The sequence below is a fragment of the Astatotilapia calliptera genome, chromosome 19 (genome assembly GCF_964374335.1).
Source record: "Astatotilapia calliptera chromosome 19, fAstCal68.1, whole genome shotgun sequence".
NCBI classification, from domain to species: domain Eukaryota; kingdom Metazoa; phylum Chordata; class Actinopteri; order Cichliformes; family Cichlidae; genus Astatotilapia; species Astatotilapia calliptera.
The window spans coordinates 13,781,610-13,853,698 of NC_137440.1; the positions used below are offsets into that span (position 1 = coordinate 13,781,610).

Here is a 72,089-nt window from a genome sequence, read left to right on the forward strand (position 1 = left end):
AACACAACAGATTTTAGATTCAGATGTGTCAGGATCTGAATAATATTAATATATATAATCTAATTAGTCATGTTAAGCGGACTAGCAAAACTCTGATAAGTAATAGAATTCCTGATCATATGATTCAGCCTGTATCCTCTCAGCTGTGTGTGGTATTTGTGCAGCAGACATTCAGCTTCCTCCCCGAGCATCTCACGGACTGTACCACACCGTGAGTTCCCCCCTTTCCTCACCCTTGCAGTGGGCCGCTCCCCCTTCTTTACCGCCCACTTTGGTTGAAGCCAAAACAGAACATCATGGCGATTGATGGTAAGTAGGCCAATAACGGCTCACCTCTCCTTTTAATTAACTTCAGCTGGAAATGATACGTGTCAGCGGTGATTTGCCTCTGCTTAAAAGTGTTCGTGAGCTCAGGAGATGAGTGCTTGGTTCGGCTGGAAGCAGTGAAAGTTGTTTTTCTAATTTTCTTTAAGGTGGTAATTTTCCTTTGCAGTGTGATAGAAGAGAGGCAGGAGGAAGCTGGAAGCGGCGCTTGCTCTGTTTGTAAAGGTGGTGCTGAAAGGAAAGCTCCACTCCGCTCTTTAAACTGCATGACATTCATTCAGACCGAGCGTGTGTGTGTGTGCGCGTGTGTGTGTTAATTTCACGGAACTCGAGCTGTCATTTGGTTTGCAGTCTCGCTGCTGCACGCCTGTGCTTTACAACTCGGAGCAGAGCTCACACAAACCACATTAACGCACTGTTAATGCGGATAATGAATGCGTGATTTCTATTCCAGTGTCCACCGTGTGCTTTTACTGCTCACCTTACTCCGATTATGTAACTTTGCAGGTTGTAAGCAGCTTTGGTGCTTAGTTTGTTTTATCACTTTGGATCCCATGCTCACATTGCTGCGATACATTAAATGTCACAGGAAGGCAGACATACCATAGCTTAATGATAGATTTTTATTATTTTTTTATTAATATAGAGTTCCCTTTTTTGTGTTGATAAGACAGAACCTTTTCTTTATCCTATCAAGTTATGGACCAGTACAGTGAAAAGCTAGAGTCTGCACTAAAGGTGCAATCCTACTAAGACCCGAACTCTTCCACGGCATGCATTTTTAATTTCTCTTTGATATTTGGGCATATTGGGGCCCGATGAATGTAAAAACAAAGAATTACCAGATTATTTCTTTTACCTTATTTTTGTTTTTAAGAAAAATGAGAGCCACATATGAGGATATTTGTTTAAAATTTTGATAGAACAGTAGCAGTATAATGTCCCCGTAAGTGGACATTATACTGTTGCTGGTAAGGAGGAAGGGCCAGGTATCCAGTGATTGTAAAGTTGTTGGTCCTGCCCCAGTCTTTCAGTCTGCATGCTGACGTGCCTGCGAGCATGGCATTTAATCCCAAATAATCTGGTTTCTTCCTGTTTTGTGAAGGTGCTGAATGCATAGGATGAAATATTGTATGAGTGTGTGCGGATGAGCATACAAGCCAGTGTTCTCCATTGTGGAGTCTTTACAGGAAGTTGCTGACATTTTTTAATTGCATTATTTGAAACAATTCTTTATAATTTTTTCAGCCTCAAACATAACAACATTTTTCCGCACTGACTCCCAGGCCAGTAGATCAGAGTTTTACTAGCCTCTAGTAAGTACAAATAAGCTCATTTAATTGCTTTACACACTGCTGGTTTAATCAGCACAAATATTTCAGTGGTGAAAATTCATTAAATTAAATTCCTATTCCAGTTTTAGACTTGTCCCTGCAGGCATCGCTGCTAAAAAGAGAGGTGGGCAACTGCTCTCAGCCTGTGGCAAAGTTTTTGTGTCAGATTTATACAACACTAAAAATGCAGTCATTTGTAAATCTGACAAACCCAGATTTTATCCAAAGTAAAACATAGAAATCAAATCAAACGACTGTGAAAATCTATCATTGTAAGAAAATTTGAATTTGAATTTTGTATCAGGCAAGAATGGGACACCTTTCTTCTCCCAAAAGTCCAGCAGGAGGTCTCCTCAGTTCCCAGACTGTCTTGAATGGTAAACATGGCCGGGCCCCAACTTTATTGAGACATGTTGCTGCCATCAAATTCAAAAATGATCTTTTTTTCCAGTCTAATCATTTGAAATGACTTTTAAGTTCTGCTGTGAATAAAATCTGGGTTCATGAGATTGTCAAATCATTGCATTTGGTTTTTATTGATATTTTACACAGCATCACAACATTTTGGAACCAACTTTTCACAGGCATGTTCCCAGGTGCAGCGGTGCTGAAAAACCCACACAGTCTATGAAATGCAGAGACAAATAAGTCAGTGTTAGTCCTTTTAAATTGATGTGTTCAGCATTTCATTGTGTGACTGTGTGAATATATGCTGGAGGATTGATTTCAGTTTAGTTAATTTAATATGTTTGATACAGTATCCTCTCCTGCTGTGTTTCCCATTTGTTTAGTATGTAGAATATCAGAGTTGGGGATGGAAATTCAGAAATGTTGCCCACCTACCCGGGCAGTATCCAAGCTTATCGATTCTTGATTCTTTGCACAGTACACAGAAGATAAGAAGCCAGATGCTTTTTATCTTTCTACTATTAAACCTGTAAAAATAAACATATGTGGACCTACGTTTTTCAACACAGAAAACTGAGGCAACATAAAAACATCACTGATAATGGCACTGGTGTCATCTAAATCTTATTATCTTAGCATCTGAAACTGTAAAGTTATAAAGTTCTCGCTAGTCTTTGGAGGGAGGTGATAAAATAATAGGTCGTGAGGAATACAGGACAGCAGAGATCACCTCTAGAAAACAGCACAGTGACGTGAACTCCAGCTGTAATCTAGGCAAATAGACCATCCATTCTCTTTGGGCCTTCGGGCTCTGATCAGCACATAAAGTAAAGAAACACTTTAAGCGTGTGAGTCATTCATGTGTGATGGAAGAGCTAAATTTGCTGCTGCAGCTTTGTCTATCAGTTTGCTTTTTTTTGTCTAAAATTTTAACAACAGGTTCAGACTTTAAACAAAACAGTCACGTGGATGAAACATGTCAGAAAACAATTAGTGGTCACTAAATATATTAGAAAGGCGTAGGTCACCGGCTCTGTTCTGCCACCATCATGCCTCCTCCTTCATGCCATCTGACATCTGACAACCACACCCGTAACCTCAACTTCCTCACTAGCATTAGTCAGCAAAGTGCCGTTTCCTGAAGAGTAGTGGTTTGCTGGAGCTAGTCGGCCCCGCCGAGATTTATGGAGCAGCTGTGGGGCTGACTGACACCTGCAGCATCCAGGGATCGGTCTCTCGGCACCAGTGGGAGGCTGTGTTTCTGTCTGTACTTGTGATGTTAGGTTGGGTGAACGTCACGAGGTGTTGGAAAACACAAGTCGATTAATTTCAAGGCAACGAATTGAGCTGTGGGGAAGGCATTGTTTAGATCACAGCACATCATCTAATTTAAAGGGATATTTCTGATGAATAATTTACGAGCTTTTAAAAGGAGAATTAGTCTCTCTGTAAGAAACCACTTAAAACTGAGCCCCAACTAATGGACCAGATTAAACACCGGCCATGCTAATATTGCATGTGTCTTTTAGATGAACGTTTTCAGTAATCTCTGAAACTTGCGGCATTCGTGCTGTTTATCAAGTTACACGTGCACAATGTCAGCTACGTTTGCAGACTGGTGTTCAGACACCCGCGCAGACTGTTGTTACTTGTCTCTCCGCTCGCATTATGCAAGTTTTACTTTATATCACCAACAAACAGTCGCTCATTTTCTGCATCAAAGTGTACCGGTTTGCACAGCTGTCATCTACTTTTCAACCCTCCTCGGAGAGGACGTGTCAGCCGCCTGTTGGGACAGCAGCTCCAGCTAATGGCAGGAGATGGTGTAACATCTTAGAACTAAAAGGCAAGCAAGGCTGCTGTGCTTCAATAATATAGGAAAGATTTCTTCAACCAACTGTCATTTCTGGTGCAAGATAGTAGAGCAGTGTTTAAACTGCTGGTCGAGGAATGACGCACAACTCTTAATATCAAGATCACTGGCCAGTGAAACTCCTTCTGTGCTGTCAACACTTTTAATAATGTAGTGTATAAATCACTTTAAACCGCAAAGACATGCAAAGGATTTATTCTTGAATTAAATATTAGAAAAAGTGGTGAAAAAAACAAATTTAAATTTATTTTCAGTTAAATGTCTAAAAAGAAAAGAAACAAAGGGATATCAGCAACTTTACTTGGGCAGTCTGTCTGTGTGTATTAACACCTATCCAGGTATATTTTGCAGCTCACGTTAGCTTTTTATTTTAATGATTAATCACTGGGTAATTCTCTTTCTTGGCCTGCAGCTGACTGGCCTTACTGTTTCTCCTCTCGTGATCTGCATTAAGAAGGAGGGTCAGTCTAACCACGACCTGCTGCAGGTTGAGAACTGGTTCTTATGCTGCTCCATCAGTTTTACCAGAGCAAAGCAAAGATGAACATGTTGCACGTTGCAGACAAGAATCAGTTATTTTTAAATCTTTCATTTTAGAAAGCCTGTATGTATTCAGCTTCTCATACACCCATCTCTTCATCTATAAACACAATAAGAATCTGTGGGAAAAGCAGCAAATTCTCACATTTAAGAAGCCGGAGGGAATCAGTTTGCAGAAGCTTTTGCGCACTTGAATGGGAGATGAATTTAAAGAGGAAACTGGCAGGAACATTATAAGCATTGTTAATTTTTTCATTTTTAGCCCGAAGGCTTGAGTGAAGTGCGGCTCTCCAATTTCACCTACCTTGATGCCTAAAGGCTACTTTAGAGAGTACTGGGAGACTTTAATAATGTATTCAGTGACATTCAGCTTTGTCATCAGCTCTGTTTATTTTACTAATGCGCCGCTGAATCGCCTTAAATCACCATTATCAAAGCCTGCTGCTTCCCAAATGTTAGAGCTCCTAAAGCATCACTTTTGGACATGCCCGGCACGCTGTTTGTGAAAAGATCACTGAGCAGTTTAAAGGAGCTTGTGAAATTTTAAAAATCTCTGAAAGTAGTCTTTAATTTGCTTAAAAGGGACCAATTTTGCAGAAACCAAATGTTATGTCGACGGGCTCCACTGCATGCATCAGCTCCTGCAACAAGCTGTACTCAGATCGACTGGAAAATGGATTTCACATATCCTGGTTAAGTCCGGCTCTCTGGCTGGCAGATCGAAAGCGGGCAGCTCGCGTGCGTGCTGTTCTGTCTGCGCGGCGTGCATGAAGACTTGTCGAATCCTGAGCTAGAGCCAAGTGCAGAGTAGGCAGGCCAGGGTGTGTTGAGCTGTGGAAATATTATGTGTTAAGTGGAGCTCTACGTGCTGACATTTAGACTTCCAAATCGAAGTGAAATCCCTGCCAGGTCACTTTGCTTCTGGCACCTTTTTTCCACCGGTTTTGCCAGTTTGAAATATACGACTGTTCCATATGTCATTTTAGATCTGATAGACAAAACATCTGAAAACATTAGGCCCGTGCTTCCTCTGGACTGGAGACTCCATCTCCATTTTCCTCTCCATCTTCATGACATGCCACTGTTTGTTATTGCAGAGCGAGAAACAGGATGTGAGGCGATGATTGCCAGTATCTGCCGACCATTTGAGATGAAACAAGCTGTGAGACAGTGTAGCTGGAAAAGAGCACATGCTCCTTGGAAAGCAGTTATTATTGTTAATTCATTATATGATGCTCCAATTAAAGTTCATCCCATATTTTTAGAAAAAACTGGATGAACTGACCACGTGAGGTGTTGCATGCAGTGAGAAACCTGTGGACAATTTTCACCTGTTGATTTGCTTTAGCTGTTTTTGCTAATTGGTTTGTTTTCAGGTCAACTTTAAGATGCAGTGTTTAAATCTAACGGCACGAGGATTTCTGTTGTCTCCACGAAACATTTGAACAAATCTCTGGTTAACACAACTCAGCATTACCTGCTAAAAATATCTCCCCCAACAGCTGGTAGAGTCCAAAATGAAGTTTTTTGGTCCATATTAACATAATAGCATCACACAGATACTGCACATTTGTCAGGTGCTCATCCATGATGAAAAACACTCAGACCAGTCCATCTGGCACCACATTCAAAGTTACTTAAAGGAGCAGTCCCCAACCCTCGGGCCATGGACTGGTCCCGGTCTGTGAGTCGTTGCGAGAGTTGAGGCTCGGGTTGACATTTATGGTTTTCAGGGTTTTTATTGTTTGTTTGTTTTTTAAATCGTTTTTATCATTAACTCAGGTTCCCTGGGTCTTTTCCTGTGCATCATGAATAAATGTTCGTTTTTTTTTGTTTTTTTTTTGGGTATCAGCACTGGTTTTACTTTGTTGTATTTATCTGCAACACTTTAAAGGCCGGTCCGTGAAAATATTGTTGGACAAAAACCGGTCCGTGGTGCAAAAAAGTTTGGGGACTGCTGACTAAAGTACTTTTTTTTCCTCCTGAAAAGAAGGAGGAGAGGGACCTGCTTTGAACTTCAGCAGATCATGTTGACCAAATCTACATGCCTAAATTATCTGATCAGCTGCCATGTGATTGGCTGATCGGATATTTGCGTTGAAGCAGTTGAATGGTGTACTGACTGAAGTGGCCAGAGAATATGTTTATCTACCTATTTTCAGAGGTGGGAAAAAGAAAACATCACCTAAACTGCCAGCTCAATTGACCGAGCAAAGACGTTGTATTAATGTTAAATTGTCATCTTCACTGTTGGAGTATTCAGCATTATATATTTGAACTTTGATGGTGACTGATTTTGTCATTTATGGTACGTAAACAAAAGTTAAAATTGTTAATGAGCTAACAGAAATAGTCTATCTGGACTGAGACAGGCTGACAGGAACCTGAAAGGACTTTCTGTTAAATCTGTTTAACAGATTAACTAAATTAAACTCACTGGTTTGATTAAGAACACTGTCAGGTGTCATTATCAGCTTCCAAGACTTGATTAATCCTGGACTAAAAGGAAAGACACTGAAGGCTTCCACAGAAAAACTTTGACTTGTTTATATTGTAAGATGAAGATGAAATGTGGACACAGACCTCACTCTTCTGCGTGGTTTCAGACTCTTGTCTTTAACTGTTTATCTCTCGCAGGATGGGAAGCTTTTAATGAGCAAGCAGGTTTTTTCCAGAGTGTATGTTTCCCTTGGACGCGCTCATGTGGTCCATGTGTTTTACCCGCTGGCACAACAAAGATACAAAGATGAATCAACAATGCTTTTGCTGTATATTTGATTTTCCTGTCATTTCAGCGCTTGTTATCCATTTGAGGCAGACTGAGGGATTTGTTACTGGGAGGATTTTGTGCAGTTTAGCGACTGATTGGCTGTCCACTTGGCATAGGACCAACGAGGGAGGCTGGCAAAAAAATAAAACCGATTATAAGCAAGTAGAGCAAATGTTAATTCATAGCTCATTGTGACATCGACAGACTTTGTTCCAGCAGCAACATCCAGAGACAGATTGAGGTTTAAATATAACAGCTGTGGGCTGATTTGGAGATAATTGTCTGTCATCTTAATTTCATGTTCAAGCTATTAACATCTTATGAGTGACGCTAAATTAGGCAAATCAGGTCTAAAAATAAAGAATCAACTTTAGTATGTTTAAAGAAATGTTTCCATCCGCTGGGATGCTACTGTATTAAAAAGCTGTGATTTCACACCGGGAAGGAAATCCAGTTCAGCAGACCATGCTGTGGAGATGTAGGTATGAAGGAAACTGGTGCTGCTTTGCCATCTTAGAGCTGAGCTGTTGGTAAAGTAGGCTAATCTTTATTATACTGTATCAACCTGAACTCATCGCAGCACATGTTTCATGAACAGCCTGATGTGGTACGACTTTCCCTCCTGGAGCTTCAAGAAAGACATTTAGTGATTTTCCTGCACGTGGCTCAGTTCCCTATGTACACTCAGTTGTACTCGCCTATTTTTGGCTATTTGTTTAATATAATTTATTAATAAACGAACCGAAAGAGTCATTCAGCATTTTTTCACATACACATTAAAAAGTCAGGGGATTTCTGGTGAATAAAAAGAAAATAACCTTCTTGCTACTTGTTTAATTCAAACATTTTTGTATCAGGCATACCAAATATAACTTTGATTGTTAACAAGAGAAACACAACAAGTTTGTCTCCCTGAGTTTTCTTTTCATAACACTTCCTTTTCTGCACCGACCTGAAACAAGAAAAATTATCTGTCCGTTTTTGTTTTAGCTGAACTTTCTGTGCTGCAGCCTGAGTTCATCCATCTCTCCTGGCCAGACACGTACGCCTCGGCAGCCTGATTACAGGAGGCAGGTCGAGGAGATTCCTTAAAAAATCTGGGACAAACTCTATAAATGCTCCCAGTCTGGCCCCAGACGTCTGAATGAGGAAAGACTGGGAAGCCACAGACTTCACCTTGATTTAGTTTGCAGTAGCAAGACATGCTCCCTGGTGAAAGAAGGGGGATAAACAAGAACCTCAATCTTCATGCCGTGTTTTAATGACAGCGGGCAACTTGTTTGGAAATCATGTGATCATGCGAGCTTCTATGTAATGACAAAAGCCTGTCTGTCCTTTTACATCATCAGCACACCTGTAAAGTTACTGCATAAATCTGATTTTTTCTTCTCATTTCTGAATTGTAATATTAAAAGTGAAGTTTACACACTGAAGCTTATCTGGAGTCTCTTATCTTCACATACGTCTGATTGTATGTGAAGAACTGGGGAGGAATTTTCTTCAAAAACTCTGTAGCTACATCATCCATCGTTTATATTGTCGACTGTGCTTGTCATGAGTTGCGACAGGAAAAGGGAGATAATAAACGGACTGGTAGCCTGTTAATATGCTGCTCTGGTTTTTTTGCTTGTACTGAATAAGTGCTGTTGGACTACAACCCAAATTCACACACATTGATGCGGAGCTTTATCGAAGTTTTAAAGTCACTTTTAATGTATCACAGAAACACTGAAACACCAGTGGATTCCTGTAATCTGCTTTGTAGTTGGTTGGTAAAGGTTTTGCTTTGTCATGGAGAGACTAGTCAGTTTTGTGACATGAGCATTGGAATGCAACAATGCCAACTGAAATGGCTGTTTCAAGTTTTTATCAGCTAAATATTTGGCTGGTAGCGCGATACGAGCAACCAGCACTGCGGACTGGCAACGGGGAAAATGTTATTTTTGACAAACATGAAGTCTGTGTGTGTTTATTGTGTTTGTGTGTTTGTGTGTGAGATGAGTGAAGGAGGAATGAAAAAGGAGCATCCTCCCACACACAGCTGCCAAATCGAACAGCAGATCCGTCCTCGGCTGCTTGTTTGGCAAGAAAGATTTCAGGCGCTTTCTTAACTTTCTTAAGAAGCTGTGTTTACATGCAGTAACTATCTGTCACACACCGGCTCAGGTCTTCAGGTTTTATCAGGTTTTCTGTGGCATTGGGTTAATGGATTGATAGCACTTCCTGAGGCTGTTTGAGCAGCGATGAGTTGCTTTCATGTTCACGGAAAACTGATGGTGGTGCTAATGATGCTGCGTGTTAGCTGTAACAGTGTGAGAGCTGGATGTGGCCATGTTAGGAAGCCTGAGGTCTTTACTGTGAATCGATTTCAACATAGCCAGGTTATCTCGATGCTATCTGAATTCACTTACCATTCAATAGTCAAAGCGTTTATTGTCATGTGTGCACAGAAAAAGCATTTCTCTGTACAATGAACAAATAGATAAAATACAAATAGCATGGATAAATAAATGGAGACCAAAAAAATTGAATTTGAAAATAGATTTATGTGCAAAACAATGGCAATCAAAATAAGCGGTGACACAGTTCATAACTTCCCTTCAACTCATTCATGTCACCTAAAAGGTAAACCTGTTTCTCCATCACCTGTTCAGCTCTGATGATTCAGTAAGGACATCTCCTGGTTTCATCTTCATGTTTCCCTCTCACCACATATCCAAACCGACATAATGATCAGCAGCTTTTACAGCTGTGGCTCCAGCAAACATCAGCTGATACTAGAAATTAATATTAAATAAATTCTAACAACAGCTGATCAAGCTTAAACGTGCTGCTGTTGTTTACCGCGACATCCGCTGGTTTCCTCTTTCTGGCGCAAAGTGGGCGATAAACAAACAAGAGAGAAAAGCCGATCAGCTGATCACTGATCACTTTCATGATTGAATGAGAGAAGAAGAGGCAGCTGTGCTCATAAAGACGCAGAATAAATCCAGCTTTGTGTCTTTTTTCATTGTAGCTGAAGTCCGGGACAAACTGTGTTCCTTTTCACCTCGATACGAAACGTGTAATATTTTCTCTGAATACGAGACGATTCCGTTTTTTAGGGGACGGGTCACGGTTGGCAACTCTACTAACTAACCTTATGAATAAAATAAAGTTCACTATCAGTAAAATCATAGCACCCACCAAGCTGTATAGAAACTCCGTCATGCTAGCCAGTACACAGTACGAGTTATTGTAACTGACGGTAAAAAGTCAGCAAAACGAAAATAAACTCCACCTAAACTTGGTTTATATCTGACCCAGATAGACTGCAGGTCATAACTTCTTACATGAAGTTCAGTTCACCTGACATTCGGACCGGCGGCTGCCTTGGGTCTCTCCTCCTCCTGCCTCCCCTCTCCCTCATCCACCTGGCCTCTTGTGGCAGCTCCGCCATAGCCACCACCAAACAACCAATCCACCACCTCTCATTGTTTATACTGTTATAAAAAAAATAAAAAATGAAACAAATCATTGGCGCATAAAAACGAAAAATCACCATCGGCCCACCGGCCAGTCCAGCTATGGTAGTAATATATAAATACACTTGTTTTTGACCTGGCGAGCTTTGACTCTGACCCTCTGCTGGCCATCAAAGGGAAGGCAGGTTTAAGGTAATTCAATGTTGGCCTCTCTCTTGACCTCTCTGTTTAGAGAGGACCTGGCGTCCACATATGTGGACATCACATTTTGGGTTGTCTAGACCAAAATACTAAATTTTGCTCTACAAGGGCCTGATATCCACTTAGGAGGACATTATACTGCCACTGTTCTATCGAGATTTACAACGAATGGCGTCTTATTTGGATCTCATTTTTCTCAGAAACAAAAAACATTAAAAAAACAAAGAACTTTTACTTTTGTACACTTTTATATTTTATAATTTTGGCATCCCATTTTAAAGTAGCCTTTTTTCTCATTTGTTGGATTTAATTTGATACGCTTTGATAGTTTCACATCTTTTTCTTTTTTTTCACTGACAAACCGACCTGGACCTTCCACCGTTTCATTGTTAGCTTGGTACAAGTAATGCTCTGAAGTAAAGGTCTAGATTCTTTGGCTTTACGCTGCTGTGATGCCTTTTGTTTCAGTGCTTTCAGCCTTTTGTTGCCTTTGTTCAGCCCTGTACAAACCACTACACTGTCTGAATTCAGCCAGAGCTGCTCAACCTGTAGGCAGATCCCAGAGGCAGCCGTTGAGCTCAGAGACCGGGAGGCCCTCACAAGTGTGAGTAATAGTTCTGAATTACAGTCACCGTCTGAAAGGCCGTCTGCGGCAGAAAGCTGCTGTGAACTCTCTGTAAAGAGTTTGAAAAACAGTGACTGGGTGTCTACCTCATGATATACTGAAGCTTAGGTGGGTGCCCACTGCTGAGCTCAACGTGGAGCTGCCATCCATCGAGTCCGGCCCGCTGGGCTGACAGAGTGTTGATAAAACTCAGACCCACAGAGAACGTCAGCGGCTGAACTGTTGTCTGATGCCAGACTTTCAGATCAAACTCCCTTAACTATTTGTTTGGTTGTTCCCATTTTTATTATGATTGAATAACAGCATGAGATACTGTATTGTTTATGCAACAATCAAACTGTGATACACGAGTGTGTGGTTTATTCCAGGATATGCAGAGGGATTAAAAGACACCCTGTGCTTCCAGTTTTTTTTCTCATGGATAAGGATCAGTGGTGCTTTGTGCAGTCAGATCCATTTTCAATCCATGTTTAGTGAGCCAGCGAGCTGCAGTCAGATGGATTTAAGGATGTTTTAAAATGTTGAGCCTTTGTTTTGCACAAAGATACACAGTTAAATATCTTACAATCTTATGTTGTGGGCTTTTTAAATGTCAGAGGGGCTGCAGACTGACTGCATGTATACTCAGGTTTGGCTTTGAAGGTGATTCCTTACAGGTTTAATGCTCCCTAAAAGAAAAGTCTTTAGAGTTTTGTTGTAAGCGAACATCTTAAACCACTGCACATTTCTAATGTTGTTTTAATATTCAGTTAGTATGTTAAAGTTTGTATAAGTAAGGACGTAATGATGATTGATTTTTTTAGCGACTGAAATAAATAAAGGAATAAATAATTTATATTATGGCTGAAATGTAAGAAAAATGCTAATGCAGTCATGAAATCAAACCAAGTTTATTCTCCAATTGGTGTTTTCAAAATGTTAAGCACTGTCCCTTCCACTGTGACCCCTCAGCACAGGTATTTAAACTGGTATTTTTTTCTCTTAAACTCTTCACTAAAGGTGCAATCGTACCCAAAAATAAAAAATAAAAAATCATGTTACATCTCGGAAAACTCGTGTTGGAAATAACTGATTGTTAGAGGCTGAAAATGTACACAAGTAAAAGCTTGATAATTATTATAATTCATTATTCACATTTCATTTCAGAAGATTTTTTTATTGAATGATGATACACAGTGAATGTTTATCATGAAGGATGGTAAACAATGAAAGGATGACATATGTGTTTAGACACTGAAAGCTGGTAGGTTATAATGATGAACCAGGGAACCAGTGAAAAGTACTCTGCAGCACACTTAGCTTAGCATAAAGTCTGGAAGCAAAAAAACAATTTCTACCCATATAAATTAAATGAACGATAAATATTGTGTTAATTAAAGATAGAGCTGGGCTGGAATAGTTTGTCCACTTTAAGGATTCGTGCTAACCCTTCTCCTAGTTTTGAACAGTTGTTACATATTTACTCATTTCTTTTCAGTTCTTGTGTTATTTCCTGTGCTTTGCCTGTTCAGAGTGAGACTGTGCAGGTAAAGTAGATGATTCAACTCTGGGCAATGTGCTGTAAGCTCCACACATGTATGCACACCACACACTTGTGGTATGCACATAAGAAACACAAACCATGCACATTGCGTACAAAAATAATAATAATGTAAATACTGCGAATCCATGTACATGTTGTAATTACTCTAAAGGCTGCTCTTGTATCAGTGTAAATGACCCTGCTACAAGTGTATGTGTATATATATGTTGTGTGTATATTTTGTATATACATACGCATACTGTTTGGACTTTGGATTAGATGGCAAACTTTCATTGTTTTTAGTAATGTACTTTTCAATGACAGTCTGACTGAATGTAGCTTAATTTAAAAGGTAGTGAAGTTAAGCTGAAGCTCACATAACCAGCTATTGTGCATAATTGTGCAATAAAACTTTAATAAATGCAAGAAGGATGTTTCTGTGTTAATCGTCCACATCCAGCTGTCACCATCCAGTCACTGTCTGTGTCTTCTATCCGTGTTATTCCTGTCCTTCTGTGGAAGTGTGTCCGAATGCGTCTCAACATATTTAAATGTGCGGCTGTGATGTTTTTGTCTTGTGTTCCCTCCATCGCGGCGTGGCTCATTGAAACTGCATTGTCTTTCCAGGTGGCGAGCGTAACTGTGGAGTACATGAGCTGATCTGCGTCAGAAAAGGTAGGGCAGATCAGAGCTCTGGGAGGTTGACCTTTGACCCATGCACTGCACCTCCCCCTCCACCTGTCTGATCATTTATCACCACTGAAAAACATCTGTGTGTTTGTTTCTGGCTGTTTCAAGTCGCGTTTATTGTTGGTCTGCTGTACTCTTTCGTTCTGTGTGCTCACTGCTTGTTCATGGTGTTTGTAAAGCTTGTAAAAGGTGATCAGTTAGAATTATCTGATGTTGCATCTGTGATGTATAAACGCTTGTGACACAAGAAGTCGCCTTTTTATTTCTATAAAAGAATTCTTTTTTTTAACAGGTATGTTTGTGTTTGTCATAGTTAGCGTTTCCTTTATGTATGTCCAAGTTTCTAAGATGCTCCAATGTCATGATTTATGGTTTTACAGTATGCTAGCATCGTTTTGACACTGAACTAGATAAACTGTTGTCATGGCAGCCACACAGCAGTCATGATGTCACTTTTGCTGCGTGCTTTCATCTGTGATGGTAGCAATTTGCAGCCAGCTTTATTTCAAATGCAGTGAACAAAAATAATGCTTGCAGAGCTGTAGCATTTTAAACATTTGATGTGTTTGCAAAGGTTAAAGCTAAAAGCTAAAATGAGATACCCAATTATGGAATAATTACCTATAAATTATAACATCCGCTTGTTGCTCTGATAACAGAAGCATTTAAATTCCATTTTTATTTAACGAATTAATTTTTTTAAAATATGCATGACAGATTTTTTTAATTAAATAATTAAAGCATTGAAAAAAACAATTCGCCCTTCCAGTACTCCAAGATGCCACGATAGGTTTACTTCTATTTCATATTAAGCAGTCAGCTGGTCACTCAGAAGTTCAGCTTTACCTCTAGTTAACACTTTGTTTTCATTGATCTAACACAGTTATTCACCGTAATATCACAAACAGATTGTATGTAATTGCAAACTTGACAATATTCAATTCCAAATTGATAGCAGACTGGCTCCATCTTATTTCCATTTTATTGCTGTCTCAGTGCACTAAAGCATTTTATTGTATGGGGAATGAAATGTTTAGAATAAATGCAAATAATGCTTAATTAGAATCCAAAAAATAATGTTTTGTTAAGCAACAACTATTAGATGGGATTTCAATGATACCAGATAACAAGTTACTGTAATTACATAATTGCATGTAAGGAAACACCAAAGTTAATGTTATTATAAAGTTATTACAAATTGGTTTTCTGTTCTCTGTTCTGTTTGTCTAAAGAATTTCAGTAATGAAATTGGGCGATTATTAATGTAATCAGGGAAGTCTTCATGTGGCGAGCAATTTTAATAATCTGAAATATTTTATTTACCATGTTGGTAAAGAAGTGGCAAAAAGTCCTTGTAAAACTCTACGGTATTCAAGCGCAGGGATTTATTGTTCAGCATCTGGTGGGTGTAACCACAAGCTTTTCTTTGTTTATCTGCAGTCAGTGGTTTCTTTAAATGTAACTCACCGAAGGGAGCTACGAAACGTCAGAGCAGTGTCAGACGATAATATAAAAGTACATATATGTCGTTACACTGACTACATCATGCGTACATAAAAAATGGGAGGAAGGCCATGAAGGTTTGAGTGAAAGTATGTGTGTATTTGTTTATGACAGAATATGATGGGACATAAAAACAGCTTCTTGAACATTAGTTTAGATTTAGTGTTGGATGGTTCAGGCTTTCAGAGATTTAGGAGGAGAACGTCAGGGTTCCCCTGTATTTTTTAGAAACAAATAATAACGGATAAGGAATAAGATGAGTTTGTAGCTGCCCAGTTTTACTCATATTTTTCTATAATTTTCATTATTAGAAAATAAAAACACTGTAGTTTGTATTCTGTAATCAAAGTTCTTGAACCAGTATTGTGCTGTAGTTATCAAAACAACAAATTACTACTTCTGCATTAATATCTTATTTGCATATGAAGAGCTTCTTTTCTTTTTTAATAATGCTTCAATGTGCTGCTTCACTTTAGGAAAGGTTGTTGTTGTTCTTATTAAAGGTTATTATCACTGAATGAAAATCATATTTCAAAAATATAAATTAAGGCACTTAATTTGTTGTTTAACGAATTCATCTTTTAGAGCGAAACCTCTACATGCGTCTTTTAGCGCATTTTCCACACAAGTCTTGACGTCCAGGAGAAGGTTTCACAATCAGTAAGGAAGCAACCGGAAACATTAGAAATGATGAAAGCAGAGTTTGAAATGAAACTCTGAACAAACTGATAAATGAGACTTCACCCATTTAAATGTCACCTGATACCATTTGCATCTTCTTGGTGGTTCTGTGAACATCATGGCTTTTGCCAACAAAGGGAAGTGACATTTAAAGGTTGGATATGACCTTTATAGTAATAGAAATCCTCACACTTGTGTCTTGGAAGAGGCTAAGGATTTAGCAGGGTGATACGTATGCTATCTACTAAGAGCTTTCACTGGATATATTTCTCTCATTTTTTATCCTTATATAACAAAGACATCAATTGATTTGGTGAAGAATATCGGAAGTGAGAGGATGTTGCAGGAAAAAAAAGAGAGAGGTGTGCACAGTGTTGCCTGAGGAAGCTCCTAAAGATCGATTACTTGGAGCCAAGAAGTGTGAAGGCTGTTTTTGTCTTTTTTGGGTTACCTAAAAGAAATCCAGGATGCTTATACCCTCCAATGCGTGGTTAACCTTAGTAATTATTTTTCACTGTCATATATTAATAACAAATCCTGCTCCTAGTCATTTCTCGGTGAGCAGACATGGTTTGTTTTCGATGCAGCTCATATATTGATGTTCCTGACTTGCCAGATTTTTTATTTATTTATTTATTTTTTTGCATTTTTACACACTAATAAATCAAGTTAACTAGAAGAGCTGTAACTTGGCATGTTCAGTGAAAGTACCGAGTACTTCTCTTTTACCACAGCATACTCATGTTCATAAAGAAAGTATTTCAAACTAAAAAATAAATATGCACAAGTGATTGCAGAAGGTCCTGATCATGATGGAGGGGGCAGCTGAGTGGTCTGCTTGTAGAACTGTGTGTGTGTGTGTGTGTGCGTGGGTTTAATGTGGGTTTAATCCATTTGTTTGAAACTACCACAGGTGTATGTGTTGTGTGTTTGCATGTGTGTGGCTACTCTGTGGGTAATGTGCTTCAGAGTATGTGTGGGAGTTTGCATGGGAGCGCTGAGAGTGCTTATGAGCTGCCTGTGGAGTGTGTGGGTGTCTATGTGGATTTGAGGAGGTTTGGTTCTTGATGACAGTTGGCATGTGGACAGATCCGACTTTATCCAGCAATGTCCTCTTCCTCCTCCTGGAGCATCACGTGAGATGTAGTTCATCCACTGTGTCCTTTTAGAAAACCTGACATTGTAAAATGAAAGCCGAGGACGCCTCTGGCTCTTGCTGTCATTGCATTGAATGTTAAACTATTAAAAGGCTTTTCTGGTTGTAATTCTTGGTTCCCACTGGTGTGAAATGTTGGCAGCTACAGGAGTTTTATTTTAGACGAACATGAAAACTGTTGGATCTCCCCAACCAGGGAGGTGGTTGTCATCTTTTAACTGTTTTTTGAGGAGTTGAAGCCAATTGCTTTTCTTACACTGATTAAAGCGAAATGCAATTTTCATTGTGCCTTTTCTTTTGCATTCACCAGTGACTGGAGAATCAATTTTTAATTAAATCTAATTAAATCTCTGAATTACTGCTGATACGGAGTACCCATCCAATACCAGAATTAAATTGAGCTTTACTCCTCACTCTGAGAAGGATAATGGGAGCCATTCAGTTTTGCCTGAGGCAACATGAGGCATGGCTTAAACATTTCACACGACAAAATGTTAAATATGTGCATTACTCGTAAAACCTAATTTAGTTATTTTAGTAAAGCAGGATCAAGAAAAGTAAAAGAAAAACATTTTGCTCCACTCATCACCAAAGATGGGCAGTAACGCGTTACTTGTAACACGTTACTGTAATCTGATTACTTTTTTCAAGTAACGAGTAAAGTAAGGGATTACTATTGCAAAAACGGTAATTAGATTACCATTACTTTCCCGTTACTAAAACCGTGATTTTTTGCGAGAATGTCTCATGACAGTGACTTAAGCGAGTGCGCCGTTAGTGACAACAGCTGTGTGCAGATCAACAATGGATCACATATCGATTGTGGGAGAGAGTATGAGCGTGCAGTGTTTAAAGCGTGGAAGTACTGACCTTACTTTGAGTTTGATTCCATAAAAAGTGACAAAAACATTAGTGTCTGTTGTGCGTGGGAAGAAAACTTCTTTTTACAGCGAAAAAAACCCTTAAACTTCCAAGCAAGCACCGAGTGCGCTATGACGTAATGGGAAACTCACAGAGAAAGTCGCGGATTCTTCAACTGACCGCGGCACACCTGCACCAGGGTAAACCTCCGCCTACCGCAGTGCTGCTTAATAGGTGAAAAAGCAACAGGACCGCTGAGTCTTTGACTTTATTTATTTTCTGCTGTGTTTTACTTGCATCTATTTGAAAGAGTGAGTGTAAACACAAAAAACATTTTATTTTATGTGCTGGAATGTGCAGAAAACTAATTTATTGAAGTCAGAGAATGTTTCATATAATTAAATTTTTGCTTGATGCATAAAGTTAAAAGATTAAAACTAATAAAACAAGTTTAAAAAAGAGATTTTTCCATTTGATTACATTTTGTATGATGGATTATGTAGAAAATGTAGAATTGGGCTGAAAGATCTATCGCTTTATCACCTCTTCAGGTTGTAAATCGTGTTTTTAAAAAGTAACTAAGTAACTAAGTAATTAATTACTTTTGAAAATAAGTAATCAGTAAAGTAACGGGATTACTTTTTGGGGGAAGTAATCAGTAATTAGTTACTGATTACTTTTTTCAAGTAACTTGACCAACACTGCTCGTCACACAGAAGGAGCTCTACTTTGAGCTGTTGGAGAGGGAGGACTAACTCAAACACACGCTTGTTACAACTCAGACGTTGTACCTTAAAGCTGATTGGCTACCGCAGCAGAAGACCACACTGGATGCCACTTCTGTCATATGGGAACAGACACAGGAACTGAGAGTACATCTCACTCAGGCTCAACAAAAATGGACAGTAGATGAATGATTTGATCAGAAATCTGGCATCTCTTAGTACCAACTGAGCTTCATTTAAATGCGACAGTGTACCTGAGTAATTCTCCTAACCATATCCATCTCTTTATGACCAAACATTATGTATTTTCTGATGGCAATTTAATGCACCAGCCAAGTTCTAATCATCTCAATTTGGTTTCTTATACATAGCAATGAAGACACTGCACTCAAATGGCCTCCATAGGCATCAGGTCTCAATACAATAAAGCACCTTTGGGATGTGGTAGAATCGGGGGGGTCACATAATGGATGTGTTGCCTATAAATCTGCATGCTGTCATGATAGCTGCTAATCTATGCCATTAAGGAATAATACAGCTCTGAGGGTAAAATTCAATTCAATTTTATTTATACAGCGCCAAATCACAACAACAGTCGCCTCAAGGAAAAACTTTTGACAGGAAGAAACTTCCAGCAGAACCAGGCTCAGGGAGGGGCGGGGCCATCTGCTGTGACCGGTTGGGGAGAGAGAAGGAAGACAGGATAAAGACATGCTGTGGAAGAGAGACAGAGATTAATAACAAGTATGATTCAGTGCAGAGAGGTCTATTAAAACCATCTGAAGAGGTCTGACGGTGTACCTGATGAAGTGGCTGGTTGTATATACATATATGTAGCTAATGAATTCATTATCAGAACGATATTCGATCCAAATATAGAATCACAGGATTTCTCTTCTTTTGTAAACATGTAAGGGAGCACAGCTGTGGGTGAGCCTGTGACCCACAAAGTGTTGCAGTATTTATATATTTGCAGCATTATAATCTGTGGTGTCATTTCTGGGGGGGGGGGAATCACTATTAAGAGGTTTTATTTTCCATTAACAGAGACATCTGTTAATTGCATAAAATCTTTCTCAGTTTGTGAAAACTGCACATACAAGTTTTTGTATTTTTCTGATACTCATATTTCTCTAAATTTAATTAGGAATTTAATCCTGAACTGATTTCATTGATCTGTTGCCATGAGGAGGAAAGTATGAGTTATGCTGCAGGAAATGCCAAATATGTGTATTTTCTAAAGTACTTGGTTGTTAATTCACTTCACACATTAATTTTCAAAAAGTGGCTCTTTTTAAAGGTGTTCGGTACATTTTATAGCTGTTACAGGGTTCCTTTCCCACATAATTGTTCTCTGTGCTTCTTGTGTAACACAGTCGGTTATTGTTTAATCGTCCGGTGAGTCATCAGTCAGTCCCACACACGGGGCTATTCTCAGTATTTTAATGGAATCTGGCTTATTTGGTGAAGTAAGTCCAACAGGAAAATGATAAATGATGTTAGACAGCTTATACCACACAGCACCCACACTTTCACACAGCACCAGTTTTGCTGTGGAATTAAAAAAACATTTTCTTTAATGAAATATTTTGTTTTGTTTTTTAGAAGATGAAAGAAGTATGATGCAGTTTATGTGTAGATAAAATAAAAATATATAGTAGTTTGAAGTCAGGAGTGAAACTCACTGTAGATCTCCACGATTTAATATTCTTTTCCCTGTTTGAGGCATTTGGGGAATTATACAGAGCAGGATCCCTCCCGCTCCATCTGTGCTGTGAATAATTCAGTCAACAGTGAGAAGCTGGTACAGTGTGAGCAGACAGACATTCCCATGAGAGAACGCCTCCTGCTCCCTTAGCGCCGTGTGACCAGACACTGAAAGCTACCAACAATAATCGGCTCATTACAGACAAAGAGGACAACAAAATTAAAATCTGCCAAATTTCCTGGCATGCACACATGTTTTAAGGCTAACAGACGAGTATCAGGTGGAAATAAGCACACGGCAGGTTATGTAACTGTCTTCTGCTTCTTTAGATGTGAAAGAGTCTGGTTGTTTTGTGTAGCAGTCTTGTTGTTAAAGCAACAATTACTTAAGCTTAACTGGGACGATGTTATGCGTAAAATAAGCTCCAGATCTGTATTTTTCATTTTGAACTCTAAAAGAGTAGATTTGCATGATTCACAGTTCAATAAACATCTGGATTTAACTTGTACTGGGCCTTTATGCAGCATTGTGAAGTCCTTTTTGAAAGCCTTCAGATAAGAGTTTACTCGTTGCCACATACATATTTTGAAAGTTTATGTCAGGAACGAGGAGAGGAACTGACTGCTAACAACTTGTCAATAACAAATTAATCACAAGTCATGAGAGCACATCACAGATAATCCTCCTTTCTGAAACAGAATGATCAAAATTTACAAAATGGTCTCATTGTTTTTATTCAGTCCAACCCAGAAAAGTCACTGAGGCCATAAACGCATCAGGAAAGTGTTTAAAGTCTAGGAGCTGTTTCCCTAAAGACCTATATAGAGCTGGAAGGCTCTTTGCATCCAAAACTGTCGCCCTCAGTCTCCCGTCCATCAACCCGAGTCAGTTGCGGCAGACGGTGCCTCTCCCTGAGCCTTCTTCTGGTTCTGCTGGAGGTTTCTTCCTGTTAAAGGGAGTTTTTAGTTCCCACTGTTGCCAAGTGCTTGCTTAGAGGCAGTTTTCTGATTGTTAGGGTTGTCTCTGTATTATTGTGGGGTCTTTACCTAACAGTATAAAATACCTCGAGGTGACTGTGCTTTATAAATAAAGACTGAATTTAACTACAGGTTGTCAGTGTCTGCCTTTCAACACACCTTTTTCTGATTGCTGTGCTTTGTAAACCAATGGTTTGAAAAACTGGTGGGCGGGGCTTCCATGCTCACAAACATTGATAGTAAGCAAGTAGTAAGTACATGTGGTGATCTCATTATTAGATGCTTTGGCCCTCTTTAATATGAACACCACCACCTGTCTAAGATGGAAATAAACACCAGCTTGAAAAAACTAAAAAAAAAACCTTAAAATTGGTAAAAAGATTTGTTTTAACTGGTAAGATGATTCCCAGTGATGACAAAATACGATCGACCAGCTCATTCTTGGCTGTAGGAATGATGTTAAGTTGATGCAGAGTTCTGTCACTGGTGTAGGCCGTAAAATGGGAAATAAACCCCACTGCCTGTCGCTGCGTCTGAGGAGATGCACCTACCAGTTAGTGTTAAAGCACATTGATTAATTTTGCTTGTCAAAGCCACTGGGGTTAACAACTTCCTGGCAGAAACTCTGATCAGTGTAAAATATTACAAAAGTAAGGACAAGCATAATAGTTCCCCTTTAAAAGAACAGATGTATTTTTCCTTCAAACCTGGAATGAACCTGGTTTTATTCAATCTTGACAAACACACAATAGACTGAAACCAGTGCAAGTTCTTTCCTCTTGGTGCCACTAATGGCTAAAACCAGTTAATTGTTACAGCCATTATATTGGAATTAAAAACAGAGAACCAGTCATCATTGCCACTAATGGAGAAACACGTCTTCTAAGTACTTTCTTGCCAGATGGGCTCATTATCTCCCATTTGTAAGAAAGGCAGCAGCTTGGTTTAATTGAACAAAATGGACTTTTACATGTAGAGCTGCATTCATCATGGTAAATGAGCTCAGCAGTAATCTAAAGTCTCCCATTGCACTTGAAAACCTGTTCCATCTCTCCACTTTTGTGACTGTGCATGAAATATTGTAAAGCAAGTGCTTCTCAGGCGTTTATTCTTTTACGTATTGGCTGCTGCTGAGTACCTCTGCCACCCCATCATTCATGGGCGTATGTCAGTACACCCATGATTCTTTGGGTCAAATAAATTATTATGTATGACTGGTGAAAGATGTGTATCCACATACATTGAAAAAAATAGGTGGACTGTTCTTTACAGACCCAGACCTAGTGCTGCATTTTTTATTTTACTCTGCACAACTTTTCCCGCAATTACAGTTTAGTTATTTTAATCAGCATTTTCTTTTGTTTTTACAGTAGTCAGTGTTTGTACACAGGAAATACAAGCTAGTTGCATGCATTGTAACTCATATAGAGGCATCCAAAGAAACAAGTCAGGGAAACGGAGAAAAGACACTAAAGTAGCGTAATAGTTGTATCAAAGTTTATTGCATTGAATTTTAATGCATGCTGGCTTTTACATTTTGGATTTTTGTTTGAGGAAATGTTCTCTAAATGGACCTCCTTGATCTGTATTTGAATGATGATGTAGATGATAGATGTAGCTTTTAGATCTGAAGTCAAGTTGACGCAAAATGGCCTTAAACCTGCATTCTTTATAACGACCACCAGGGGGCGATGACTGAGGTTGCAAACACGGGTTCTGATGCTACAGAAGAATATGGGAACTGTTTTATTGATGATTTGATGGGCTCGGTCACTCCATTCTGATCATATCAAACATGTTAAGTTCATTTTATGTGTTTATGTGTATGTGCATTATACGTATCACTAGGATTATCTAGGATATATTATAGGTTGTGGGTTCACAGTAAAATTTACAACGCACCAGTCACCTTTGGTTTTAAAGCACCAAAATGGAACCAGTGAAAATACTCATCCTGAAGCTTCTTAATGACATTCAAAAACAGATGGATCCTACCACAGCAGCTGGATCTATCTTTTATACATCTATAAGTAACGATGCCATTGGTTGCATAATGTGAAACAGGAGCCAGGTGTAGGTGTAGCATGTTAAACCCTTTCAAGTTTTGGAAAGAACATTGAACATTTATTTCTCATTCACTGCATCCTGGGATCTAAATTCTTCTCACCATCACCACTGTGCACCACTCTGTATGCTCACCAGTATTCAGGTGGATGACAGAAAGTATACAGACTGCTGCTAAAGTTTTCTTTCTGTCACAAACTTTCTCTGTGTATGAAGTGTTTGAGCGAGCAGCTTTCAGAGGTAAAATCCCCTGTTCTTCCCCACATGTTCTGAATGCAAAGCAATTCTGCAGCACTGAGGAAACATTTGATTCCATTAGACACCACACTGAATCTGCTGGTTTTATCATCCATTGATCTGTTCACCACAACCAGCAGCCTCTTTGCAAAGCTCTGTAGTGTAAGACATAATCATTCTGTAAGAACATGCGTCATACTTATTAAAAATGGCTTTAATGAGTGCCTTTATTGGCTTTAATAGGCGCTTTACTTCCATTGTAGTGTTTATTGTCTAATAGCACTTTTGGTTAGCACAGCTGCAGTCTGTTGTGTCACTAAGATGGTTGATCTACAGTATCAGGCATCATAGCTGAGACAATTGGGAATGTTTCTCGTTATGCTGGGGAAAAAGTATTAATTGTCCCTCATTTTAAATTTTGACTTCAGCGAGATTTTGGGATTAGTTTAGCTTGTTAACAGGATTATTCAAAACTGTGTTTCATAAACATTTCAGTAGAAATCTGGCTCGGCCCTGCTTAGAGCTGACTAACCTTTGAAGTTGATCTGGATCCAGACACCTTTAAAATGGCTCTTTATCATCTTTATCATCAAAACCTTTAAAAGTTCCATTTTTTTCCCCTTTAGTTGACAAAACAGAGGATGAGCAACAAAATGAGGAGGAGAAAATGGTCAGGGGTGGATTTGTTGCCAGAGAGTTGCCAAACAGAAGTTGGCATTTTAAACCATATCTGTCACGGTTCGGCATGGCAAACCGTGGGGGGTGTGGGGAAGGAGGACCCAGGCGCGGTGCTCTATGTACAAGCAGTGCGTTTATTTACAGTGATGGAACTGATACACAACAATAATACATCCCCGTGTGCTCCCGACTTCCACTCCGTGTCTTCTCCCCGTGTTTGTGCCCATGTGTCTGCTCCCTCGTGCCAGTGCACTCTGTGTCTGCTGCCCTCTCATCCAGCAATCCTTCCTGGGAAAATAGAGGCAGTAGTTAGTACCCTCAGTTCACTTGGTAAGCTCACACTCACAAACAGACCAGCTGGAGAACTGACGGGAAGTCTCACGAAATGATCCCACGTCGGTGGGAGCTCCAAGACTCTCTTAAGTAGCTCCCCCGACGAGGCCTGATCAGCAGCAGGTGTGTGGCTTCGGGTGTGGCCAGTCCGCCAGCAGGGCCACACCCACCAGGCCTGAAGGCGCCCGCAGAAACACACACACACACACACACACACACAAGCAGGGATAACGAGGGACAGCAATACAAAATATATATTATAATATTAGTCCATAACTGCTCAGGGATCCTGGGTCGCTCAGACCCAGGATCCCTGACAATATCTAAAAAATATACACTTATCAAATACTTCATTTTTTACACTGTGCTACAACCTTGTGTTGTCAGCTAGGTGAATTTAGAGTTCACCCAGCACCTCGTAGGTTTGAAGCATGAATTCTGTAAACCCTCCAAAATAAGTGACACAATTACCAGAATAACCAGAATACGACACATGAGTTGTGCTTGCAACATGTTGGCAATGTAAAAGCCATTGTCTGTGCAATTGCCTTGTGATTGAACGACTGTTTTACGCTCAACATCTTGATGACCAGCGGGTTGCTGCAACTACATGCAGGTGGTTGTTGAAAGCAAAAAAAATTCAACACATTCACTGGTCAACCACCTATTTTTTTCCATTGTTGCATGGAGGTTTCCATCCTTGTATTGTCCGTGTTTTTATATTTAACAGTTATAACCGCTCACTTCAGCCAGACAGTCCAACAAGTGAAGTGAACCCTCTGGTTACAGATGAGTTGTCCTTAGTGAAATGCTAAAAAATCTTCTGAACTGGCTGCAGGTGGTGACAGCAGGTCTCTGAAGGCTGATTGCAGCTAAATCTTTAATGTAAGCACAGTAAAAAAGTGGTTTAGGACAAAGATGATAGGCTTATTTGATCACTTTGATGCCACTGATGGAGAGAATAGAAAAGCATCCTGACGTTTAACCGTCTGTGATGGCGTTGCACCTCCATCCTGATGTCATAAGGTCATACATGTAGCTGAAGGTCATGCATTTATATTGTCACCAGTGCAGTCAGGATACATGTATCACCTGGGCCGGTTCATTCTGGCGTAACAAAGCCTCGCTAATGATGTTTGTGTCCAGACCTAACTGGATCTCCTGATGTGCGGCACTCAGTGCTGCCTTTAATGAGATCTGACTCGCCCGTGCGTCTGGGGGTCCGTGTGATGCTGCACCTGAACCTGTCACTATGGCAACCAACAGGTTGCGTTTCTACAGTGACACAACCCCTCTGAGTGTCTCCTTCACTCTGGTTTCTTTGCCTCTGTGTCTCTCATCTGCATTGTTTGTAGAAGTGTTTTTTTGTCAGATGCTAAATACTGACACAGTACAGATGTTTTTTCTGCATTGTACCCAGCGAAGGTTTCAGCTGGAGCCAAGATGTGTTCTAACTGTACAACTAAGATGTTTGTGAATGTGGACATTAGTCATTTGTTTTTATTTTTAACAACTGGTTAATGTAATTTGTGGTCGTTTTCAAAAAAGTAACATATATCACACGCTACTTAATAACTAATCTAAAAATTATTTATTATGGGTTTTTTTTTCTCTACTCACCAAGAGGACCTGAAATGTTTTATAATTATGAGTGAAAAGCATAAAGATTAATCTTAGGCTAACTTCAGTCTCTTAGTCCTACACACTGACAGGATTCCTTATTTTGAAACACGTGAAAAACTCTGTCAATGTGGAAAAGTAAAAAGTCAGATGTCACGTCGATTTTATTGTAGAAATAGATATAGATAGAAATTGAGAGTTGAAGTTGGACTGCTTTTTTTTGGCACTTATTCTGTTCCCTGTTAAATATTTGGCTCATACATTCATCTGTAACATCACTCTACATTCTTTGCTGCTGGCTTTGTGTTCACCTGCTGATTTTGCAGATGTTTTGCAAAGAGGTGATGTCCTGTTAGCATTAGAGGATAGTTGTGTTGTTTCTGGCCTGGACCCAGGTTTCACTTAACTGTCACTTCTTCTGAATATTTTTTTTTAGCTCAGAAAAAGTGAAAGCGGGTGTGAATAAATTATTACCATTATTACCATTTCTTACAACATGACAACCTACTACATTGGATTTAAGGCTAAAAACAGCTTAAGTAGTCACGTTTTGATATTTAAAAATGCGTATTTGTTTTCTAGTCTCTCCAGAGGTGCTGGGGTTTCTGACAGCCATCGGACTCTTCATCATCCTCATGACTTTCCTGTTTTGGTACCTCAACAATAAGTTGGCACTAGAGAACCCAGGAAGCCTTCAGTGCCTTGATGAATTCAGGAAAACCACTGAGCTGCAAGGTGAGCATGCATAAATTTAAAATGAAAGCACATTCGGTTGTCTTTCTTTCACATCTGATTTTCTTTAGTGCCTTTGATCCCAGCACGAGGCCCTGCCTCTGCATGGAGGCATTTTCCACTGACACTGGCCTTTCTCAGCCCATGCCGGGATTACTGTTACTGACAGCTGTAGGACTGTTTACTTGTCATCTGCCCACGGGGGCTTCAAAGGTTTAAAAGGTTGGTGCCCCCCGGGAGCCCACACGGGGAGTTTGCTCGACTCAGAGAAGCCATCTGCAGAAAACAAAGGCAGGCAGTGTAACGCAGCAAAGTGACTAATCTCAATGACCTTCTGTGTGGACAGATTTGGAACAGTGGCTGTTTTGACAGACACATGAGACAAATATTTGAGTTCGAATTGTTACCGGTCTGTTGAAAAAACAGTTTACAGTTTCCTGATTCTGTTTGTTAAAGATGTATGTATTGAAGACTGCATGTTGTAAGTGGGAATGTATGTTGAGTTAGTGGGAAGGTTTGCAGAGCAACCACGGATTGGGTTATTTTAAAAGCTGTGCTGCCTCCTGCTGGAAAAAATACAAAGCTACAGTGAGAGAAAACTAGCTTCCTGACTTCGCTTACTGCTCTGATCAGCTACATTTTTATTCTCTGCTTTATTGTGTTTCTTTCCCTAATTTTAATTATCCCCTCACTGAGCATCTGCATCACATTGAGAAATACCTTCTTCTAATTGAGAGGACGTGTAACTAACTATAGTCTTTAAGTGACCACTTAGAGCAGGGATGTTCAACTCCAGGCCTCAAGGGCCGGTGTCCTGCAGGCTTTAGATATCACACCTAAATCAAATGATTAGGTCATTATCAGACCTTTGGAGAACTTCAAGACATGTTGAGAAGGTAATTTGGCCATTTAAATGAGCTGTGTTGGATCAAGGACACATCTGAAACCTGCAGGACACCGGCCCTCGAGGCCTGACTTAGAGTTTGAATATTTAAGGATGGCAAAGATAAAAAAAAGTCTTTTATGTTTTCCATGAATAGTTGTCAGCTGTGTAACAACTGTGCACAGAGCACCATGGCAGCTTCATTATTGGAAATAATCTTCATTACTGTTTAAACAGCCTCCACTGTGACTTCAGGTTGCTGCACACGTTCAAAGTTTAGACTATTGAAAGTCTTGGTTCACTCAATCTCAATCTGTCCTCCGTGTGGAATCACACGTTTGCCTGTTTAAGGGTCTCTTAAATGGTATTGTGAAAACGCAGCAGCTTTTATTGAGACGCCCTCGCCTGCCTGCAGTGGAAGGCAAATTGGCTCTGGCAATTTGTGCTTTTGTGTTCAGATCACGTCCATTAGCTTTTGTAAAACACACCTGTTACAAATCTATCCAGTTTCTTTTCAACCTTTGTAGTAGTTTCAAAACGTGTCACCTGTTCAGCTTTTAAAACAACAAAAATCTCATTTTGGCGCGTAGGAATGGGGCGTAGGAGAACACCTGGAGAATATCTCATCCGCCATTGGCCAGGCTGCCAGTCTGTCACGGCACAGCTAATAAATACATTTGGAAGCTCTTTTTTAAAAGCATTGATGAAAGCATGTTGTTGTTGTGACTCAAAAGGCATTAATTGAAAGTTGCATGATTGTTGCTGGATTGATACAACCAAAGCAGGTGAGCAGATTTGGCTAACCATCAGTTAACCGAACTAAATGAGTTTATGCATTTGACAAATTTATGACTCGTTTAAAGGATGCTTTAGTCCATAAATGCTATCGAATTTAGAAGAGATTTAAATTTAATATGTGATGAAGAAAGAGTCGCATTGAGTGATAATTCCAGTAGAAATGTTGTAGAACCACTTGGCAAGATAAACAAGAAAACCCATAAGAGTATATGACATCAGAGTAAATGACACACAGACTGAAAACACAAGCAGAATTTTAAACATCTTGTAAATTTCTCTGAATTCAGTCACTACATCACGCTGGATGTATGATGGAGGTAATTTGGTGGAGGAGAAACCAAAAGGAGAGAGTAACATCGCAGGATGAGGGTGCAGATGTTCCTTTTTAATCACAGGGCTCTTCTGTTTTCACTGCAGTTACTTATCAAAGGCTTTTCTGAGCGATCACGAGCTTTCTGTTCAGAATGATCCAATAAGCTACAGCTGCCAGAACCAGTGCAATGATTTTTTTCCCTCATTGATTTTATCTGTTGTTTCCACCCATACAGTGTTTATTTTTATATATAAAAAGATGCTTCTTAAAGTGAAGCCAAAGTAAAATTGTCTTAAACCTGAATTCCATCTAATAGCCAGCAGGGGGCATCTCCTCTGGTTTCAAAATGCTGTCTATGGAAGGACATCCCATCAGATCAGCAAACATGTAGTGCTTACAAAACCTATTAGACCATCACCCAGTGTGAGGTTTAATCCTCAGATGTTCTAAATTAACAGTATTGGTGATTCTCAAAATCAATTTTATGTTTTTGTAATGGTTACTCCACCAGTGTGTGCAAGCTCTTTAATCATATTCTTTCATGCTAAAATATAAGTATTGTTGTTATCCAAACATTTTCAATTTTACTCTTTTAGAAACAGCAGAAAAACAAAGTAATGCACATTATTAGTTTTTGATTAAGATGCCAGATTTTCCATCATTTATTTGCTTTCTTGAACAGAAAAATTACTTTTGGTGGTTGTCCGCTCAGATTTGGGTGTTAAAACAAGAATTCACTTTGTTTTTTACCTGATAAATATCATTTTTATTTTAAACAGCTTTTTAAATAACTTGTGTTTTCTTGCTTTTATGACAGGCGGTCTAATAAATGTACCAAACACTCGACCTGATGAGCTTATAGACTTAATCTCTTGTTTAAAGCCTTATTAAATACAGTGCAATGTTCATTTTGCAAATTATGAACTTCATCGACCTTCATTCAGCTACATTCAAATCCTTCACGATGTCCTTCAACCTTTTGAGCCTGTCATCATCCACTTTTGTCATCTTCTGTGGGTTTTTTTCAGCTCTTCCAGTGAATGCTTCCTTTTATTTTTAAAAAAAATGTACTAGTTTGTTGATTTGGTCACTTCTAAAGGTTCTTTGTTTTTGTTTTGTTTTTTCAATTGAATGATTAACGGCCTCCCTCACTTGATTGGACATCTCTTTGGGTCTCATATTGAGAGCTCCAGGAGACAGGTAGTTCCAGATCTTTTATCAACATAATTTTTATTTCTATAACGAGGTAACGGGCCTCACATGGCCATAAAACAGTCAGTCAGTAGTCAAGTTACTTTTAAGCCCCTCAAAATGTGTGACTGTGTATAAAACTTCCTCAGATAAAGCCAGCAAATTCCTAAAAATACCTCTAATTAATGCTAAAAGTCTTCAGTTCAATCACACCACGATTGTTTTTGTTTTAATTTAATATACACTGTGTGTGTCGAATCATGTCTGAAACAGTTTTTGTGATATATAAGACAGTGTGGAGGGAAATGATTGTGGAACTGACTGTATTGTCCTCTATCCCCAAACAGATAAGGTCTACTCCGACGCTGACTTGCAGGCTTCATCGTCAGACAGCGAGGATGAACTGATGGGTCAGTATCAGGAAGCGGTCAGCCGCTCCCAGGGCCTCAGAGGAGGAGCCAAGGTGTCCTCTAATGCCAAGCACACTGGAGGATTCAGCTGGGAGAGCCGGCAGAAGTACAGCCCGCTTACTGCTGATTATGATGGCTACAGCAGTGAAGCCTCAGCTGATGATGGTGGGTCCTCCCACATTTGACCGTCTTGTATGTTTTCCGTGTATCCACAGATTTGACACAGTGAGAAGTTCAGATATTTCCTTCACATAACCTCAGGGAGTTTTAGTTAAATGCTCACAGTCCTCTGCAGCTCTGTACCAACAAACACAAGAACACCATATGTGTAACACACACACTTACACACACTGTCAGTTAATCTAGAGAGGTGATCAAAGCGAGGCTGCCGTTCAGCACACTCTCCGTGGGAGGGTTGTGAAACAGTCAACTGTCTGTACAATGTGCACAGCCGCAGCCTCGCACTCTTCCTTCTTTTTTTATAACACGTCTATGTTTCCCTTCTGCCCGACTCGCCATCGCTGCGATTGTTCTTCACCCTTGTCGAGGTGGGTTCAGTCACAGAAGAGCGCTGGCACTGACCTCCTTGGATTAGTTTGTTATTCATCTGACACGTTATTGGCCAAGAAGCATATCGTGTTGATTTAACGCTATACAAAAAGCCACTCTTGACTTTCTCCTCAGTAAATGTTTACCCAACTTTATGCTTAAAAAATAGCTTTGCATGGCATAAATGACAAGACTGGCTCTGCCTAAAATGAAGAGACTGTGCATGTCAACACTTACAATGGATGTTTTTTAAGCTCGTGGCTTCCTGAGGTGCTTCTTTCACCTCTATATCCAGCCTGCCATCTAACCCTGTAAGAACCATCCTACACTATGCCCCTAAATGTGAAACTAGCCCTTTAGGGAAAGCAAATAAGCAAATGTATCTGTTGCATAGAGAAGAAAACTGTTACAAGGAATGTCAAATTCATCTAAAAGTCCCCGATTGACCTGTTTTTCCATCCTGCAGAAATATATCGGCAGTGCTGTTGTTGCCTGTTTTCGTCACACCCAGACAGGAATGCTTGTGTCTGACAGTATTTTTCAAAGACAAAAACAATCTAGTCTATGCCAGGGTCCTTGATTGGTGAATCACGTCTGAACCAGTTTTTGTGTTATATAAGACAGTGGGTTCAAGTGCCGGGTGTCTGGCACAGTCTATTTAAAGCCGCGTTTGAATGCGTAGCTGGGAGAGAAGTAGTACATGGCGTGCTTCTGACTCCATTAGCAGAGAGGCAACGGGCTGCACAAGGTTGTTGTTGAAGAAAAGCAGAGCGTCTCCTGATATCCACTAGATGGTCTCTGTTATCTTCAGATGATGCTTTGAATTTTTAGGTCACTATAGAAAATAATCCCACATGGGGAAATGAGTGCTATTCAGTAATATTATACTCCAGGATTTTCAGGTAACTCTTACTAGCAAAACTTTAGAATGAATTTATGTTTAATCTGCCTTCATTTAGAGACACGAAGGAGCCAACTAGAGAATATTGTCCCAAAGGTAATCATTGAAATCTGAATTTTGTTTCTGGTGCCTCAAATGTAAATGTCAGTGCAGTATTTCCTTTGCAGCTGTGATGCTTTAAAGCTTACTTTGAAAATACTGCACTACATGCACTACATGTACTCACTGGCCACATACACCTTGCTAATACTGCGCCTTAACTCTTCATAGTTCAAATTCAAAGATGCGCTGAAAACATTCCTCTAAGATTGACACGATAGCATCACACAGTTGCTGCACATGTGTTGACTTCACATCCATGATCTCTTGTTCCACCACATCCAAGTGCTGCTCTATTTGATTGAGGTCTGGTGACTGTGGAGGCCATTAGAGTACAGTGAACTCACTGTCATGTTCAAGAAGCCAAGTTTGAGATGGTTTCAGCTTTGTGACGTGACCTGTTATCAGAAAATGATTACATTGTGCTCATAAAGGAGTGACAATAATCAGGGAGGCTGTAGACTCAAACAATGCTCAGTTGGTTCTAAGGAGCCCAAAGTGTCAGGACAATGTCCGCCACTCTCCAGTTTGCCTCCCAGCCATTCTCTACCTGCTCAGCCATGTCTACGCCCACCTGGACAAACTGACGTGCACTGTGGGAATCATGTTTTTTGAACTTCTCCAGTGCTTTCAGGCCAGCTCTACTGGTGATAAATTGACAGTGATCCAGGTGGATGCCTCCCTAGTGACCTGGATAGTTTGCTAAGTGACTGGCAGACCACAGTATGTGCGCCTGCAGCACTGTGTGTCGGACAGTAAGTGTAGTAAGCGATATGGGATCCCTGCGGGGCACTGTCCCCTCTCCCTCATCTTCCCCTTTTACACCATGGACTTTAACTCCTGCATTGAGGCCTGACACCTTCAAAAGTTTTCTGATAACTCAGCCACAGTGGGCTGTATCAGGCTGTGGTGGGTAACTTTGTTATGTGTTGCAGGCAAAAGCATCTGCAGCTTAACTTGGGCAAACTGTATGTGGATGAGAACACCGCTGACTCCTGTTTGCATTTATGGGGTCTGGGTGGAGACAGTGGAAGATTACAGGTGTCTTGGTGTTCACAATGACAGTAAAATAAACTTCATTAAAAACACAGAAGTGCTCTCCAAAAACTTATCAACTTCTGAGACGACTGAGGTCGTTTAATATCTCCCCGATGATGCTCACAGTGTTGTATGAGCCTGTGGTGGCCTGTGCCATCATCTGTACTGTGGTGTGCTGAGGCAGCAGGTACCAGCAGACTCAATAAACTTACCCACAAGGTCAGTCATGCTGTGGGTGTGGAGCTTTTAGCGTCTTTGTTTTACTTATTTTTTAGTAGAGAAAGTTTACATCCATCCATCTTCTTCCGCTTTATCCGGGGCCGGGTCACACCAAGCCGTTCCCAGGCCAGCCGAGAGATATAATTTCTCCAGCGTGTCCTGGGTCTGCCCTGAGGCCTCCTCCCGGTGGGACATGCCCGGAACACCTCACCCAGGAGGCGCCCAGGAGGCATCCTTGTCAGATGCCCGAACCACCTCAACTGGCTCCTTTCGATGTGGAGGAGCAGCGGCTCTACTCTGAGCCCCTCCCGGATAGCTGAACTTCTCACCCTATCTCTAAGGGAGAGGCCAGCCACCCTTCAGAGGAAGCTCATTTCCGCCGCTTGTATTCGCGGACCGGTGCAGCATTTACATTTTCTTTCATATTTATAATTTTTAATTGTGTGTCGATAATAAAAACAATTTCCCCTGCTGGATTGATAGTGTTTTGATTCTGATTATACCTCATGCAGAGGTAGAATCAGGAACTTCTCAGGAACATCGCCTGTGAACGTCAGAGGTGCTTGTGTAGGATCAGCAGTAAGTCAGCTGTTTCTGCCTACGTGGCACCAATAACAATGTCACATCCCCCCCCCCCCCCCCCCCCACACACACACACACACAGACAATCGGATGCTTAGTTTGCTCAGTTCATGATGTCATTGTGACCATGTCTAGATCAGTGCAAACAGTAGCTGCCATGTGATTGGCCAATATTTGTATTAACGAGCAGTTCGACATGTGTTACTAATAAAGTGGCTGGTGAGTATATATTGACTGAGCTGTTTACTTTGGTTTGAAGTCATGTTTGTTTTCTTGCACAAATCCATCACTGACTACTTGCCTGTTGCAGGAACGTCACGTAGTGAGTGTTCTTTGTGCGTGAGAGAGAAGCAGGGATTTGAGTCACAAGAGCCTGCCAGCAATAATTTGAAATTTACTCGGTTTATTTATGACAACATGTTAGCTACGCAAGGTCTTGTTTTGATTTTTTTCCTCATGATTCTAATACCCTTAAAGGTTTCAAGGATTATCCAGATAACTGGCAGATGATGTATTTCTTGGCTGCCAAGAAAACAAATTCAAGGCAAAGCAGTTGTTTGTGTGCCTTCTGTAAAGTTTTTGGTTCATCAGATCATAATCAGCTTACTTATAGTTGCTCGACTATAACCAAAGAGGAGGTAAAAACTCTGTCCGTCCGTGGCTGCACTTCGGTTGAAAGTACTGGAGGATCATTATTTTCCTCCCTGTGGTAAGGCTTTGATGGCTGTGGTTTTCTCTCCCACCAAGCCATCGTGGACCAGCAATATCAAAGCAGCGGCCTCGTGCCATGGCTGACATCGGTTCAGGCTTTCTCTGCAATATGGAAAGTTTCATTAGATAAATGGGTGAATCGTTTCCATGATTTTCCACGAGCGCTAAAGGACACGCATTTCATTATTTTTTCAAGCAAACAGCCATAAAAGCTTCCTCTCCACACCCACAGCTACCGCTGTTGTGTTTGTCTGAGTATGAAGAGCTTCATCCTCAGGACATATGTATAAAACATGAGGAGGATTGTGCCAGAGCTGCAGAATCAGAGTTTGGGTGCCCCGGTGGCTTCACTCAGACTCCAAAAATAGGAAGTAAGCAGAAAGCAGAAAAATGATCTAAGGTTTCCCTTCTCTGAAGTAAGCCCCTGCTCTAATGGCCACTTTGAGAACCGTGTTGCACAGCATGTACCAGTGCTTTTTGATGGTTTTCTCACTCATGTGGATAGTAGGATTTCAGCTTATGGTCAATGGACCCTCCAAATCATTTGCTGTATATGATTATGAGTAGGTCCATAAATAAACTGTGTTGTCACTGTATCCATATTTTTATTTTGTCTTGTCACCTGTACTTTGCTCTTGGCAATAATTATAATAATTAGTGAAAAAAAAAACAGTTATTATAAAAATAATAATGATTAGATTTAAAGATTAAATGTAAACTGTTCTGTTATGTAAAAAAAACTCTTCTTTTTTTCTTTTGTTATTATTTTCTTTTAAGAGAAATATGGTAGACACTCACATTTCTGTTAATTTACCTGTTGCTATGGTTTCAGTTCAATTTTAATTATATATCACCAAATCACACTTTATTTTGTAAGGTAAAACACTCTAATGACACAGAGAAAACTCAAAGATCAAACAACCCCCGATGACTTGGTGACAGTGGGAAAGAAAAACTCACTTTTTACAGGAAAGAAACCTTCGGCAGAACCAGGCTCAGAAACAGCAGCCATCTGCTACAGGAGGTTGGGGATGAGGTTTCATTGATTGTGGCTTTATTTCATGCACTTTACTCAGAGCTGATTGGCCTACCTCTGACCAGAAAGCTCAATTAATCAATCCAGAGTTCATGATTTGATTCAGTTTGAATGAAAGTGGTTTTAAAAATCCAACATAAACCTTGGAAAGAAGCAAATTAGTTTTTCACATAGAACAAAATTCACTTGTGAATGAGGGTGCAGCGATGACTGGTGCCATGTTGGAAGTCGGCCACATTTTTAAAGACCTTGTTTACTTCTGAATGGTTACCCAACCAGCTCAATAAGAGCAAAAAAACATTTTCTGAAGCATTAACTAACAAAAGTGAGAGAATGTTTCTCAGCCAAATTTTGTTCATCTCGCACTCAAACCTGCACATTTAGCACTTTTCTCACATGAAAATCGGTGAGGTGTAAGTGAGATCACGATAGCTTTATTCATATGCTGCAACTCAGAAGCAAAAGGAAGCCATTTTTAGTATCCACACCTCTGAGCACATGTTTTACAAAGAATATTGTAGACAGAGAATAAATGGGGATTGAAACTGGGAGGAGGGCATTCAGTCGTCATAGTCTATACTCTGCACAATTTTTAAGGGATTATTTCTTGAGTGAAATGTAGTTCCAGCAAGTAGTTCCAGTCCTGTACATTGTCTTCAGGATTAAGATTTAGTTTCTACCACCATGCTAAGCCAGAAAAATAGATCCCGGCTGTGTTTCAGAGATTCTTTAATGAATAAATTAATTATTTTTTTCAAATATAGCTTTCACACAAGAACTGGAATACATTGCAGCTGGGTTCAGTCCACTGTTCCACAGAGCCACATCTTCAAGCATATTTTATATGTTTTTAAGGATCTATAAAGTTGGGGGTAAAAAGGTGATAGGTTTGTAGCTTGAACCTATTCGCTGGAACGTTGAAGACAATATAATTACACCGCAAGCAAGACACGAAGTAGGCAAAGTTCTTCATGTTTCTCGTGCACGGGAGAGAACCGGACAAACGCCGTTCCTTCGCTTGACCCCAGTTGCTCTCGTCCGCTCCCCCGTAACACTGCTCTTTTATTGAGGTTACATGAATATGCATAGGTTCATTAACATACGACGTCTACATACAAACAAAGAGTACCTTGCCTGTGTGTGTGTGTGTGTGTGTGTGTGTGTGTGTGTGTGTGTGTGTGTGTGTGTGTGGGGGGGGGGGGGGTCAGAGTGTGACCCCATAAATGACTTCCCTAAACCTGCTGGTCTGGAAGTCCAACAGTTCATCTAAACAAAAGGCACTTAGCCTAAAACAGATATAGCCACGTTTATCCTACGATAAAACAATAAAACAAGGTACGACCTCTTCCCATGTTCCCAGGATGTAGGTGCGCAATGCACACCAAGCCTTTGCAGCCTGCTAAAGATCACGCATCCTATCACTACACAATTGATTATACACCTCTAAGCATATATGGTTAAATATTTCTAAGCATAAATGACAATCAACAATACAAAACCTAACAAAAGGTCTACAATAGGGTGTGCAACTGTTAATGTAACTCGAGTCATGCACTCATACTGGGTGTCCTTGTTTTGTCCTTCCATCGAGTGTTTTAGAATCAGAGACTTTAGTCTGTATGAGGTCTTTTATTTTGAAAATTGACTGAATTTTCCATTCGGTTCCTGATGTCTCTGACTTCCTGTCTCCTCATCTGCCCTGTGCAGCTTTAAACAGCTTCCAGTTAAATAAATAAATGAATGAATGAGTAGATTATCCACTATTTTAAGAGATACGGAGCAGACGGTCACTTCTGGGGCATGTCTGGAACTGAAAGCATTGTCTCAAGTTGGTGAGGTCAGTGCTGGAATGTGGTGCAGCTCTTCTCAGTGTGTTTCTGGGAAAAAACTAATGATAAAGTAGTAGCTTGTTTGCATTTACACCATGCAGAAAGTGGCTTTAACACTGACACAACTGGTTTCTCACAGGGAGAATAAATATCAGTTTTATGTATTTATTGGTAATATAGTAAATCTATCTGCTTCTTTCACCTGCTTTGTTTGAATTGGGGTGATGGCACTTCTGTTTTCTTTACACTTAGCCTTTGTGGTATCGCAAGAAATAAGTGGTTATATAAATATATGAGTATACATAATAGTTATTATTCATAGATACCTACATCCTAAGTTCCTGTTAATCTTCTGAAAGAAACAGAATGAATGTGTTGTTACAATGGTAATGCCAGGAGAGGCAGTATTAGTTCTGTGTTACATTAATGTGTAAGGAAGTGGAAGAAGAGTGTGTCCTGTAGGAGGCAGTAGAAAATGGATGCTCATGTTCTGTACATGCCCTGAAAGTATGGTTCAGTAAACCAGTGCAACGATACCCCGGTGTAAGGCTCAGTTATTGTATTTTTATTTTTTGAAGATGCAACATCTTTTTGGCGACGAGGACGTTTAGGGGGAAGGAGTTTGGGCGATCGGACTGAAAGAAAAGAGAAGAAAATAAAGTGATGGAGTCGGCTACAGGTTTGGCTAGCTTTTCAAAGAATGCAAAAGTTTTCGGCTGGAAATAGAAGGCAGTGACCTCGAAGCGGAAATGGCTACAATTGGTACGCTAGTAGCGTTCGATCCAAAGAATCAGACTTGGGATGAGTACACGGAAATACTCGAGCAGTTTTTCGTAGCTAACGGGATCGACGATGCAGAGAAACAAAGAGCGATATTAATAAGTGTCGTCGGAGCAGCGACGTACAGCTTGATGCGAAACCTTCTCAGCCCGGCCAAGCCCAAAGACAAAACCTTCCAAGAGCTGGTGCTTCTGATGAAAAATCACTTCGATCCGAAGCCCAGTGAAATTGTGCAAAGGTATAAGTTCGACTCTCGCTCCCGCAAGCCGAATGAAACCGTCATGGAATATGTAGCGGAGCTGCGTCGCCTGGCACAGGATTGTAACTATGGCAACACGTTACAACAGATGTTGAGAGATAGGATCGTCTGCGGAATTAAGGAGGACCGAATTCAGAGACGTCTCTTGTCAGAAATAGATCTCACTTTTGACAAGGCTCTGTCAATTGCAGTAGCCATGGAGACTGCAAATAAAAATGCACAGGATCTGCAGACCTCAGGGGCGTCAGCAAAATGTTTCAGTCTCGCTAGAGGACAACAGGAGAGTCGTACCTTTAAAGCAGAAAATAAAGAGTGTTATCGTTGCAAAGGAACCAAGCACACAGCAGCAGACTGTAAGTACAAACAAGAAAAATGTCATGCTTGTGGTAAAATGGGACACATAGCTAGAGCTTGTAAAAGCAAGACTAAACTGAACCAGAAAAAGTATGGATCGACATATGTAAAAAAAGAAAAAAAGCAGAGTTCACACTACAGTACTCACAATGTGGGCGAGAAAGCAGATAACAACAAAACTGATAGCTCTGAAGATGACTCTTTTATGTTGAACTGTGTCAAGTGCAGTCAAGGGCACAAAAGAAAACTGTTCAAGTTAGGGCGTGGCAGTGCGGTACACTTAAGAAGAGTAGACCCCTACACTGTGGATATGCAAATTGATGGAAAAAAGGTGAACTTTGAAATAGACACTGGATGTTGCCTAACAGTCATGAACGAAGCAACATTCAGAGAAACAGGGAAAGACAGCAAGCCCCCCAGCCTGCAGCCCATCAAAATCAAGCTCGAAACTTATACAGGGGATCCTGTTAAGGTGATTGGTGCAACACGAGTCAGCGTCAAATACAAGCAGCAGAAAAAACATCTGCCCCTGGTGGTGGTCGAAGGCGACGGCCCCAGCTTGCTAGGTCGAGCTTGGCTCGAGGAAATTAAATTGGACTGGGGTGAAGTGAAAAACAGTCCTAACAACAGAAAGCTGCACCAAGTCAAAACAACAGAGAAAACACTTCAGCAAGTGTTAAGTAAACATGAAAATGTGTTCAAAGAGGAGTTGGGCACCCTGAAAGGAATGAAAGCTGCTATTCATGTGAAAAGTGATGCCACCCCACGCTTCTTCCGTCCGCGTTCTGTCCCCTTTGCTATGCGAGCAAAAGTCGACGAGGAAATAGACCGACTGTTGAAAGAAGGCATCATCTCGCCAGTGAAATATGCTGAATGGGCGGCACCAGTAGTGCCACTCCTGAAGCCCACAGGGACAATAAGACTGTGTGGGGATTACAAGCTTACTGTAAATACCGTGGCTTCACTGGAGCAGTACCCCATACCCAGAATGGAGGACTTGTTTGCCACACTGTCCGGGGGTAAGCAGTTCTCAAAATTAGACATGAGCCACGCTTACCAGCAAATCCTCTTGGATGACGAATCGAAAAAGTACGTGACAGTAAACACATCGCGGGGGCTGTTCACGTATAACAGATTGCCTTTTGGAGTGGCCTCTGCTCCAGCAATATTCCAGAGGACCATGGAAAGTCTTTTGAAGGGGATACCTCATGTAGCAGTGTATTTAGATGACATCTTAGTGACTGGAGTGGATGAAGTAAGCCATCTACAGAACCTGGATGAGGTGTTGACCCGGTTGGAGGAAGCTGGGTTGAGGTTAAAGAGGTGCAAGTGTGCCTTCATGCAAGAGAAAGTGGAGTACTTGGGGCACATAGTGGACGCCCAGGGGCTCCACCCAGTGGAAAAGAAAGTTAAAGCAATCATGGACGCACCTACCCCCACAAATGTCACTGAACTGAAAGCATACTTAGGTTTGCTAAATTACTACAACAAATTCCTTCCAAACCTGGCAACCCGGTTGGCACCCTTACATGAACTTTTGAGACACGAGGTACGGTGGACATGGCAAAAGAGACAAAAGGAAGCATTCCAGAAATCTAAGAACCTGTTGAACTCAGCAGAGGTGTTAGTTCATTATTCTGCTGACCGTGAGTTGGTTCTCTCATGTGATGCATCCCCATATGGCGTAGGCGCCGTATTGTCACATAAGATGGAGGATGGAAGCGAGAGACCTTTGGGGTTCATGTCACGCACACTCTCTCCTGCTGAGAAAAAGTATTCTCAGCTTGACAAAGAAGGTCTAGCTGTGATGTTTGGCATCAAGAAATTTCACAAATACTTGTATGGCCGAGTTTTCACGATTTACACAGATCATAAACCCCTAATCTCACTGTTCAATGAAAAGAAGCCTATACCTCAGATGGGCTCACCAAGAGTACAAAGATGGGCCGTGACATTGAGTGCTTACGAGTACAACATCAGGTACAAGCCAGGAAAACATCATGAAAACGCGGATGCGCTCAGCCGGTTGCCGGTACCAGACTCAGCACCTGAGCGAGAGATGGCTGAGCAGGTTTTGATGATGGATGTACTGGATGACACATTAGTGGACACTGCACAGATCAAACGATGGACAGCTAAGGATGTCTTGTTGTCGCAAGTCCACGAGTACACCTTAAAAGCCTGGCCAACTGAGACCGACACCTGTTTAAAGCCGTATCGACAGAGAAAGCTGGAACTGAGTGTGAGGGATGGTTGCGTGCTCTGGGGAGCCCGAGTAATTATTCCCACCAAAGGCCGAGACAAAATATTGAAACTCCTGCACCAGACTCATACAGGCATGTCGAAGATGAAAGGCTTGGCAAGGTCGTATGTATGGTGGCCAGGGATGGATGAGAACATTGAAAGAGAAGTGCAGGCATGTGAGGAGTGTCAGAAACACTCCAAGTCACCACCTACTGCACCATTACACCCTTGGGAGTGGCCGGAGTCACCATGGTCCAGAATCCATGTGGACTATGCAGGGCCTTTCCTCGGGGAGATGTTTCTAATCATTGTGGATGCTCATTCCAAGTGGATGGACATTTACCCTGTGAAATCCTCTACATCACAGGTAACTATAGAGAAACTGCGCCAGAGTTTCAGTGTGTTTGGACTACCTAAAATGTTAGTTTCAGACAACGGAACATGCTTCACAAGTGCTGAATTTGAGTCATTCATGAAGCAGAATGGAATTGACCATGTAAGATCAGCACCTTTCCACCCTTCTTCAAATGGGCTGGCTGAGAGGGCGGTCCAGACCTTTAAGGAGGGGATGAAGAAAGTCAAAGGTGATACCTTGCAAACCAGACTGTCCCGATTTCTGTTCAGTTATCGCATCACACCGCATGCCACTACTGGTTTATCACCTGCAGAGTTGATGATGTCACGGAGACTCAGATCAGTTTTGGACTTGCTCATGCCTGATGTGAAAACAAAAGTGCAGCACAAACAATCGAAACAGAAAGAAAATCATGACACCAAGAAAAGACTGAGAAGTTTCACACCAGGAGACAAGGTCTTCATCAGAAACTACTCCTATGGCCCGAAGTGGATTCCCGCAGTCATTGTGAGAGCATCGGGTCCAGTGTCTTACATTGTTACCATTGGATCAGGTCAAACTGTGAAGCGGCATGTGGATCAGGTGAGAGCAAGAGTGGCTGACACTGTTCCCAGTACACCAGACAGGGAGGTGGAGCCATTGCTTGACAAAGAATCAGTGCCTGAGTGCTGCTTGCCATCAGAGTTGGACACATCGCCACAACCTCCGGCAATGGAGTTGCCTTATGCTCCGGAGACTCCAGCTCCCGGAGACTCCTCAGGGACACCCGTGTTGCGACGTTCCCAGAGAGAGAGACGTCCACCAGAGACTTTAAAGGACTTTGTTAGGTAGTGTGAGATCTTCCAGAAATAGAGCAACAATGCGCTCTGATCTCACAGGAAGGACGTACCTTCCTAGTTAGAAAAAAAAAAAGAGAAACATGGAAACCTATGTACAGTTGTATGGTTGTATGGTTACCTTAATTACATGTTGATTGGTTGTTAAGCATTCTTTAGATAAACAGTTATTTTGTAAGTCAAGGGAGTTGTTGACTTAAGGGGGGAGGAGATGTGGTATCGCAAGAAATAAGTGGTTATATAAATATATGAGTATACATAATAGTTATTATTCATAGATACCTACATCCTAAGTTCCTGTTAATCTTCTGAAAGAAACAGAATGAATGTGTTGTTACAATGGTAATGCCAGGAGAGGCAGTATTAGTTCTGTGTTACATTAATGTGTAAGGAAGTGGAAGAAGAGTGTGTCCTGTAGGAGGCAGTAGAAAATGGATGCTCATGTTCTGTACATGCCCTGAAAGTATGGTTCAGTAAACCAGTGCAACGATACCCCGGTGTAAGGCTCAGTTATTGTATTTTTATTTTTTGAAGATGCAACAGCCTTCTACATTATCCGACGCTGATATTTTTGCTTAACTCCTTTTAAAACTTTTAGAAAGGTATCAGGAGGTCAGGTGTGTTTCCTCCTGCTTACAGTTGGGAAAAGGACAACCGAATGCAGCATCTCTCATTTTTTCATCTGAGATATTTTTACCTGCTTCTCACAGGCGAGATTCACAAACTGTTTTCCCACTTGAAGAGGTACAAGAAGGCAAAACAAGGCGAACGCCAGCAGAGAAGGGATGAAAGGGTGGGTGAGACAAGGGGAAGAATGGTAACCGTCCCAATTAGCGGGCTGGAGAAAAGAGTAGTGCTTTTACACGGCAGCTTCTATCAAATCAACCGCCCCCGGCTCAGCGGGAAAAAGCTGCTCAAAATGGATTTGCTCCTTTTATCAAGCCCTCCATGACACTTAGTTAAGACTCCTTTGCCTCTATCCTGCCACTGATATGTGCCACTTTGAGCTGGTGTCTCACCGACATTATTAAGAGTGAAAGTTTCAGGAACTTGGGAGAAAGCTGGAACATTGTGTTGGAGTGGATTACGTCATGACAGTGTTGGCTTTTTCCAAAAGTTAGAGGAAAGAAGAGATCGTTCTTTTCAAGTTATGTTCTTCTTCATCTTTTGTTTTCTTTTCTCTCTCTCTCTGCCCCCTTATTTTTTTTCTGCAACAGGCTGGGTTTAAAGCATTCATTCCTCACCAGCGTCCCTCTGGGAGTATTAGCATTGGCTGCTCAGTTATTGTGAATCCAAATTGGACAAAGGAGTCAGGTTTGAGAATGCGGCTGACAACACTATTCAGGCTTCTTTGTAAGTGCCACAGAAATGTTCAGCACAGCCTCACTCTTTGCCTTCCAGGCAACTGAATCATTTAGAAAGGTGAGAGGCATAAAATGTGTGGCAGATTAAGAAGTATTCAGTTCAGTCCTTTTAATGGTGTGTATCTGATGTTTTATTTAGACTGTGCATTCAAAAGATTCCTCTCGCAGAGCTATTATACTCACGAGGGCAGCTGCATCAGATCTGTTTGTGAGGCTGAAAAAGAAGTCTGAAAATTTTTAAACAAAATCATAATAATGACAAATTTACAGATCGAAATAATACTGATAGAGTTAGAATTGAAGATTAAACATTAAGACTCACCTGGTATTGTTACAATTAATTTATTATCTGTTAATCTTTAATAAGATGTACAAAGATGTCACGTGTAAATCTAAGTACACCACGTGACTCAGTAGTTTGTTGTCCCACCTTTAACTGAAGTCGTTGTTTTCTCTCACAACACTGTGGAGAAAGTTTAACCCACTCTTCTTCAGTTCATTGTCGTTTGCTTTCCTTCCACAGCATTTTAATTGAGCTGAGGTCTGGACTGTGACTGGGCCATTGCAACACCTTGATTTCTTTCTTTTTCAGCCATTCTTAAAAAGAAACACATCAAGGTGATTTGCTGCTGTGCCTGGGATCCTGGGGTCCTCGTGCTGTCGAATGACCCAGTTTGGGCCAAGCTTTAGCTGTCAGACAGACGGCCTCACATTTGACTCTAGAATACTTTGTTTCATGGTCAACTCAGTGACTGCAAATTGCCCAGCTCCCATGGCTGCAAGACAAGCCCAAATCATCACGCCTCCACCTTGGTGCTGACAGGTGGTGTTTAATTTTCTCCAAATGTGATGCTGTACAGTGTGGCCAATCACCTCTCATCTGTCCGAAGGGCATTTCTCGAGAGGTCTTGTGGTTTCTTCAGATGAAACTTTGCAAACATAATCCATCGTGCAATGCCAAGATCTGTGTCTTTTTTAAGTCTGTAGGATTGATTTTGAATACATGCTGTAGTTGGTGTTCCACTACCATATGTACTAAATGGGCTACATACCCAACCTGTTGTAAAAATTTAAATACTTTAGGTCCTTGAAGTTACTTAAACTCTGTTAAAGTTTTACATTTCTCTCATTGTTTACAAATAAATAATAAGATCAAAACCTTCAAAATTGAAAATAATTGCCTGTGTTTCTGTAGCTTTGCACAGTGTTCTTTGTTTTCGGTGCCACAGAGCTCCATTTATTTATTTACTCTGCTGTAATGCTCACATTCGCCAAATCAGAGGCTGAAAATAGTCTTTAAGAAATGCACGATTTTCCTCCAGTTTGAAAACCATTCAACCCCCGTCTGTTACGTTTTTGCTTAAAAAAGAAAAAAAGAATAGATATGTGTTTACCCTGTTTTATGGATGTAGTGCTTTTAATTGGATTGACAAGCTGGGTATGTTGGAAGGCATTAAGACCGTTTTGGTCTTTTGATGTTATGATGTTTGTTGATGATGATGAGAATACAGAATATCACCACCTGCTGCTACAGTGAAGCACTGATGAAGCTGTAAATGTGTGCAACCAAATTACTTTCTTTAATGGTTCCTATTAAACGATGTGTTATGATGTGTCTGTATTTTGTTATTTTATCTATTTATATCCTCCCAACCAGTCAACTGCATCCAGAGGATGAGACGGACGCCGCCACTGGATGAGCTTCAGCCACCGCCCTATCAGGATGAGAATGGCTCTCCGAGGATGTCCTGCACGCTGTCAGATCTGGGTGATGCCAAGTGTGATCTGTCCCACACCAGCGGTAGCCCCCACCTCTCTTTTGGCAAGTGTCCCAGTGAGGGCAGCGACGGCCCCGAGACTGAGAGTTACCTCAACAAGGGCTATGAGGAGGACGTGCCCAGTGACAGTACAGCTGTCCTCAGCCCAGAGGTAAATACCAGTCATGCAATATCAGAGTGATACTTTAGATTGAGGTGTTATTTTGAACACTGAACATTTCATTGGTTTCCGTAGGATATGTCAGCCCGTGGATCAGCAGCCCAGCTACCGAAAGGTTATGAACCAGATCCTGTTGCAAAATACGGGACCCTCGACATCGTGTTTGACTACAACTCAGAGGAGCAGCAGCTGTCTGTAACCATCATGGCAGTAACCGACCTTCCCAGCTACAAGCGCACCGGTAACATCTCCTGGCAGGTTCATCTGGTGCTTCTGCCCACCAAGAAACAGAGGGCGAAGACGGGGATCCAGAGAGGCCCGTGCCCCATCTTCACGGAGACCTTCCGCTTCAGCCATGTGGAGTCAGAGATGATCAGCAATTATGCTATCAGATTTCGCCTTTACAGCATGCGACGAATGAAGAAGGAGAAGGTGCTCGGGGAAAAGGTGTTCTACCTCACCAAGCTCAACCTTCAGGGCAAAATGTCGGTGCCGGTCACATTAGACCCATGCTGTGCACTCCCGGTAAGATGATCAAAGCAGGTGTTGGCTTTCAAGCTGCCACTCATCACCTCACTAATTACTTCTCTTTGTTGATTGATCTTTCATCCAACTGGATAACATTTTCAGAGTGAGATCACATTTTGCAGATCATTCTTACTGAACTGCCTGTTTTGTTTGCTTGTTGGCTTTTAATGCTTCTCAGGAGTAGATGGTAGTGCGACACTGCCTCCATTTCATCTTAGGGAATAAACAATAATCAGTTTACTTATTTTTTTCCTTTCGCTCACTTTATTTCAAAGGCTACAAAGAAGAAAGGCAGCCTTAAAAGGCACCTATTTATCCTGCATTGAATCTGTCAGATATTAGTTTTCTTTCCCTTTAGTAACAATATTTTTTATTTATGTAGATATCCAGGTGCTGAATTAACCCAATACAGCAACATTCAGTGCTTAATTCACTGAACATAAGATAACTAAAAATGTAAAGAGTATTTTTAGCCTATCCAAAAACACAAGTCCTTAAGTATAAAGAAAAGATGTGCATTACGTAACCTTCAAATGTTAGCTTGCCCAGCCTAATACAGGCTCCCTTTTTAGCGGGTTAGCTATCTGTTTGGAGATATCATATTAAAATCTTCCCTGAATCTGATTTATTTTCCTCACGGTTCTTCTCCATGGCCAGCTTCTGGCCTAGTCCAGCATCCTCACTCTCTGATGACTTTAAGAGCTCAGTCAACAGTTTGAGGTAATAATGAATCAAATGCAAAGTTTATTTTGTAAATGTTACTATTATTAGTGTTCAAAAGTAGGATTATCCTGGTTAAGCCGTTATCCACTGAGTGTGATTTCAGTAACAGATCATTAATCCCACTCTGGCTACCACCATATTTTATATCCAAGTTATAGTGGCTAGCATTATTTAGCGTGTACTATACGACACTATTTTGCCTAAACCAACACTCTGTGATAGTAAATACATCATGTATGTAGTGTATTAAAAGAAGTCAAAGCCAGAACCTCGTAGATTTGAAACCGGAAAACTGGATACATTGAAACTGCATGACGGTGATTTGCAAAATCAAATAGGCATTAAGGTATTCGGCAGCTTTGCCTTTATTCAGGAATATAACCAGAATACAACTGTGTTGGATTACAGATGAGTTGCGCTCATTGGCACAGACAGACTGAGATTGATTGAAACATGCTAGCAATCTGTCTGTGTTTATAAAGTAGATGGCAGTTATTTGCGTACCTCACCCGTCTGTCTGAGAGTGATTACTTGACGTGATCGATGAATGCGAAAAATTCAGTACAATGACCAAGTAAGGAGTTTGACGTCCTGCTGGGACAGAGCAGTAAAGGGAGGGTGTAGTGAACTGCTGTTTGAATTGTAATTCATTTGTGTTTTGGAAAATCCTTAACAATTAAAAACTGATATTAAGAATGTTCTGAATGTTTGCCAACTCTTTCAGGGTGGCGAATCCCAGGTCAGCCTCTCAGATATGACATGCAGTGAAAGCGCCTCGTCATTCCAGTCAGTCAGTCAGGCTTCCACACCGGAGATCCTCGTGGGCCTGGTTTACAACGCCACAACAGGACGTCTCTCTGTGGAAGTCATCAAAGGCATCCACTTCAAAAACCTGGCTGCTAACAAACCACCCAGTAAGTACCCTAAAACGTTTTGTTGTCCAGTTCGAGAAAGAGCAGGAAAACACTTTTAATGTTTCAAATGCTAGAGCGGAAGAGGACAAGTTGAGCCTGTGCATAGGAGTTTGTATCTCCTGTAAACATCTGTAGTCATAGTCTATATATTTTACATACTATGCGCTTCCTTACGTTCAGTCAGAGAGGGACTATGCACAGCGTATAACTTCTCCGAATCAGAGATAGTGTACTCTATCTCGGCCACCACCTGCTTTTCAGTTTTCCTCTGGTTTCCCTCATTTCCCGGTCAGCCTCCTCAGTCAGCTTCCAGGGATCTGAGCAGCAAGTTCAAACAAAAACTGCCTCTTGTTGAACTTTGTGCAAATGTTGTTGTTGTTGGCCTTCTGACCCTGTTTCTCTTTCCTTGCATCTTCTGTTATGTCTGCACCTGAAACTCTCTCACCCTACTACCTTTTTGACATCTTGGTCCGCTGTTTTTCTTACTGCTGTCCAACCCTTGTTGTCAGATGGACTGTTCTGTTGTCTAAAACACTTGATAGGTGGACAGGTTTATATTATCAGAGGTGAGTTTCTGTTCTTCCCTGTAAAGTGTCATCAGTGTTAATTTCACATCCTTTTTTTTTTTTTTAAATACATCTTCATGGATGCAAATAGATGTAAGTAAATGGAATGACTGTTGATTGGAGACACACTAATTTAACTGGCTTCTATCATTAATATATATCTAATTTGATGCTGTAGTATGTTGGATTGACTCAATGTCACCTCATCCCCCAGTCGGTTGCATCAGATGGCTGCCGCTTCCTGAGCTTGGTTTTCCTCATGTCTTCCTCATAAAAGGGAGTTCTTCGCTCCCACCGTTGCCAAGTGCTTACTCTTACTGGATCACATGATAATTGTGATTAACTTTGTCTCTCTGTAATTTATAGGTTTTACATTATGAAACAATTGTTGCTATAAAAATGTAAATTACATATAACAGCAACTGTTTATGCAATATTGGGAGCCCAAGCTCTTTGCACCCATCCCAAATAAGTTGAAAAAATGTAACTAAATTCTCACTTGGAAGCAGTTTTGATAAGATAAGCTTTTCCCATAAAACCTGAAATATGACTTTCTTTAAATTCATGTAAACTTTGGACCATAGGACTCTTATTGCATTTTAACTCTCATCCATGAAGATGCTCGGCTGTTGTACTGTAAGTCTTCTTGCTGTATTTCTGAATGCGTATCACATCACGCATGCATCTGAGATACCCCCTCCTGCCTCCTTTGCCCGTTTCTTGTGTTGCCTGGAAGTCCTTCGTGTTTTCACTCAGCCTTTTTCATGCTATGTCAGTCTAGTTTTCTTGGTGTCTGATAGCCAGCAAGAAGGAGATGTTGTCATTGAGTGCTGGCCTAATTCGAACAGTACGCTTTGCACATTTTACATTTTTCGGCTTTGCTTCCAGCATATGAAACATAAACAGGACTTCTGTAATACAGTTGCATAAATATTCATCTAAAAGCCACACTGTACTGTCCTCCCATTAATTGCCATGTTCCATGTATTCGTGAATGTCTCTAACTAATAACTAGCTGTCAGATTTTGATATTGTTTGTACATTCTTGAATAGCATATCCACATACTTTATAGTCTTCAAATTGTACTTGGAAAATAGTCGCATCTGGCAACACTGAAAAAAACCTTTGTGCAAAATCCTCACGAAGGCCTTGATTGACTTTGTGCGTCCTTACAAAGTGGAAAGAGCACGGTGAAAGATGCGGAGCAATTTCAAAGCTTCTTTTCTGCCATTTCAAAACAGTACCGAGCCGACGAGTCAAGTTAATCATCAGCCGCAGCCCCTCTCATTCAGCAACAATGCCAAAGAGCCATGCATCACCGCTACTGACCACTTAAGACATCCACAGCTCTACAGAGCCCATTCAGCAGCAGTCAAAAAAGAAATCAAGGCTATTTTTTTCACTCTGCTTTTATGTCAAAGAGAGCAACTGAATGTGTGATTGAAGGCGGTGAGCTAGGCGTTGGAAGGCAGCTGGCACTCGACAGCATGAAACCCTCAGCAATTCATTCCTTATACCCCTCTTAGACTGGAACATAATACACAGCATTATTACAGAGTATGGCTGTAGACGAGGGGCAAAACACTCTCAAAGATCCATTGTGATTGCCAGTCTTGCCTCGCTTACTTTCCGCTGGATTTATGGCTTCAGTTTGTGCCATGATTTCTGCATTGAAATGAGGAGTGAATAAGGAAAGCGTGAATGCTGAAATCACTTGATAATGGCAGTGTTTTTCCTTTTTGCTTTTTCCTCTTCTGGGCTAAATGAATGAGCTTTATCGGGATTTTGTTTTTTGGAATGTGATCAGCGGGGTAATAAAAGGTGGAAAATGTCGCAAACTGCGAGTATCAGCGGTACAAGTCGTGCTTCTAAGCTCAGAATTCTTAGATACTTTAATCCCGACTCGATATATTATGTTCTGTCTTTGATTGCTAGGGTCTTGAGCTAAATATGTTTTTTCATATCTCATCTGAAAGCTTCATATAATAACATATTAGAATTATGCACCAGCAGTCGTACTAGTAGCAAGTGCTTTTTCTGTTCTGTTTCACATTAAAAGCCCCTATATGCATGAAAACCTGGCAACATGCTTGCATTAGTTGCATAACGCAACTATTAAAATAAATACTAACAAATGAAATTATCATTTTTATTCATCAGATTATTAAAAATTAGATTATTTAAAGAGTTTCTAGTGCAGCGGCAGAGGGCAGTAGGGTTTTTTGCAGATCATTTGGTTGTGCAAGCTTCCTTGAGCAATGAGAACTGGCGCCTGCAAATTTAAGGCCACAGTTCTCAGCCAGACAAGGGTGGACTGCCCACTCCAGGTTGGAAATGAATTGCTGCCCCACTTGGAGGAGTTCAAGTACGTCGGGGTCTTGATAACAAGTTGCGCCTCAAGTGGACGCGTTCAATTGCCTCTGGGTCTTGATAAGGAGCTGGGAAGGAGTGGAACAGGAGGCTAGCAGGATTGATGCATCAATGCAGACGATGTGCCACTCTGGTGAAGAGTGAGCCGAGTGTGAAGGTGAAGCGGCCAATTTACAAGCTAAATTTCAATGAAGCTGTGTAAAATAAAGTGCAATAATTTGCAAGTCTCATAAACTCTTATTTTATTCACAACAAAACTTAGAGAGAATTCACTATTTTAAGGAAAATATTGGCACAGTTTATACTTGATGGCAGCAACACGCACTAAAAAAAGTTGGGACAAGATCAAGTTTACTACTGTGTTATTTTAACACCAGTCTGTAAACATGTGGGAACCCATGACACCAGTTGCTGGGCTTCTGGGAGAGGAAGGTTGTCCCATCCGCGTCCGATCTGTTGTTATGGATGCAGAACTCTCTTTAAAAAGATGCGATCAGATTTGTAGGCAGCCAAGTCCGTAGGGACTAATACACCCCATAGCATCAAGCATGCAGGCTTTTGAACAGCGCTGATAACAATCTGGATGTTCCTTCTTCCCTGTAGTCAGAATGCTGCAGTGTCCAGAGCCTTAACCTGCATTTGTGGATGGCACAGTGAACTGTGTTCACAGACAGTGATTTGTGGAAGTGTTCCTAAGCCCATGCACTGATTTCCATTAAGCAATCATGCCTTTTTCAAGGGCATCCAATACTGATTTTTGGTCGTGTCCCTCGCACACAAAGGTTTCTCCAAATTCTTTCATTTGATATTTGGTACTATAGATTATAACATGTTGACAGTTTTGAATTTTGCGTATTCTGAAATTCTTCCACAGTTTGCAGACAGTCTGGTGAACCTCTGCCTGTATTTACCTCTGAGAAACTCTGCTTCTCTAAGATGCTCTTTTTATGCTACTGACTGTTGCGAATGAACTTATTTGCAAAATGATCTTCCAGCTGTTTCTTTGTAATATCACTTACTTTTCCAAACGTTTTCGAGACATGTTGCTGCCAAAACAATTCAAAATGAGTCAAAAAGTAAAATGTTTTAATTTAAATATATGACCTGTTTTTCTCTGTTTTATTGTGGATGAAATATGGGATTATGAGAAAAGCAAATTCTGAATGTATTTGCATTTTACACAGTGACACAACTTTTTTTGAGTTTGGAGTTGTACCAGTCCCTCCTACCTTCACAGCCAAACACTGTGAGCAGTGCCCGAAAGAATACGTTTGCAGAAAAAAGCGGTGAAATGAAGTTCCTCCCATGAGTGTTTGGGCTCGCCAGGGGAGTAGCTCAGCCATTCAGAAGGAGCTCAAAGTGGAACCACAACTCCTACAGACTGAGAGACCCAGCTGAGGTACTTCTGGCATTTGAATAGAATACCTCCCAGTGAAGTGTTTCACCATTCTGGGTCTGCCCTGGACACACTGGAGTTGGGAATTTATGGAAAAACAATACTAAACACATTTTAAAAAATGATTTTCTACAGATATATAATTAACAACAACGTCAGTTCAAGCTTTTCTGAACAAGTTTCTGGCACGATGAAAGAAAAACAAAAGAAAGACGCATGTGCCCATACACAGAAAAGAGTCTGCTTGAGAGAAATAGACCTTAACGGGAAAACTGAAGAAGACCTCTTTGCATAGTGAAAGAAAAATAAATCCAGTGTGAATCTGGGTTACAGTAAGTGTCTATTGCCAAAGTCATAAGGGCAAATGCATGACACCCAAAAAATCTAAATAAAATCTATATTTTTCTTTATTTCTCTCTGAACATGATATAGCTATTGGTCATATTAACACTTTAATGCTGGCAAGAAATGTTTTTAAATGGAAGCAGTAATCACATTTTTAGACATGCATGAAACAAATGGAGTTTCCATGAACTGAGCAGTGGCGTTCAATTCATAAATCATGAAAAACACTCAGTGCAACAACTTAACCTTCTTATTTTTCCCGGTTCTTTTCTGTTACGCAGTTCCTCCATAGAGTTTATTCAAGGCTTTTTCGAATGTCTTGTATTTCCCTTATGTTTCTGACACCTCTCACCCAGATTCTCATTTAGTGTCAGCAGACCTGTATATCCTGCACAATATGTGAGTCACATTTTGGACAAAGCATGTCTTGGGACTGCCTCGGGCTCTAAAGTTTTAGCATAAGTCATTATGTCAAATAATAGCAGCTCTTCATGGTAATTTGTGATGAACCACGTAACCAGAATTAATTAATTTTGGCTACATGGTTCGTTTCAGAAGGAGCTCCTAATCCTTTCAAACACAAGCAAACATATGACTAACTTTCTCCAGTCAGTTTTCATCTTCAGCATTATCCCCCATTTCAGATTAGACATCAGTAGTCGCATAGCAACAAGACTGAAGTAACGCTCCCTGCGCTCACAGCTGTGCTTTGTGTTTGATCAGGAGAAAAAACGCATCCTATGTGGTCATGCTCTTATATATCATCCGCTGTGACATTATTACAGAAGTGAATGCTTTGTGGAGAAAATGTGTCATTCTTTGCTGCAGAGGAAACAGCTGCAGCAGGTCGTCATGGCTGATTACTAAGAGGAAAGGTGAAGAAACATAAGGATTTTGCACAAAGGGTCTATTATTTAAGTCTGGTGCCTGAATTATTTTCTTTCCTTTTTTTTACTACTACAAAGCTATTGTAGAATCTCACGGTTTAAAAAATATATATAAAGATGTATCATTTCCCTTGTAACTCTCTCCTCCACCTGCTTCCTCTCTAGATACATATGTTAAGCTGACCTTACTTAACTCCATGGGCCATGAGATGTCCAAGTGTAAGACCTCCATCTGTCGAGGTCAGCCCAACCCAACCTACAAAGAGACGTTTGTCTTCCAGGTAGCTCTTTTCCAGCTCTCGGACGTCACGCTCATCCTATCCGTCTACAACAAGCGCAGCATGAAGCGCAAGGAGATGATTGGTTGGATTTCGCTGGGCCTCAACAGCTCTGGAGAGGAGGAGCTCACCCACTGGACTCAGATGAAAGAGTCTAAAGGACAGCAGGTTTGCCGCTGGCACAGCTTGCTGGAATCTTAATGGCACAGCAAGATGGCGCGCGGGCATAGCTACACGGCGCCGCCGCCATCTTTGTCTCAGATGGGCAGGAAATGGAAATGTTCAACTGGGAAGCGGGAGTGCGATGCCGTCCAATGAACCAGCGTCAGTGGTGATGAAGAGACGGGAACACAACCACATCTGCACTCAGTTTCTCAGCTCGGCATGGCATAAGCGATTTCATGGCTCTGTTTGGCTAAACAGTCATGAATTAGTTTTATGATGAGACATGCTATTTTCCATATACTGCCGTGTAATGACCTTTAAGTTTTTGTAGATGGCATCTTTTTGTCTGCTGAGCCGGTTTAGCTGGGGCTAAAGATCATTGAGCAAATTACACCTGGTAGCCATATGTACCCACACCTCCAGCCGCATAAATACAAGTAGGAGTTTCTAAAGAAGGTTTTAATTTTTGTAATTATATTTTTTTAACAAATATTTTCCAGACCACCTCTTAGCAGATCCTTATCTTAAAATTTAGCTAGAGACAACTTCTTACCTGGAAATGTCAAACGAGGCTGGACATTACCATTGTGTCATCCCCATCGACTTCAAAAGCACAAGAAGTTTGGCAGATTTTAAAATGGCAGTTCTACAATGGTGTAAAATAGGGACTGTAAAATAATTAAAAAGGAAAAAAGCTTCCCACCTGAAGGTTCCTGTACTTCTTTAAAATACTACAAGCAATCTGAAGTGCTTCAGTCAAAGGCAGCTGGACTCCTTTTAGGTTTTTGAAGACATCGTCACCTCTCACCTGAAAGGGTTATTTGCACCTAAAGAAGAAGAGACTGTGAAATACAAATGTTCAGATTTTGGATTCACGCCTCCACTCACGTAAGCATAACTCATGATCTTAGGTGGCGCACTAGACAGCATTCCGAATCAGTCTTTAGAACTGAAAACAATCTTCTGAATGAAAAGTAAAACCTCTTCAGGAACCTAAAGCGAGTGCAGCTGCCTTCAGTTCAAACACTTTAGATTACCATTAGACGACTGAGAACCCATTCAGTCATAAATAGTAAAAAGGGACTCATGGGGGAGGTCAAACTAGTCACCATGGAACTTCCATAAAATCCTAGTTCATACATTGGGAATGAGGTTCATGTACCTCAAAGTGCAAGCCTTGGCTTGTTTAGGATATAACAAAGAGTGACAATCCAAACAGCAACAGCAAAACATTTAACTCAGTCAGAATGCATTAATGGTAAATCAAAAAAGATAAAGCAATTAGAAGAGATAAGGAGCCATGGATAAGGAGCTGTAAACAAAGAAGCAAAAGGCCGGTCTAACAGCAAACAGGAACTTCCAAAGCTAAAAGAAGAAAAGAGACACCAGTGTGTAAGCGCAAAAACCATTTGAGGTTGGTTCCAAACGTGAGTCAGTCCCCATAGACTCCCACTTTAAAATGCCCAATGTAAAGCATTAAAATCATTAAAATGTTTATAGTCTGTTTATGGTCCATCAGCTAAGCCCATTCTCTACTAATTGGAGTCACTGAACTGGATCTCTCCACTGTGTTTATGCTGTTTGTAGCACCTCTAATAGAATTGTCTAACACATAAAAGAGCTTGCTGTGTGGTACAAACCATCCAAGAAATCTCTCACTCCACCCTTTTGTCTACATATCATTAATTCTGGGTCCAAAAACCTAGTATAGCAAAAATACTGAGTCCAAACCAATGAACGCCTTTATGGTGTCCATCTTTTACATAGTCCATAGAACTTCTCCAGATGTCTGATGTGTGAGTCGGAGGTGTGGATACACAGAGCTACCATTACTGGTCATGCTAACTGCACTGACTCTTTCTCTTTGGACCAAAAAATGACATTTAACCTCCTACAGTTCACCTTCCCTCTGTCTTCAGGCTTTAGAAGATCTGGACTGTGACCGGAGACTTTGCACTGGCAGGTCTTTTTATCAGACGTGACCAGCTGATTGGTAACGATCATGTCTTAAATCAGAAATTATATTTTAGTGGATGTTTAGAACAGAGAAGGGAGCACTAGAGGAAGAGGACTTTTCATTTTCTTATTTTGTTTGTTCACCTTTTTTCTGACTGCAGCTTTAATCACTATCACATCATTTTAGAAACATGCATGCCACATGCTCCGTCCAGGGTACCCATAAATGGGACAATTATAAAGTGAATATAGGGACTTTTTCAATTTTAAATGTCCTTTACCAAAGTTTATTTCATCACGCTGCATTGTAACCTGTGCAGTTTCATTCAGGGTGGTGGGAGGTTATAAGGCAGTCATAAGAAAAACAAAGTCAATTCTAAGGTTTTTATGTATCAGGAAAAAATGTTAAAAATAATCTAGGACTTAGCTGGTCTTAAAAGTACATCGTCAGATGAACAGTTTTTAGTACGCCCCTCTGTTACCGACCACATTTATTTTGTCCTGATGAGTAAAACCTTAGAATTGATACTTTCGTTTTCATGGCTGTAGATTGAGTGAGAATTATTACACTTTAATGAATTCCTCTCTGCCGACACTACTGAGTTACAAGCATAGCTTCTCAAGCATCTCAAGCTTAAGTAGAATAAATAAATGTGAAGAATAATAGAAGGTGTCAGACACGCCCTGACATCACTGCCAGGGTTTGTGTCGAGATGACATTCAATAGTGATCATGGAGAAGAAATGAGTGTTTCAGATTGTCGAATATTTATAGAAAACACCAGTTGGAGGACACATTGACTGACTGGGATATGCTATATGTAGGTTAGTTAGATGGTTTTGTGAACATGACTTTTCATTCGAAGGTTACACGCAATGTCACGATTCTTTAAAGAAATTTCCGACACCTTTTTGAATATAAACGGCTCATTAAATCACAGCTAACAGGTGAGACTAAATCCTACTTGTTACCTTTTTCTAACCTGCTCTGGTGCTATAAGAGAGCTGTGGGTGTCCACACAGAAGCCCTTGCCTTATGGTTTTTAGTCAGTTCATCAACTTCTTAAAGAGTTCAAAACACAGACACACCCTGAGAGCACACAGACCTGCATCCACACTTACAGAAAGCACACGCAGTGCAGCACCACTCAGCCTCGCTGGAGGGAATTCAAACTTTTGAGGCGATTTCATTACGGCAGCGAGCACCGACAACCCTGCAGACTGTCTACGGGCTTTTTAGCTGCAGCCGCTTTATCTTTGCGTTTCATATACAGATAAAAAAATATATATATATACTCTTTACTGTGCCTGTGGTTGTGGTGAAAGGTAGCTTTGTGCAGTGTTTACCAAGTGTGTGTGTGCGTGTGTGTGTGTGTGTTGACTGGAGAAGGTACAGTAAAGGGGGCGTGGGAGGGGGCTGTGATGTAGGTAGAGTTGTTGCATTTTCTTGTTGGGTGTAACCGTTTCTGATTTCAATTACTGGTTATTAGAAGAAAACAAGCCAAGTCCTGATTGTCTGACATATGCTTTATATTAGTAACTGTTTTATCTATTTTTGTATCAGCAGCCGGGAGAAGAAAATGTGTCAAGCCAGTTATTAGTGAATCAAATATTAACCGACTCCGTGAGCAATACTGTTTGAATTGCTACTCTTTATGATTCAGTTTGTTTACATGGGGGAAGCAACACACGTCTTATAGCTCAGGTCTTATTTACGTTCCCTTTTCTAAAACCAGAGAGGGGTGTGATGGAGACCGGCTGAGTTTATCTCAAAGCAATCTGTCAAGACTTCTCAGCTTTGATGCTTTCTAACAGCTTGAAACAGAAGCACAGCCTTTACAGCACAACAGTGAAACACACAATGCGAAAGACCAAAGCTCATTTGGAAGTGTAGAGATGCACCTGTAATCTGAATCCAAAAGGTTTTTATTTTATGGGATCAGCCTGGAGCCTTTGAGTGAATTTGTATAGTGTGATATTTGATTACCTGTGGGGGGGAGAAAAGGGGGGGGGGGGGGGGTGTGGAATTCAACAGAAGACGTGCAGGGATATATTAAAGTGGGATCACAGGCCCCATAGTTAATAATATTACAATATTATTATCAGTAAAGTAACAGATGAAAAATATTAACACTGCTGGGAAAAAAATCCTCTTCTCTGAAAATATAATTATGCTGGAGAGAATTAGTACCTGAAAACCAACTGGAAATGTTATCCGTAACACTTGATCCATGATTCATGTTCCCTCCAAATACGGAAGCAACAGAAGGCCAAAACATTTGACTTCTAGATACTGTTACGTTTATAGATTTGAAAAAATGAAAATGCTTTCACGTTGTAATACTTCAGAAATGTTGTTAAAGTGTTTTTAGAGTTTGCAAAAACCAGAAAGCAATACTATCACAAAAGGAACAACATCATACAATCTGGACTGCCTTTAGCTCTGATGACAGCATTCGACGTGGGATCATTTTGATAAATTTATCCAGCATTTTTTTCCATCTAGAACTGCATTCATTTCTCACTATTATCTTGTTTGACAATGGGAGAGGCAGAAATCCCAAATATTCTCAGTGGCCTTAAGATCTGGACTCTGGCCATGGTCGTCTTTGAATATGCCCGTGACATCAGGGGAGAAAAACATCCATTGATGGAAAAACCTGGTCATTCACTATGTTAAAGCTGTGAGTATATCAGCATATATATGTACCAGTATATTCAGGAAGTCAGCTAACCTCATTTTTTTTAAACGTACAATTTGCTGAACCTAAGGCTTGCCCAGCAGGTACGAGGCATGATGGGCGCATGACTTCATCACCCCTCGTTAGTTAGCCATAAGTCTAGAGCAAGGTAAATCTGGACCACATGACCTTTTACCATTGCCCCAGAGTCCAGTCCTTATGATCCCAGCAACGTGCAGCCCATTTTTCTGATTAGCCACACAGATAAGTGGTTTTCTTAAGTCTTAATTTCATATCTATGATGACTGTGGTCGAATCTGATTTCACCAAGTTTTTAAGTGATTGTGATCATGATCAGTCAAGTTTTTTTTTCTTTCCAGATTTCAATAATGTGTTGTACATTTCTTAACCCGGCTTTAGTACTTTCAGCTTCTCCAAAGTTGTTTTCCTTGCTTGTTGGAGGGCAATAATTTGACTCCTCTGCAATAGAGCAGTGCATTTTGGGGGGGTTTTTAGGAAAGAGAATCTACTAATTTCATCAACTGAAACAAACATTTTTGTCCTCAAGCAGCTGCTCAAGGACCCGATGGCCAACTACTTCATCTGCTGCCAGCATGTGAGACCATGAAGTGCTTTAGAAACAAGTGAAAATACTTGAAAGTCATTTTAAAATGCAGAATTTAAAGTTTTAGGTTAGTTCAGGGTCATTTGAAGAAGTTAAGATGTACAACAGCAAACTTTTGACATATGAATTTTCTGTTTAATGTGGTCTGTTTACAAAAACAGAAGTAAAATTTCCAATCAGGAAATTAAAAACAGATCTCTGTACATTTAAATTCAGTGCAGTGTACACATTTAAACTCTGCTGGTCTTCTTTTGCTTCCGTACCAAACGACAGAAACCTGTTTAACATCCCTTTGACGAGCTCTGAATGTGTTAATCTTTCACAGGCTGTGTTCCACTAATTACGTGTTCAGACTTGTACGTTTGCTGCATCGTTTCTTACGCTTTCGTTTAATTTACAAGATTTTAAGAATTTTCTGGTTTTTAAGGCTGGTTTTAATTTGTGATTTTATTTTATTTTTTAGAAACTACCTATGCCACAGAGGCATCGGTGCCTTACTGTTTTTCACTCAGCAACCTTGTGTTACAGTGTCTTAACGTACCTGTAAATGTATTTTTCTCCTGTACTTTGGACTGACTTTGATTTGTAAACTGTCTTATTAATTGACTTCTGATAGAGAATTTCTATGTGATAATATTGTTTAAAAAAGAAAAAAAAACAAACATCATCATGTAAGAGGTTTTTTTTTATTGAATTGTGTGTTGCATTTGAATCAATGTCCTAAAATTTGCCTTAAATTGCATTTCCACAAAATAACCAACAGGTGGAGCAACCATTGCATCCTGTTTCTTTTTTTTTCTTTTTTTGTCAATGTTTGAACTTCACTTACTTTATAAACTTTTAACTCTCCTCCGTTAAATGTAAACCACCGAAATTTGCATGAATTCAAAATAAGCGTGGCGGTGTTGTTTCTCGAAATCAGACTGCCTGCAGCTCATGCGGAGAGGGGCTCACTTGTACAGTGGCATCTTTTGATGAACGTTTCTGCCCTACAGGCAAAGATATCATAGCTACACCCGAGTGTACATCTAAATACCTCTCTGTTGCAGAAATCCTAAAAATGGCACAGAAATGGAACGTTAAAAAAACCAAACACATCTTTAGGTGGATATCTGTTACTCTACACCTAAATATGTTTGCACTTGTTGTACAAGAGTGTAATTAATTCCAGCTTCATTTTTATTGCACAGACAGACAACTTTAAAGCTGTCAGCCCTCCCCCCCCTCTTGTCGGGGACTTTGCTGTGGTGAAGTGACACCTCTGCTTTGTGTGATCCTGACACCCAGCAGTAGTTTGAGCTAAATATGAAAAGAAGGTAAAGAGAGAGAAAACAAGATCAGAGATACAAGGTTTTCACAATTAACTGTGTTCCCCGACACGTTCCACAGCTGAACGCAGAACAAAGCGCTCTCAGGGAGAAACACTGGAAAATAAGATTCAGTGGCTGCTGTGGAATCAAAGGGGAAATGCATAACAGATGAGAGGGGTTTGCTCCCTCCCCTCTCTTTGTCGGTCACATCCCTGCAGAGCAGATCTTCCAACACACAACCTGTCTGAAAAAAAAAACTGTTAGAATCCTTCAGGTGCTGTCGGAAATTATATTATTACAGCCAGAGTGCACGTGGACGTTTGAGAAAGTAAATGAAGTCAATGGTGTAGCCAATAAAAACAATAAGCAACTGCCAGGATGGCTGAGCAATAAGTAGTCCTGCAAAACAAACAAAAGAGGCATTAATTTACTGACATTAGTTAAACTTAACTGAAGCTGAAGGAGATTTTAGTAAGTAGAAGAGAAAGTAGTTCTTCAGGCAGATATAAACGAAAGCATCCAAACTTACAAAAAGGCACGCACACTGCTGCAGCACTTGGCTTCATTAACTATAATCCAAACACTGAGGTGATTTCATTTCTCCAGCGAGCAACAACAGCCCTACAGAGTGTCTGCAGAATACCAACATTTGATGGCTCCAGTCAAAAGCCGAAGTACACGCTTTTTAGAGACCAGGGGATTATGTAAAGTGGTTAATAAAGAAAATATTAAGTAGATTAAGCAATACCGGTCTGCAACTTGGATTCAAATTATTCTCAACTACTGATTAACAGGTTTAAATTTGAGCCTGAGGGATGCTGGATTATTGGGGCCAAGGTGGATGTTTATGCTACATACAATATACTTATAAAGAAAGTAATGATTGTTTAGAAACTAGTCTCTAACTTTCACAATAATTAGCTAATATCTTCTTCTACCTTATCCTCTGAAAAACAAAAGCCATGCAAAAAAAATACATATATATATTTTTTAAATTCACAATATTTTTCAGTGACGTATTTGTTTATTGAAGGAACTAAGAAAAGGAACTTGGGACACCGGCATCCTTGGACAGTATTTGTACTTTATTACAACATGTTACAGAATTTTACCCATGTGTCTGTCTTACACTGGTCAGATTATCCAATGAGCATTCTGGGCACAGAAAGCAGCACGTGAAATCTATTTTTATTACCAAAAGTATTTGCATATTTATATTTTCGTGTCATCCCATATACTGATGGAGTAAAAGGACTGAGACGAGGAATAAACAGCAACAGTAGCTACACATAATCCTGATGAAAAACAATAAAAAAAAGCACAAGCTGTTTCATTTTCCACTTAATAACAGATACTTTACAGTTTTGGTTCTGCCTTTACAACGGTCTTAATTCTTCATAGCATGGATTCAACAAAGTTCTGGAAACGTTCCTCTCAGACTTTGGTCCATGTTCCCACGATAGCATCACAAAGCTGCAGCTGTGCTTCTGCTGTGTTCTGTGCTGGCAGGTGACACCTAGTGTGCTCTTCTGCAGCTCTAGTGCAGCCGCTTCAATGTTTTAGGATGTGTTATGTGTTCAGAGATGCTCTTCTGCATAACTTTGTTGTAACTTGTTGTTATCTGAGTTGCTGTTGCCTTCCTAGCAGCTCAAAGCAATCTGGCCATTTTCCTGTAACCTTTGGTATCTTCCAGAGAACTGCTGCTCACTGGATGTTTTCGCTTTCTCTGACCGTTTTCTGAAAACCTTAGAGATGACCGTGTTGGGAAATTACAGTAGATCAGCAGTTTCTGAAACACTCAGACCAGCCCATCTGGCACAAACAACCACGCCACGTTCAAACTCACTTAAATTACCTTTCTTCCTCATTCTGATGGTGGCTTTGAACTTCGGCAGGTCGTCTCGACCACGTGGACATGACATTGGAATTGGCTGACTTTTAATTTGTACCCAGGGATCCCCCACATAACAACCTATCACGTGTTAATAAAAACGCTCTTCTGCGGGTGCTTTTTGCAAAAATAATATAAAATTAATCGACATACAATAACGCGGGCGCGATAAGTCACTCAGAACGGGAGAGTGGGGGAAGTTCCGAGCAGGCCGTGAACTCCTCAGCAGTACTGGTCGGGATGGAGCTGCGGCGCTGCTGCTGTTGTTTTCTCTCCGCCGCACGTTCATATTAACTGTCAACCGACGGGAGCAGCTCGGGACCCTCTGCGCGGAGAAGCACCGTGAATGGACTACCACAGACAGCGCTGGGGCTCGCCTTTATCCCTCCGCCGAAGAGAAGACAAGAAAACATCAAATAAAACAGCTGCAGCATCTGTCAACCTTTGCAGTCTAGAAAAACGCGCGGGTGCAGTAAGAAAAACGGCGCGCGCTCACTGATTAGTATGTAGACAAGTCGCTAATTAACTGGTAATTACACAAGTAGTATTTAAACCCGCCTGTGCGCCTCGCGTGTCTGCCAGGAGTCTAAAATTAGACCGAGGCAGAGCCGCCGGAGGACGCGGTAGTATTTATTTAGTAGTTGGTTGTTGTTGTTTTTTCGTTTTTCATTAACGCACCTTGGATTCCTGCCGTTACCACAAAGCAAGTGTGGAGCCGAGGACGAGGTCCAAACAATTCAAGTCAGGTAAGATCACATCTGCTCGCTCTAATGTGTGAACGTGCTCAGGATCCCGGCGCTGGAAAGTAAAAGTAGGCTATTAAAATGAAGTAGTAAATGGTCTCGGTTCGTTTTTGAATCACTGCGCGGTCCTTGTTTTCAGTCTGCTTGTTAAACAGTAGCTTATGATTTTGTTTTAATGTGCTACATGTTAAGTTGTGAATGGAAAATGTTTATTGAAACTGTTTTTGTGCGTCCTCCTGATTTTACCGACCTGAGTAAACTGTTGGATAAACCTGATTTAGATCTTGCTACCTGCGGGACTAATGAGAATCGGGGCGCTCAATAGCTCACTGGTTTGACGTGACAGACACCGAGGTCCTACACATTACGCAGGCTGACATAACCAGCCACCCTCCTGGCACCCATCCAGCCTCACTTCATTATTTTTGTGGCCACTGCTCTTGGCTGCAAATCCTGAAGTGGCGGTTGCCTGTATTACTGCTGCCTTCTGAAAGGACAGGCTTTTAGGCGATTTAGCTCAATCCTGATCTTCTGTTGTCTCCTTGATGTCATTTCTGTGCTTTCTCGGGCTTAGAGTCACAAGCATCCACTGCTCCCAGGGTGGACTATTAACACCCTGTTAGCCCCAGATGGGATTAAAAAATTCCAGCCTGGCATGTAATGGAGTGAAGGCAATAAATAAACATCATCTCCCTCCGCCTTTCTGTATCTGCTGTTTTGGTGAAATAAAGGCTTCGAGTGCAGCCGACTGGTAATAGTGTTGGATGCGCTTCACCTCCTCTCGCTGCCAACAACATCCGGAGTCACTTGCCAGGAATTCCACCTTTGCTATTTGTTTCCCTTGGAGGCGGGTGAAAAGTGCTATGTGGAATATAGTGAAGCACGCAACAGGGAGAAACATCCAGGTCAGACAGTACAGACGAGAGGCGCTGTAACAAGAGGAAGCGTCGGGGCTTCTGCAGCACGGTGGACGGCTTCTTGGCATCCAGCTCGGGCAAGTCCGATGCCAGATCCCTTCTCTTTGCTGCCTGCCAGAGCCCCTCCACCCCACCGTCTTTATCAAAAGCCTCACTGTGATTTCCCCCTTTCAGTTCTGTTGCTGAGCTATCAATCATATCTCGCTCTCAGCAGACTCTTCTGCTCATTAAGGATGTGAACCTGTAGGTAGCCTGCAGCCCCCCCAGCTATTCATCTCCCTCAGTGGGGCGCAGAGACTCACATCTGGAGCAGCATTGCAAAACATGGCTCTTAGCAGACATGTAGTGTACGCTTAAGGAGATTCAGCGCACTGGTGCCAAGCATAAAATTAACAAGTGTGCGGCTCATACACAAACCTGCACTGGTATGTAATTAGGCAGAAAAGCAGAAAAAGGATAGATGTAGTGGATTATAGAGACTCCACTGCAAAGGAAAGTCTGGAAAAATAATGCTGAAGGGACGTCAGTGGTGATGATAGCTGGCTGGCTTCACATCATCCCCTTTGTCCCTCTCTTTCCCTGCTCTGTTTTGTGTAAAAGGTCTCAGCCAAGACAAGTTGAGCTGCTTTAGTGAGTGTTTTTGTGTGTGTGTCAGGACCGCAGGGTGTAGCCCCAGACTTTTTTTTTTCCTCCCCCCCCTCAGGCACAGCTTTCCCATCATGAATGCTCCTTTGTGCTCCAGAATGACACACAAGGACGGAGAGCAACTTCAGAGGAAAGGATAACGCAAGTTTGTTTCTGCACAATTAAGTGTAAAAATAGAGGAAGGTGCGACACGGCTCTCGCTTATAGCAAGGAGCTCACGGGCAGTATTTACAGCCCGAGATCCTGCGGCTCAAGAGGAATTTTCTCAAAGGTTTCTTTCAGTGCTTTAGTGTGGGTGTCTGGGGTGAATTTAGACCTGACAGAATTAATGCAACATGTACAAACACTGCTTCAAAATGCCTCACATTCCAGAAAGGAAAAGTAGTTAATCACTTATCATAACTGCTAACACATGTGCAGTCTTGGAGGATTTCACTCCCATTTTTTTATTAGCTTAAAAAAAAAATCACCTTTGGTTTCATGCACAGGTTCAGAAGGAAGAAGCAAAGTGGATTTGTTATACTGTCATCTGACAATGTGGTGGCTTTTTCTTCTTTTCTTTTTTGTACACAAACACACACGATGCCCTTGCTTGTCTTTAATGTGCGGCATGTCCACCTCTGGGAGCATCGGCAGTGACGTACTCACACACAACCCCGGCCCGTGAACCCTCACAGCCACAACAAGCCGTCCCCAGATAGTCCATAATGCAGCTTCCCTGTCACAACACATGTGTCACCGCTCAGCAAGAAGAGCGCCCGGTGAAAACCTCGAGGGCCCTGAACCCAGCTTAGTCACGCCACCGCGGCCAAGACGGCCCCTCTGATAGCTCCTGACAGGCTGCACGCTGGCACAAGCACAATCAAAGATGCAACGCAAAAAGGAGAAAAAAAGCAAAGAAAGAAAATACTAGCGTAAGAGCAGAGGAGGCAGTTACTTGGGGAGCTGCAGTTTTTGACCTTGAAACAAACACCAGACAGAAATCATTTTTGCTTTCTGTAGCTGCTCGATAGAAAACGTAAATCTGGACCAAATAAAAGCATAACTCCACTGCCTTAGAGTCTGCACAGCTCCAGCTCAGATGGTGGGAATTTTGCCTCGTGCTGTATTTCAATTTTAATTGGGACATTCAGAGTAGCTGGACTTATTTGTGATTTTTTTTTTTTGTATTGCCAGATGTGTACCACTGGTGAAATTCTGGTCATATATCAGTGTTTATTTGGGGGGGGGTTCAGCTTGGTTTTGGCATTTATTAGCACACAGGAGTCCTTTTTGTAACCATAACTGACCATTTTAAATTCGTCATTGCATTACTAATGAACTTAACACCAAAAAACAGGAAAAAGCATCCAGTATCTGCCCACGTCTGTCGACAAGGCCAGCGATACGAGCCCTGTTGACATGTGTCTCGGGGCTTTTTTAAATCTCTGAAAAAAACCTGTTGATTGACTTTTTGTTCACACCTCTGCAGCGTTTCTCTCTGATTTAGTCAGCATGGCTACTGCTTCTGTTTGACTGCGGTCCACTTCACTAGCAGGGGGCTAATTGCTTTCCATTTGAGTGTCTCAGTTTTGATTCATGGCTCACAGTGCCTTGTTGTTGCTATTCTGAAGGAGATCTTGATGTCATGAAAGCTATTATCTACTCTCTATCTGTTCCCTCTCGCTGCTTCACCCTCTGATGCCAGCACTCGCGCACACTATCCGCCCCCACTTCAACAGGCGCGTTGATGGGTCGTAGCTTCTCCATATTGAGAAGAAGTGGGCTGCGTGTTAGCTTACAGTTCTCAGTTAAAGTATGCTGATCACCCTCAGTTCATCCTCTCTCATAGAGTTTATTAGTCATCCTGCCACTCTCTGCCAGCTGGTATTAACCTGCAGCACTTATTTTTTATGCAAAGTGTGTCAGCATCTAAATCTCTGTTTATATTTTACGTATTTTTATTAAATAACATTCGTTTTTTAATGCATCGTGTATACTAATGATAGTGTTAAAAAGAAACAAAATGCTAATAATAATAAAAAACACATTGTGGGTATTTTATTATACTAAAGCAGGGATTTTATTCTGTTTCAATTGATTGATTAATAAGTTTTACTTTAAACTTTTCAGAATTTCCAAATAACCACAATTAGTCCAATATTTCCGACTGATTTTATGAACTCCTCACAGATGGGATTATACTGGTTTTATTCATCCATTTTCTTCCTCTTATCCAGTTCAGGGTTGCTGAATTGGATAAGTGGGGGATGATAAACAGGATACACCCTGGATAGGTCACCAGTCTGGGATGAAGCTGGAAGCATGTTGGCTTTAAACTGGATAAAAAAGCACGCCAAAGGAGCTAATTAAAACAATCAGACGGTCACCACATTATAGCTGCTAGCTAAGACTTCCACACTGTTATTTGTTCCTCAATGGTTAACAGTGACCATACACTGTGAGGTGTTCACAGCACTATGTTCTCTTGTCCTGCATAATGAGAAATTCATTGTATACAGTTTTCCAGCTGCTTCTTCATGCCAACGGGAGCCAGCTGAGGTGATGTGGGCATTGGGTCAGGGTGCCTCATGGGTGACTCCCTTTGAAGGTTTTCCATGAACAGCCGACTGGAGACTTTATTATTTATCTGGCCTCGGAACGCTTCAGAATCACCTGGGAGGAAGTGGAAAGTTTTGCTGGGGAGAAGGATGCCTCCAATATCCTGCTAGCCTGCGTCCAAAATGACCTGGCGTTGGATAAGTGGAAAATGATCGCTGACACAAATGCAACTCCAAGTTCTTTTAGTGGTCAATTATTTAGTGAGTTGAATTTTGAGGCAGACACGCTACTAAATTAACATTTTTAACATTACAACGGCAAAACAAGTCAACCCCAAAGCGATAGAAAGCCAGGATTTTGTCTCGCTGTATCACTTTATGTACAGTTTGTTTCCGTTGCTCTTTGTCACATTTTCTGATTCACCAACTCTCAGCTTCGCACTTTGAAGGTGCTATTTTAACTCTGTGTTACACAAACAGGTGGGTGGAAATGCAGTTAATGAAGCGCAGAATCAGTGCAAGCAGCTGCATCCTTTTGGAATGACATTTATTGACTGTGTAAGCTCTCGTTAGTACACATTTCTGTATCCATATTGTAGATGATGCTGTTTAAAGTTTTGAGTTGCCGAAAGGGTTTCTGGCTGCTTTTGTGCCACATTTAATTGTACTTTATTTGCATTTGCAGTCAGATGCACATTTCTAGAAGCTTTCAGTATTTGAAAGCCTCTGTAGTGAAAGCGAGACTGAGGATAGAAAAGACCACGTGTTGTATTGATGCATCTGGCCAGGTATCTCTAGACACAACAGGTACTCCACATGTGACAGGTTTCAGTGCCGCTGTCCCCGTCACATCACATCAGCATTCAGTGTCTGTGTGTGAGCAGAGGCAGCAGGCATCACACTATAAAGAAAAGCAAGGGAGCAGCGAAGGCAGTGCCGACACTCAACTTTTTCCTCTTCCTGCAAGATCCAAAGTGCCTGCCGTGAGATCACAGAGCTCTGAGGAAGCCTGCTGTTGAAACTCCCGTCAACGCAACCACAGGCAGCTCTTTCAGGGCTACACCCACTTATCTTCCCACTGTGGAGATGTGTCGCTTAGATTTGGTCCACCACACAAACTGCCAGCACACGCACGCACCTGCCTGTATCTGTGCAGGAGCAAGTACTGACACACACAAAGGCTGACAGTGACAGGAGCTGACGCTGTTGACAGTGAATTTTTAAAAGCCTTTTTTTGCTTCATGCATATGCATAAGGTCAATATCAGTGTGCTTCTCAGGGCTTTATATCTTCCAGATGGTGTCCCACAGCAAGCCTGGGTGTGCTATTATTACTGCAGAGGTACAAAAAGCAATTAATACAATTTAAATGTATGATATTAGTCCCAACCAACATGGTGCCATACCAGCTGTAAAGGCACCTGGAAATGAAATATGAGAGAGAGTTTATCAGACCGTCAGCTCTTCTGAAGTAGACAAAGTGTTTTTAAAAGCAAAAAGAAATGTCGGTGTCGTGCTCAAAAGGGCCCTCATCTGACATTAAAGTCGAGAACTGACGTCAGGTTTTTTAGGCAGATGCGTGTTGAAATTTTGGTTTGCCCTTTTTCTGTGCTTTGGGGCCAGAGAGTTTGATACCCACTGCTTTATAATGCATTGTATTAAATGCATTTCACCTCACCTTACTGGCATTCAGTGCCATCAAAGGAGCCCTTCAGTGACCGAGCACCTCAGGAAATACAGAACTCGTTCATTTTTGGACTTTCTTATAGAAACTTTGATATATCCCAATTTGTATTTTAAACTTGAATAATAACAATTTAGTGTTACAGATTTTTCATCTTTTGGACAATAATTAAAATTAAAAAGGAATTAATTTACTCATTAAAAGAGAAGAAACTGCAGTTACATTGATGTTTCCACATTTTACATTACTGCTCATATATCTCTGTGTCAAAGGTCATTTTTTTACCCAGAAGCACCTAATCATGACCCCAGTGTTCACACTTATAATATTACCTACTTATCTAGAGCTATATAACATCTGCAGCAGGTTATTTATTTATTTATTTTATTAAGATTTGAGGACTGCAAACATAGTTGCTCCTTGTCAGAATTTGTGCTCTTGTTGCTCTGGCTGTGCATTTGTTGCAATGGAATATGGCAGAACAAAATCTTGCCGACACACTTGTGTCCTCTGCGCAATTCCCTTTTGCACAATTTATCTGCTTGATTCTGCGTGGTTGTTACGTCGTGACACATCGCATGTTTGTGTGCGAAGCTCTCAGGCCGTCCGGGATCTATTTTGATGCGAAAACCACAGACATCTTTTCCCTGCTATCTGCTCCCCTAAGGCTTGAAGTAAAAACCTGGCCAAAGAAACAGGGAGTAAACATTTAGCACACACACACACACACACACACACACACACACACACACACACACACACACACACACACACACACACACACTCTGTTAAACACATGCTGGATTGATTAGCATTTTTGAGGCCGCAGAGAAAAATACTTTGAGAGAGAGCACAGAGTTTATTAGAGACATGCTTCAAAGCTTCTCAGAATCAGTGGACAAATAAAATCCCCCATGTTTGGCTGGTGCTCATTTTTTTTTCTCTTAAATATTCCTAAAAAACAGCAGCTGACAAGATGCAGACAACACGCTCTCATATATTAAAACACTGTGAGCTGAGGGTCCTGGTTTACCCACCTTAATGTCATAAATGCCTGTGACTACAGAGTATCACGTTCAGCATAAAAACCTGCTGTGTGTGTGTGTGGATGCTGTGCAGCAGTTGCAAACAAAATGTGAAAACAAAAGCTGCTGGCAGTGGTACAGTGTTCACTTCTAAGGCATGTAGCTGCAGAAAAATGAAGAAGATGAACACCGAAGTCCAGTAAAATCCAGCTGTTAACACCGTCATAGTTGGAGGTGTATGTGTGACACCACTCACAAGATTGTAGCTGTGGTTTCCAGTCAGGAGGGTCACAGTACAATAGGAGGTGTCACGCCAACATTCACGTCAAGAAAAACCAACTTTTTTGTCACATACAGTCACCGGACACTTTTTTAGGTATACTTGCTCAGTTGCTTATTAACACAAATATCTAATCACATGGCAGCGACTCAGTGTACTTAGGCATGAAGACGACCTGCTGAAAATCACACCGAGCATTAGAATGAGAGGTGATTAGACTTTAAACGTGGCATAGCTCTTGGTGGCAGATGGGCTGCTATTCCCATCTCTAGGGTTTACAGGGAACGTTCGACGTTCAGGGATAAAACATCTCATAGATGTCATTGGTTAAAGAAAATAGCCAGATCACTTTCAGCTAATAGGAAGGCAACAGCAACTCAGATAATGCAACACAGAAGAGCATCTCTGAGTGCAGAGCACATCAGCAGAAGAGCACACCAGAAGCCAGTCCTGTCAGCTAAGAACAGGAAGCTCAGCTTCCAATTCTCACAGGTTCATTAAACTGGAGTCATGGATTTTTCAAATATTTGAAAAACACGATGCTGTGAGTCATATGTTCCTGGCACACTTTGTGCTCCTTGGTACCAAAGGAGCAACTGAACGTTTTTTTTAAACATGACACCAGATCTCATCATAGGTGTTCAGCCGAAAAATCTGCACCCTGCTCAATCATTTCCATTAAGAAAAAGAATTGCCAGTACCAAGAGTCCAACCTCGTGCTAGCAAGGTGTACCTAAAAACGTGTATCGATAAATGGACACCTAAAATAACCAACATGAGCCATTTACATAGATAATGAGATGCAGATTATTAATGTATTACAGCAGCAGTTTCTAGGAACAGCAGGAACAATATGTATAGCGTACATATGAACACAAGAAGCGAGACATATCAGTAATTAGATAAATACAGTTTTTATGTAATATTAAATGCATTATATAGAAGCTTTATTTCTAGAACTGTTCAAGTTCTCCAATAAACCTGTCACGGTTCTGTTGTTTCAGGCTGTCGTGTCTCTTTGTCTGATCTCAGACCGACTCTGTGATGTTTCCCATTGATGGGCTGCACTATGAAATGAATTTGACCTACTTAGCTTTACCTTGGGGGCTATCAAGGAATGTCAGGATTAATGAACTCTACGACACTAAAACCATAATTAAGATACACACTAACTAATGTGGAGCTTGTGCCCTTTCATGTAAAAGCAGTGGGGTTTGCTTCGCCCCACTGCCGGTCACAGACGCATTTCTGCGTATTTCTCATGAGAAGGATCAAATGTAATCCATATCCAAAACAAATGTGAGAAATTTTTAAAATCTAATACAGGATGAAGGCAGAAGGAAAGCTGAGGAAAAAACACCAGATAAGTTCTGTTAATGTGTGTCATGGATTCATCTGTAATCCTCTCTATTGTTGGATTTTGTCACTTTATTTAGGCCCAAAGAACAATAAAAAAATCCCAGCTGCAACTTACATTTCATAGGATGGTTTACTTGGGAAGTTTAACCTGACATTATAAAGTTTTGTAGTTTCGCTCTTAAGCTCTTCTCCTTGTGGCTGAAGATCACGATGTTAGCTGTACGTTTGCAGCCGTGGTGCAGAATAAATTTGACACCCTAATGGTGTTGCATGATAAATGACTATGTAAGCATGCGACGTGTCCAACACCTTTGCGGAGTACTGTGATAACTGAACACCTCCATAGAAATATGTGTGTCTGAGCACCGTGGTCAGCATTTGTGGTCCTTTCTTGGCTTCCCTTTCAAAATGTTTCAGGACACATCAAGCTGTGTGTGTCTGAGTGTGTGTTCGCCTGCCTGTCTCAACGCTGGAGGGAGGGAGTCAATCACAGCAGCAGAAATCATCCCTGCAGGCGATCTGTCTCCACTCATGACAAGGCTCCTAA

General features: G+C 41.0%; 2 protein-coding genes across 3 annotated transcripts in view; both read left to right on the forward strand.

Annotated features, from left to right (window-relative positions):
* Nucleotides 1-294: 294 nt before the first annotated feature.
* On the forward strand, nucleotides 295-57,845 carry syt14a (synaptotagmin XIVa). Of its 2 annotated transcripts, XM_026151067.2 has the most exons (9): nucleotides 295-309; nucleotides 13,689-13,736; nucleotides 26,877-27,029; nucleotides 30,559-30,786; nucleotides 45,435-45,706; nucleotides 45,791-46,240; nucleotides 47,691-47,880; nucleotides 48,390-48,446; nucleotides 53,611-57,845. In XM_026151067.2, exons 1-9 carry the CDS (start codon nucleotides 297-299, stop codon nucleotides 53,922-53,924), a joined length of 1,725 nt encoding a protein of 574 aa, XP_026006852.1. In that variant the 5' UTR covers nucleotides 295-296; the 3' UTR covers nucleotides 53,925-57,845. The 2 variants fall into 2 exon arrangements, with proteins under 2 accessions (XP_026006852.1, XP_026006853.1); XM_026151068.2 differs by lacking the exon at nucleotides 48,390-48,446.
* Nucleotides 57,846-62,574: 4,729 nt separating this feature from the next.
* The window catches only part of sertad4 (SERTA domain containing 4), an 18,202-nt gene continuing 8,687 nt past the window's right edge, over nucleotides 62,575-72,089 (forward strand). The window contains exon 1 of the mRNA XM_026151069.2: nucleotides 62,575-63,096. The gene's annotated coding sequence lies outside the window, so the exon portion shown is untranslated. The remainder of the gene's footprint in view (nucleotides 63,097-72,089) is intronic.

Coding starts and splice junctions, on each gene's coding strand:
- syt14a (XM_026151067.2), top strand. Junction 46,241..47,690: donor ACCCATGCTGTGCACTCCCG/GTAAGATGATCA, acceptor CAACTCTTTCAG/GGTGGCGAATCCCAGGTCAG. Junction 48,447..53,610: donor ACAGGTTTATATTATCAGAG/GTGAGTTTCTGT, acceptor CTTCCTCTCTAG/ATACATATGTTAAGCTGACC.